Source organism: Triticum aestivum, chromosome 6A, assembly GCF_018294505.1.
Source record: "Triticum aestivum cultivar Chinese Spring chromosome 6A, IWGSC CS RefSeq v2.1, whole genome shotgun sequence".
In the NCBI taxonomy this organism is placed as follows: Eukaryota; Viridiplantae; Streptophyta; class Magnoliopsida; order Poales; family Poaceae; genus Triticum; species Triticum aestivum.
The window spans coordinates 39,479,220-39,551,308 of NC_057809.1; the positions used below are offsets into that span (position 1 = coordinate 39,479,220).

Below are 72,089 nucleotides of genomic sequence, written 5' to 3' on the forward strand. Positions count from 1 at the left end.
GGGGGTTGTGTGGACAAGACAAAAAAGAATAAAGTCTCACATTGACACGGCTAATCAACGGGCTATGGAGATGCCCGTTAATTGATGTCAATGCGAGGAGTAGGGATTGCCATGCAACGGATGCACTAGAGCTATAAATGTATGAAAGCTCAACAAAAGGAACTAAGTGGTTGTGCATCCAACTTGCTTGCTCACGAAGACCTAGGGCATTTGAGGAAGCCCATTGTTGGAATATACAAGCCAAGTTCTATAATGAAAAATTCCCACTACTATATGAAAGTGACAATATAAGAGACTCTCTATAATGAAGATCATGGTGCTACTTTGAAGCACAAGTGTGGAAAAAAGGATAGTAGCATTATCCCTTTTATTTTTTTTAATTTTTTGGCCTTTCTTTTTTTATTTGGCCTTTTTGGGACAATGCTCTATTAATGATGATCATCACACTTCTATTTATTTACAACTCAAAGATTACAACTCGATACTAGAACAAAGTATGACCCTATATGAATGCCTCCGGCAGTGTACCGGGATGGGCAATGAATCAAGAGTGACATGTATGAAATTATGCATGGTGGCTTTGCCACAAATACGATATCAACTACATGATCATGCATGGCAATATGACAATGATGAAGCGTGTCATAATAAACGTAACGGTGGACAGTTGCATGGCAATATATCTCGGAATGGCTATGGAAATGCCATAATGGGTAGGTATGGTGGCTGTTGTGAGGAAGATATAAGGAGGTTTATGTGTGATAGAGCATATCATATCACGGGGGTTGGATGTATCGGCAAATTTTGCACCAACTCTCAAGGTGAGAAAGGGCAATGCACGGTACCGAAGAGGCTAGCAATGATGGGAAGGTGAGAGTGCATATAATCCATGGACTCAACATTAGTCATAAAGAACTCACATACTTATTGCAAAAATCTACAATTCATCAAAAACCAAGCATTACACGCATGCTCCTAGGGGGATAGATTGGTAGGAAAAGACCATCGCTCGTCCCCGACCGCCACTCATAAGGAGGACAATCAAAGAAACACCTCATGCTTCAAATTTGTCACACAACGTTCACCATACGTGCATGCTACGGGACTGGCAAACTCTAACACAAGTACTTCTCAAGTTCACAACTACTCAACTAGCATGTCTCTAATATTACCATCTTCATATCTCAAAACGATCATCAAGTATCAAACTTCTCATAGTATTCAATGCACTCTATATGAAAGTTTTTACTATACCCATCTTGGATGCCTATCATATTAGGACTAATTTTATAGCCAAAGCAAATTACCATGCTGTTCTAAAGGACTCTCGAAATAATATAAGTGAAGCATGAGAGATCAATAATTTCTATAAAATAAAACCACCACCGTGCTCTAAAAGATATAAGTGAAGCGCTAGAGCAAAATTATCTAGCTCAAAAGATATAAGTGAAGCACAAAGAGTATTCTAATAAATTCTGATTCATGTGTGTCTCTCCAAAAGTTGTGTACCGCAAGGATGATTGTGGTAAACTAAAAAGCAAAGACTCAAACCATACAAGACGCTCCAAGCAAAACACATATCATGTGGTGAATAAAAATATAGCCTCAAGTAAAGTTACCGATAGACGAAGACAAAAGAGGGGATGCCTTCCGGGGCATTCCCAAGCTCAATCTTTTGGTTGTCCTTTGATTTTACCTAGGGGTGCCTTGGGCATCCCCAATCTTAGGCTCTTGCCACTCCTCGTTCCAAAATCCATCAAATCTTTACCCAAAAACTTGAAAACTTCACAACACAAAACTCAACAGAAAATCTCATGAGCTTCGTTAGTATAAGAAAACAAATCACCACTTTAATGTACTTTAATGAACTCATTATTTATTTATATTGGTGTTAAACTTACTGTATTCCAACTTCTCTATGGTTCATACCCCCGATACTAGCCATAGATTCATCAAAATAAGCAAACAACACACGAAAAACAGAATCTGTCAAAAACAGAACAGTCTGTAGCAATCTGTAGGTTTCGAATACTTCTGTAACTCCAAACGTTCTAACAAATTATAATGACCTAAATAATTTGTATATTGATCTACTTCAGTTGTAATCAGTATTTTATCACTCACTGGTTAAAAATGAAAATTATTCTTGTGAGCGCATACTTTCTGTTTTTTTCAGCAAGATCAAACATCAATCATCCAAGAAGATCCTAAAGGCTTTACTTGGCACAAACACTAATTAAAACATAAAAACACAATCATAACAGAGGATAGATTATTTATTTATTACTAAACAGGAACAAAAAACAAGAAACAAAAATAAAATTGGGTTGCCTCCCAACAAGCGCTATCGTTTAACGCCCCTAGCTAGGCATAAAACCAGAATAGATCTAGGTATTATCATCCTTGGTAGGCAATTCTTTAATTGAACACTTATAACCCTTAGGAATTTCCTTCTTTTTATTAATTATCATACTCCTAGGCAAGAAATCAAGAAATTCATTTGTAGCAAAAGGTTCCTTAATGATAGTGAAAAAGTTGGGATGAACACTTATTGATTTGAGATCCACATTTTCCTTACTAGAAGATTCACCCTTATTTTTAGGAACATACATGAACTTGGCAACTTTGGTAGTAGGAGGGTTTGAAGTGTTTCTTACGGCAGAAAGTTAGACCCTAAGTTGGTAATAATATCCTCAAGTTTATCAATTCTAGTAGAATCTTGATCTATCTTTTCATTAACTATGGGTTCTTTCTCTTGAAAAAATTTCAGAGTAACTCCTACCTTAGATCCATATTGAGTAATTTGATTGTGGATCTTTTTATCCAAATTCTTGATCAACTCTACTGTGGCAACTTTATTTTTGATAATTTCAAGCCTTTGCATCACGTGTTCCAAAGTTAAAATAGTTCCATTAACCAAAAGAGGTGGTGGGCCAAACATATCTAACATAGCATTATAAGAATCAAAAGTGTGGCTACCGAAGAAATTTCCTCCGGTAATGGTATCAAGAATATATCTGTTCCAAGGAGTGATGCCTACATAAAAATTGCGAAGAAGAACGGAAGTAGATTGCTTCCTAGTGGATCTATTTTGAGCATTGCAAATTCTATGCCAGGCATCTTTTAGATTTTCTCCCTCCCTTTGTTTAAAATTAAGAACTTCATAATCGGGAGTACTGACAATGATAGGAGGACTAGCCATAACAGAAAAATAAACGATCTAACACACGGACACGCGACAAGCAAGCACAAAAAAGAGATGAACGAAAAAAGGGCGAATAAAACGGCAAAGGTGAAGTGGGGAGAGGAAAACGAGAGGCAAATGGCAAATAATGTAATGCGAGGGATAAGGGTTTATGATGGGTACTTGGTGTGTCTTGACTTGGCGTATATCTCCCCGGCAACGGCGCCAGAAATCCTTCTTCCTACCTCTTGAGCATGCATTGGTTATCCCTTGGAGAGGAAAGGGTGATGCATCAAAGTAGCGTAAGTATTTCCATCAGTTTTGAGAACCAAGGTATCAATCCAGTAGGAGACTACACTCAAATCGCCTAGTACCTGCACAAACAAATAAGAACCTTGCAACCAACGCGATAAAGGGGTTGTCAATACCTTCACGGCCACTTGCAAAAGTGAGATCTGATAAAGATAATAAGATAAATATTTTTGGTATTTTTGTGGTATAGGTTAGAAAATAAATTGCAAAATAAATAGTAAACTAGGATTGTAGATTGGAAACTTATATGATGTAAAGTAGACCCGGGGTCCATAGGTTTCACTAGTGGCTTTTCTCAAGATAGCATGTATTACGGTGGGTGAACAAATTATTGCGGAGCAATTGATAGAAAAAAGCATAGTTATGATGATATCTAAGGCAATGATCATGAATATAGGCATCACGTCCGTGACAAGTAGACCGAAACGATTCTGCATCTACTACTATTACTCCACACATCGACCGCTATGCAGCATGCATCTAGATTATTAAGTTCATAAGAACGGAGTAACGCATTAGGCAAGATGACATGATGTACAGGGATAAACTCAAGCAATATGATATAAACCCCATCTTTTTATCCTCGATGGCAACAATACAATACGTGTCGTTTCCCTTTCTGTCACGGGGACCGAGCACCGCAAGATTGAACCCAAAGCTAAGCACTTATCCCATTGCAAGAAAGATCAATCTAGTAGGCCAAACTAAACCGATAATTCGAATAGACTTGCAAAGATATCAAATCATGCATATAAGAATTCAGAGAAGAATCAAATAATATTCATAGATAATCAAGTTCATAAACCCACAATTCATCGGATCCCGGCAAACACATCGCAAAAAGAGTTACATCAAATAGATCTCCAAGAATATCGAGGAGAACTTTGTATTGAGATCCAAAGAGAGAGAAGAAGCCATCTAGATAATAATGATGGACCCGAAGGTCTGTGGTAAGCTATTCACACATCATCGGAGAGGCTATGGTGTTGATGTAGAAGCCCTCCGTGATTGAATCCCCCTCCGGCGGAGCGCCGGAAAAGGCCCCAAGATGGGATCTCACGGGTACATAAGGTTGCGGCGGTGGAAAAAGTGTTTCGTGGCTCTCCCCGAAGGGTTCAGGGTATGAGAGTATATATAGGTGAAAGAAGTAGGTCGGTGGAGCTGTGAGGGGCCCACTAGGGTGACCTAGTGCATCGGGTCCATTGAAAATCTTTTGTCATAATACTGGTGTGATACGTCTCCAACATATCTATAATTTTTTATTGTTCCATGCTATTATATTATCTGTTTTGGATGTTTAATGGGCTTTAATATGCACTTTTATATTATTTTTGGGACTAACCTATTAACCGAAGGCCCAGTGCAAATTGTTGTTTTTTGCCTATTTCAGTGTTTTGTAGAAAAGGAATATCAAATGGAATCCAAACGGAATGAAACCTTCGCGAGGATCTTTTTTGGAACAAATGCAATCTAGGATACTTGGAGTGGAGGTCAAGGAAGCAACGAGGTGGCGAGATAGGGTGGCGTGCCCAGGGGGTAGGCGCGCCCCCACCCTCGTGGGCCCCTCGTAGCTCCACCGACCTACTTCTTTTGCCTATATATACTCTTATACCCTGAAAACAACCAGGAGAGCCACGGAACCACTTTTCCACCGCCGCAACCTTCTGTACCCGTGAGATCCCATCTTGGGGCCTTTTCCGGCAATCTGCTAGAGGGGGATTCGATCACGGAGGGCTTCTACATCAACACCATAGCCTCTCCGGTGATGTGTGAGTAGTTTACCACAGACCTTCGGGTCCATAGTTATTAGCTAGAAGGCTTCTTCTCTCTCTTTGGTTCTCAATACAAAGTTGCCCTCGATGTTCTTGGAGATCTATTCGATGTAATACTTTTGTGGTGTGTTTGCCTAGATCCGATGAATTGTGGGTTTATGATCAAGATTATCTATGAACAATATTTGATTCTTCTCTGAATTATTATATGCATGATTTGATATCTTTGCAAGTCTCTTTGAATTATCAGTTTGGTTTGGCCTACTAGATTGATCTTTCTTGCAATGGGAGAAGTGCTTAGCTTTGGGTTCAATCTTGCGGTGCTCGATCCCAGTGACAGAAAAGGAACCGACACGTATTTTATTGTTCCCATCGAGGATAAAAAGATGGGGTTTATATCATATTGCTTGAGTTTATCCCTCTACATCATGTCATCTTGCCTAATGCATTACTCTGTTCTTATGAACTTAATACTCTAGATGCATGCTGGATAGCGGTTGATGTGTGGAGTAATTGTAGTAGATGCAGAATCGTTTCGGTCTACTTGACACAGACGTGATGCCTATGTTTACGATCATGCATAGATATTCTCATAACTATGTGCTTTTCTATCAATTGCTCGGCAGTAATTTGTTCACCCACCATAATATATGCTATCTTGAGAGAAGCCACTAGTGAAACCTATGGCCCCCGAGTCTACTTTACATCATATAAGTTTCCAATCTACAATTCTAGTTTACTATTTGTTTTGCAATCTTTGCTTTCCAATCTATACAACAAGTGTGATGAATTACTTTATGAAGTGATTCACGATAGATCTTTGAATAAAAAGCATGATTGCAATGATGTTATTATAAAGTCTATTGATGTCAATTGTGTTAATGATATGCAAAACCTCAAGCTTGGGGATGCTAGTTTTGCTATGACTACTATTTGTTGCAATGACCCTGATTGGGATGATTCTTCTTATGATCTTGAAAATTTATTTAAGCCCCATGATGAATATGAGATTGATAATAATGTTTGCAATAATATTGAAAGTGGGTTTGGAAGAATGTCAACTTTAGATCCCACATATTTGGATAATGTTCAATCTTATGAAGTTTTTGATAAAAGTGTGTTTGGAGAGGTCATGACCTTAGTTAATGATATTCCCACTATTTTGGAAGAGTGTCAACTTTGCATATATGTGGATCATGTAGAGAAAATTTTATGTGATAGCTATATTGTTGAATTTTAATATGATCCTACATGCAATTATTATGAGAGATGAAAATATGGTTGTAGAAATTTTCATGTTACTAATTTACCTCTTGTTATGTTGAGATTGATATTGTTTCTTTCCACTTCCTTGCATATGCTAGTTTTTGCTTGCCTTGATAATTTGTTTCCCTATAAGATGCCTATGCATAGGAAGTATGTTAGACTTATATGTGTTTGTCACATGTTTTATGATGCTCTCTTTGTGCTTCAATTCTTGTCTTTCATGTGAGCATCATTGAAATCTCTATGCCTAGCTAGGGGCGTTAAACGATAGCGCTTGTTGGGAGGCAACCCAATTTTATCTTTATTCCTTGCTTTTTGCTCCTGTTTAGTAATAAATAATTCATCTATACTCTATTATGATTTTGTTTTTTATGTTTTAATTAGTGTTTGTGCCAAGTAAAGCCTTTAGGATCTTCTTGGGTGATTGTTATTTGATCTTGCTGAAAAAAACAGAAAGTATGCGCTCACGAGAATAATTTTCATTTTTTACCAGAGAGCAATAAAATACCAATTCTAACTGCAGTAGATCAATATACAAACTATTTAGGACGTCCTAATATTTCAGGATTTTTGGAGTTACAGAAGTATTCTAAACTTCCAGATTGCTACAGACTATTCTGTTTTTGACATATTCTGTTTTTCGTGTGTTGTTTACTTATTTTGATGAATCTATGGCTAGTATCGGGGGGTATGAACCATAGAGAAGTTGGAATACAGTAGGTTTAACACCAATATAAATAAATAATGAGTTCATCACAGTACATTAAAGTGGTGGTTTGTTTTCTTATACTAACTGTGGCGACCCGACCCGAATGGATCAAGTCTACTGTGCTCCGGTGTCATCCCTGGATCAGTAATGCTGACACCACACAGTACATCGAAGGATTTATAGCAGAGTGGCAATCACACACTTATTACATCGATGTCTCCGAAGAGAACTTATTACAATAATATGGCTTAAGGTCATCTAAAATCGATAACAGCGGAAGACTTGGAAGGTAAATGGGTCCATCAACTCCAACGGCATCACTAAGTATAGAACCACGACCTAAAAGCACCTTAATCATCGTTTGAAAAGTCTGCAACATTAATGTTGCAGCCCGAAACGGGTCAGCACATGGAATATGCTGGCAAAGTAACACATAGAGAATGATGGAATGAAACAGCTATACTATATGCATATTTGGCTGGTGGAAAGCTCTATGGTTACTGTTTTGCGTAAAGCCAATTTTTCCCTACTGCAAAGGAATAAATTTATTTAACTATCATGGTGGTTGTTAAACATTGAGAATGGTTGACGGCATTCTCAATTCCAATTAAAAGTAATCATTATAATCCAACAATATTAATTAGAAGTAACATGTTGAGATTCACATGATATTCAAGTACTAGATACTCAAGATTGTCCATAACCGGGGACACGGCTAATCATGATTAGTTTATTACACTCTGCAGAGGTTTGCGCATTTTTCCCCACAAGACTCGATCGCCTCCGTTGGATTTCTCGCACTACTGGTGTTTGAGAAACGGATGACCGAGACATAGTCTTTCAGAAGCGCTAGCACCTTACGATGGAGTAGACCGTACCACCTACATCCCCTACATCTGCTAGTCTACCCCTATAAGAGTTCGCACGACTTAGTCAACTATGCCAGAGCCCATAATGGCTTGTGGCTGCACACGTAAGTATTTAGAATGAAAGATCTTATGATCCCTTTGAGCCTGGGTGGCGGTCCAAAATAAAACAGGCAAGTCCTGATAGACATCAGGTGCCTCAATCCACCCAGATGTGTGTTTAAGTTGCCACCTTAGATAAACCATTAAAATTATCAATCTCACATCTGTCATGGATATCACTCACCCAATCCACGTCTACTAGCATAGCATGGCATAATAAGCAAACGTAGAAGTAACTCCCAAAGGTTTCATAATAAATAGGTAATAGGTAATACCTCATCTACTTCCCATCCCACAATTTAATTAGATCCTAATCATGCAATGTGTGAGGATGGATCTAATGCAATAAAACTGGGTTGTAGAAAGGTATGATCAAAGTGTTACTTGCCTTGCTGATGATCCGCGAGTCCTAGGGATTCGAAGTAACAGGCGGCGCAATCTGGGTAATCTATCGCAGACAAACAACAAGCATACAATAAGTACTCATCTAATGCACAGGTAAAACTCGAACAAGAGATCGAACTAGATAGTTCAACTTAAGAACTCCGGTTGCAAAGAAAGAAAGAACTGAACAAAGAAACCGAAAACAAACGGCGGAAGAAAACAACTCGGTTCTAGCAAGTTGAAACTAGGTCAAATTTTACCATAGCAAAAACTTGTTTAAGTTGATTAGTCGGAACGGCGGTTTCAAGACGAAACTCCAGGCGCTTGAATCACCTGATTCCGATAAACGAGCGAGAAGATAAACTAGAACGAAGATCGGATCTGAGATCACGATCGTGGAATAAATCCGACGAAAAGAAAAAGAAGAATGGTTGAACGAACAGACGTTCGTTAACCTAGAAGAATCCGGTGATCGCGTTCGTTAGGACGAACGGTCCGGTGAATGGTCTCTAGGCAACTAAATCGGAAAAGAAAACGAATCCGATCTAGGGTTTCAAGAAAAGAAAACCGAACGAAAAACCGATCTAGAAAACCGGAACGGTTTAGAGAAGAAACGGAACGATTTAGAAGAAAACCGATCCGTGGAAAAGAAAGAGAGATGCGGCGCGGTACCTCGGCGAGGTCTCCGGCGAACGGGGCTCCGGCGTCGGCGAGCAAGGGCGGCGGCGGCGGTGACGTAGGGCGCGGGCGCGGCTATGGAGGGCGGCGGCGCGGGCAAGGGGCGCAGCGCGGGTGTGGGGCGCGGTGGTGCTTGGGCCTTGATTTGATGATTTAGAGGGGGGGTGCTTGGGTATTTATATTGGGGAGGAGAGGGATTACTTGGGGTAGGGGGCAAGAAAAAGAGGAGGAAAAAGAGAAGGAGAGGGAGATTGGAGTCCAAGTAGGACTCCTACTTGGGTGCGGCGGCGGCTCCCTGGCGCGCTAGGCGCGCGGCGCGGGCGAGGCCTGGCCGGCCGGCCTGCTGGCTGGGCCTTGGCCCAAGGCGCTGCGAAGATTTTTTTTTTAAATCGGTTACGCGCGCAGAAAAAAACAAAAGAAAAGAAAACTAAACGAACTCCAAAACTTCTAAAGTAAATTTTCCCCGACTCCTGAAATTGAGTCGAACAAAATGAACTTTTCTCGGGACCTAGAATGCAATTTTGAAAACGCGCATTTTTCCCTATCCAAATAAAAGGCAAATAAACTCCGACAAAACCAATGATCCTCTTTTCAAAATTTGAGAAAGCTCAAATATGAAAATGACGAAATCTCCAACTCTCTCCGAGGGTCCTTGAGTTGCGTGAAATTTCTAGGATCGGCAAAAATGCAAGAAAAATATGATATGCATGATGATCTAGTGTATAACATTCCAAATTGAAAATATGATATGCATGATGATCTATTATGGCATTTCCATAGCCATTCCGAGATATATTGCCATGCAACTTTCCACCGTTCCGTTTATTATGACATGCTCCATCATTGTCATATTGCTTTGCATGATCATGTAGTTGACATCGTATTTGTGGCAAAGCCACCGTTCATAATTTCATACATGTCACTCTTGATTCATTGCACATCTCGGTACACCACCGGAGGCATTCACATAGAGTCATATTTTGTTCTAAGTATCAAGTTGTAATTCTTGAGTTGTAAGTAAATAGAAGTGTGATGATTTTCATTATTAGAGCATTGTCCCATATGAGGAAAGGATGAGGGAGACTATGATACCCCCACAAGTCGAGATGAGATTCCAGACGGAAAAAAGGCCATAAAGAGAGAAAAAAAGGCCCAAATAAAAAAGAGAAAAAGAGAGAAGGGGCAATGCTACTATCCTTTTTTCCACACTTGTTCTTCAAAGTAGCACCATGATCTTCGTGATAGAGAGTCTCCTATTTTGTCACTTTCATGTAATAGTGGGAATTTTTCATTATAGAACTTGGCTTGTATATTCCAATGATGGGCTTCCTCAAAATGCCCTAGGTCTTCGTGAGCAAGCAAGTTGGATGCACACCCACTTAGTTTCTTTTGTTGAGCTTTCATACACTTATAGCTCTAGTGCATCCGTTGCATGGTAATCCATACTCACTCACATTGATATCTATTGATGGGCATCTCCATAGCCCGTTGATACGCATAGTTGATGTGAGACTATCTTCTCCTTTTTGTCTTCTCCACAACCATCATTCTATTCCACGTATAGTGTTATGGCCATGGCTCACGCTCATGTATTGCGTGAAGATTGAAAAAGTTTGAGAACATCAAAAGTATGAAACAATTGCTTGGCTTGTCATCGGTGTTGTGCGTGATTTAAATATTTCGTGTGATGAAGATAGAGCATAGCCAAACTATATGACTTTGTAGGGATAACTTTCTTTGGCCATGTTATTTTGAGAAGACATGATTGCTCTATTAGTATGCTTGAAGTATTGTTATTTTTATGTCAATATTAAACTTTTGTCTTGAATCTTTTGGATCTGAATATTAATGCCACAATAAAGAAAATTACATTGAAAATTATGTTAGGTAGCATTCCACATCAAAATATCAGTTTTTATCATTTACCTACTCAAGGACGAGCAGGAATTAAGCTTGGGGATGCTTGATATGTCTCCAACGTATCTATAATTTTATTGTTCCATGCTATTATATTATCTATTTTGGATGTTTAATGGGCTTTAATATGCACTTTTATATTATTTTTGGGACTAACCTATTAACCGAAGGCCCAGTGCAAATTGTTGTTGTTGCCTACTTCAGTGTTTCGCAGAAAAGGAATATCAAACGGAATCCAAACGGAACGAAACCTTCGCGAGGATCTTTTTTGGAACAAACGCAATCCAGGAGACTTGGAGTGGAGGTCAAGGAAGAAACTAGGCGGCCACAAGGTAGGGCGGCGCGCCCCCCACCCTCGTGGGCCCCTCGTAGCTCCACCGACCTACTTCTTTCGCCTATATATACTCTTATACCCTGAAAACATCTAGGAGAGCCACGAAACCACTTTTCCACTGCCGCAACCTTCTGTACCCGTGAGATCCCATCTTGGGGCCTTTTTCGGCGATCTGTTGGAGGGGGATTCGATCATGGAGGGTTTCTACATCAACACCATAGCCTCTCCGATGATGTGTGAGTAGTTTACCACAAACCTTCGAGTCCATAGTTATTAGCTAGATGGCTTCTTCTCTTTCTTTGGTTCTCAATACCAAGTTCTCCTCGATGTTCTTGGAGATCTATTCGATGCAATACTTTTTGCGGTGTGTTTGCCAAGATCCGATGAATTGTGGGTTTATGATCAAGATTATCTATGAACAATATTTGATTCTTCTCTGAATTCTTATATGCATGATTTGATATCTTTGGAAGTCTCTTCAAATTATCAGTTTGGTTTGGCCTACTAGATTGATCTTTCTTGCAATGGGAGAAGTGCTTAGCTTTGGGTTCAATCTTGCGGTGCTTGATCCCAGTGACAGAAAGGGAACCGACACGTATTGTATTGTTTCCATCAAGGATAAAAAGATGGGGTTTATATCATATTGCTTGAGTTTATCCCTCTACACCATGTCATCTTACCTAATGCGTTACTCTATTCTTATGAACTTAATACTCTAGATGCATGCTGGATAGCGGTCGATGTGTGGAGTAATAGTAGTAGATGCAGAATCGTTTCCGTCTACTTGACACGGACATGATGCCTATGTTTATGATCATGCCTAGATATTATCATAACTATATGCTTTTCTATCAATTGCTCGGTAGTAATTTGTTCACCCACCGTAATATATGCTATCTTGAGAGAAGCCACTAGTGAAACCTATGGCCCCCGAGTCTACTTTACATCATATAAGTTTCCGAACTACAATTCTAGTCTAATATTCATTTTGCAATCTTTACTTCTCAATCTATACAACAAAAATACCAAAAATATTTATCTTATTATCTTTATGAGATCTCATTTTCGTAAGTGATCGTGAAGGTATTGACAACCCCTTTATCGCGTTGGTTGCGAGGTTCTTGTTTGCTTGTGCAGGTACTAGGCAACTTGCGTGTAGTCTCCTACTGGATTGATACCTTGGTTCTCAAAAACTGAGGGAAATACTTACGCTACTTTGCCGCATCACCCTTTCCTCTTCAAGGGAAAACCAACGCATGCTCAAGAGGTAGCATGGTGCAATTGCCTTGGCAAAGGAATCCAGATTTCACAAGAGAACCAAGCACATCAAGAGGCGCTTCAATTCCATCCGCGATCAAGTCAAGGAGGGAGACATAGAGATTTGTAATATACATACGGATCCGAATATTGCAGACCCGTTGACTAAGCCTCTCTCACGAGAAAAACATGATCAACACCAAGACTCCATGGGTGTTATAATCATTACTGTGTAATCTAGATTATTGACTCTAGTGCAAGTGGGAGACTGAAGGAAATATGCCCTAGAGGCAATAATAAAGTTGTTATTTATATTTCCTTATATCATGATAAATGTTTATTATTCATGCTAGAGTTGTATTAACCGGAAACTTAGTACATGTGTGAATACATAGACAAACTAAGTGTCACTAGTATGCCTCTACTTGACTAGCTCGTTAATCGAAGATGGTTAAGTTTCCTAGCCATGGACAAGAGTTGTCATTTGATGAACGGGATCACATCATTAGAGAATGATGTGATTGACTTGACCCATCCGTTAGCTTAGCACTATGATCGTTTAGTTTATTGCTATTGTTTTCTCGATAACTTATACATGTTCCTATGACTATGAGATTATGCAACTCCCGAATACCGGAGAAACACTTAGTGTGCTATCAAACGTCACAACGTAACTGGGTGACTATAGAGATGCTCTACAGGTGTCTCCAATGGCGTTTGTAGAGTTGGCATAGATCGAGATTAGGATTTGTCACTCCGTGTATCGGAGAGGTATCTCTGGGCCCTCTCGGTAATGCACATCACTATAAGCCTTGCAAGCAATGTGACTAATGAGTTAGTTACGGGATGTTGCATTACGGAACAAGTAAAGAGACTTGCCGGTAATGAGATTGAACTAGGTATTGAGATACCGACGATCGAATCTCGGGCAAGTAACATACCGATGACAAAGGGAATAGCGCATGTTGTTATGCGATTTGACTTATAAAGATCTTCGTAGAATATGTAGGAACCAATATGAGCATCCAGGTTCCGCTATTGGTTATTGACCGGAAGTGAGTCTCGGTCATGTCTACATAGTTCTCGAACCCATAGGGTCCGCACGCTTAACGTTCGATGACGATCGGTATTATGAGTTTATGTGTTTTGATGTAACGAAGGTAGTTCGAAGTCTCGGATGTGATCACGGACATGACGGGGAGTCTCGAAATGGTCGTGACATAAAGATCGATATATTGGAAGGCTATGTTTGGACATCGGAAGGGTTCCGGATGAGTTCGGGCATTTACCGAAGTACCGGGGGGTTACCGGAACCCCCCGGGGAGTGTATGGACCTTATTGGGCCTTAGTGGGAGAGACGAGGAGGCGGCCAAGGTGGAGGGCGTGTCGCCCCCAAGCCCAATTCGAATTGGGTGGGCCCCCCTTCCTTCCCTCTTTGTCCCCCTTCCTTTCTCTCCTACTCCAACTAGGGAAGGGGGAATCCTACTCCCACCGGGAGTAGGACTCCCCCCTTGGGTGTGCCATGAGAGGGCCGACCCTCCCCCTCCTCCGCTCCTTTATATACGGGGGAGGGGGCACCCCATAGACACACAAGTTGATTGTTTAGCCGTGTGCGGTGCCCCCCTCCACAGATTTCCACCTCGGTCATATCGTTGCAGTGCTTAGGCGAAGCCCTGCGCTGGTAGCTTCTTCATCACCGTCACCATGTCGTCGTGCTGACCAAACTCACCCTCAACCTCAGCTGGATCTAGAGTTCATGGGATGCCACCGAGTTGAACGTGTGCAGATCGCAGAGGTGTCGTACCTTCGGTGCTAGGATCGGTCGGATCGTGAAGACGTACAACTACATCAACCGCGTTGTCATAACGCTTCCGCTTACGGTCTACGAGGATACGTGGACAACACTCTCCCCTCTTGTTGCTAGGCATCACCTAGATGGATCTTGCGTGTGCATAGGAAAATTTTGAAATTACTTCCCCAACAGTTGTGACCAGGCCACAGCTTCAAACTAGAGCCCCGGGTCTTCTGGGATTTGGAGTACGTGGGCAAGCGACATGCAAGAGGCAGGGGTGGATGGCGGTGGTGGAAGAGGTGGCAGGGTTCTAGCGAAGGTGAAGGTGTAGTTGCGATGGCAGACCTTGGATTGGTCGAGGATGATCTCAGCGACACGCGAGGATGCCAAGTGAAAGCGGAAGACGAGAGGGGAGCACATGGCAACGAAGAAATCCGCAGCACTACCGCCAAGAGCAGCTTGGAGCAGGGCAGCGACGACAATGGTGTCGAGGTGGCGGTCAGAGAAGTCGAAAACGACGTAGAAGGGCGAAGTGAGGTGGAGTTCGGGGGTGGTGATGTCGAGGCGAAGGTAGTAGCTGCAGTCGTCCTCAAACTCGAGCCCCATGGCATTGCCGCAGCCCAGGAAGCATCGGTGAGCTACCTGGCCGGCTTTAACATAGGGCAGGTCGAAGAAAGGTGATGGTGGTGGCGCAACAGTGGGGATGAGCTCGTCATTTGGGTGAGTGCTGAGGGTGAGGTCAGGTGGAGGAGTAGTCAGGGAGTTGGTGGTGGCCGGAGCGTGGCCAGAGGCCGGAGGTGGTGGAAGAGGCGGGGGAGAGGAGAGGAGAGAGCCATCTGGTTCTCCTCTGTTGTTCCTTGTTCCTTTCGTGTGTGTGTGTGTGTGTGTGTGTGTGTGTGTGTGTGTTGGGTGTTGATTCTCCTATGATGTTCCTTGTTCCTTCTTGTGTGTATCGGATGCTACTTGTTGTAGCCGTTGTGTTGTATCACTACAAGAAATATGTCAACTTATGACCTTCTGTCAGTGACCCTCGAAGAATTGGTCATAAATTTATGACCATTTTAGACCAATTGGTCAAAAGCTGTTCAGGGGGGCTCCAAACCCTAAACCATTGCGACCATTTTGGTGAGAAAGGTCGTAATTTCCTTACACGAAATGGTCACAAAGCAAACAGTGCTAGTCCGCTGCCTTATTTCTAGTTGTTAATGACCAATATAAATGGTCATAGCCTTGTAGATTGTGGTGGGTTGTGATGACTAGGCGCCATCTCATCAGTTTTGCCTATGTCTCATGTCCATGTGGCAGTTTTTGCCCTAGGTTGTGAAGCAACCTATATTTCTATCATTCCCAAAATTCCCAAAAAATCTCATAAATTCTTTGGGGCATATCTTCATCAAATATGTAAAAATCCTTCCTTGCCTAGTTCAAAACTAATTCAACAATATTCATTTTCCTATTCTGTTCACAACAACACTTTATGAAGGAAGTGCTATTTATATATTCTTGATTGCCCTCGGAATTTTTGGGCACTCTTTCCTATCCAAATCATTACCGCATGACAAAATTCAGCTCCATTTGCCTAGCAAATCTTCCTCGGCAAATTTCCAAAGTTTTTGTCCACCTAGAAGCATTGTGAAGGAAGTACCTTTTTTATATCTCTAAATGACATGAAATTTATACAGTTCCTTCATATGCCCAAATTATCACCCTCCTCCAAATTGCAGCTCAGTCAAATCATCTATGTGAGCCCAGGTTCAATTTATATTTTATGGCCAAATTGGCACGTTGCAAAGCAAGTGTTATATAGACCCCTCCTATTACCCTCAAACTTTTCGGGCACTCTTCCATACCCAAATCATTGCCACATGATAATATTCAGCTCAATTTTCCTAGTAAATCTTTCTCAGGAAATTTCCAAAGTTTCTACCTCGAGAGAAGCTTTGTGAAGTAAGTACTAGCTAGGCTTACCCAAATGATCTGAAAATTTACCAGCGCATGACCATACCTATGTAACTTACCTACACCAATTTTTAGCTCATTTCATTCATCCAATCTCTCTCACTAGTTTTCCCAAGTTTTTGTCCATAGAAGAGCATTGTGAAGGAAGTACTACTTTGGCATGTCAAAATGATATCAATTTTCTACAATGCTTTCCTATGCCCAAATAACCATCCTCCACCAAATTTCAACTCAATCCATTCATTATTTTGAGCCCAGTTTCAACATTCATATTTTTGTCCAGTGTGGTAGTTTGCAAAGCAAGTACCAACTAGGATCCTCCTTTTGAGCTGAAAATTTGTGAAGACGGTCTTCTTAGTAACCGATCATCCTCAGCCAAAGCTCACGCCCATTAGCCATGTACATTTCCCATACCGCTAATCAAACACTTGGATGCTAATTCATGTTTGAGCATCGATCGGTCTCCTTGTGAGAATCTTATGTTGTGATTTTCTTCCTAGCACCTACCTATGGAGTGCCCAACCCACTAGACATGCCTAGGCTGCCCAGAACACATGACAATGCCACGGTCACGCGGTGACCACGCGGCGGGCATGCGAGTTTACGCGCTCTAGAGTTGGGGGGCTCGGCCACCGCCCAAACCTCGACGTATCGCCACCAAACCATGTATTTATGATTAAATAGGTACTTATGTAACTATAAATGATTTTTGGAAAAAAAATAGTAAACTATGAGGCAACTGCAGTTCAAATTTGACCCGCTTCCAACTAAATCGGCGGGAATTTGTCTTTTTCACCAGAGGTGGATCAAAACTTTTGACACCCAACCATTTTTTCAATTGTGCATTAAATATGGCCTAGTATTTTATAAAATTGATTTGGTCCAATTTTGCAACAAATATATGATAGGTCCTTCACAAAAAAAACTCATTTCGGGCACTCGGAAAATGGAAAATGTATTTTCCGTGCAAAGAAAATGAAAACTCCCTTAGGCAACATTGTTTGGAATTCCAAGATGCACCCTTGTGCACAATATGAGATCATTTGAACAAACTATGCCAAGAATGTGGCCATAACATTGACTATTTGGCTTGAAAGCCATGAATCTTCACGCCTGATAGCTCATTTCTGAAAACACTTTTTTAAAATAATTGCCGTATTACAAGTTTATTATTTTTCTTGGAAACATGGTCACATATAATGACACCAATGCGAAGGATTTCCATTTTTTTGATTTTTTTTGAATTTTTTATGCCCGTTTCAAAATGCGGTCAAAACGGCGGGCTTGACCGTTCCTAGCTAGTGGTTGAATCTTGAAAATTTTTTAGTGTTTCTCTGATTAAATAGATACTTATGTACCTAGAAAATATTTTTGGAAAAAATAAAGAGCAAACTACGAGGCAGCTACAGTTCAAATTTGACCCGCTTCCAACTGAATCGGCGGGAATTTGTCTTTTTCACCAGAGGTGGATAAAAACTTTTTACACCAAACCATTTGGTCAATTGTGCATTAGATATGGCCTAGTATTTTAGAAAAATGATTTGGTCCAATTTTGCAACAATTATTTGGGAGGTCCTTCACAAAAAACCCTCCTTTTGGGCACTCGAAAAATGGAAAATAGTTCTTTCGTCCAAAGAAAAAGAAAACTTCCTTAGGCAACATTGTTTGCCATTCCAATATGCACCCTTGTGCACAATATGAGATCATTTGAACAAACTATGCCATGAATGTGGCCATAAGATTGATAATTTGGCTTGAAAGCCATTGATCTCCACACGTGATTGCTCGTTTCTAAGAACACTTTTTTTAAAATAATTTCCGTATTACAAGTTTATTATTTTTCTTGGGAACTTGGCCACATATAATGACACAATGCGAAGGTTTCCCAATTTTTTGATTTTTTTGAATTTTTTATGCCCGTTTCAAAATATGGTCAAAACGGCGGGAATGACCGTTCCTAGCTAGTGGTTATATCTTGGAATTTTTTGGTGTTTCTCTAAATAAATAGATACTTATGTACCTAGAAATGATTTTTGGAAAAAATAAAGTGCAAACTATGAGGCAGCTACAGTTCAAATTTGACCCGCTTCCAGCTGAATCGGCGAGAATTTGTCTTTTTCACCAGAGGTGGATAAAAACTTTTTACACCCAACCATTTGGTCAATTGTGTATTAAATATGGCCTAGTATTTTAGAAAAAATATTTGGTCCAATTTTGCAACAATTATTTGGGAGGTCCTTCACAAAAAACCCTTTTTTGGGCACTCGAAAAATGGAAAATGGTTCTTTCGTCCAAAGAAAAAGAAAACTTCCTTAGGCAACATTGTTTGCCATTCCAATATGCATCCTTGTGCACAATATGAGATCATTTGAACAAACTATGCCATGAATGTGGCCGTAAGATTGATCATTTGCCTTGAAAGCCATTGATCTCCATACGTGATTGCTCGTTTCTGAGAACACTTTTTAAAATAATTGCCGTATTACAAGTTTATTATTTTTCCTGGGAACTTGGCCACATATAATGGCACAATGCGAAGGTTTCCCAATTTTTTGATTTTTTTTGAATTTTTTATGCCCGTTTCAAAATGCGGTCAAAACGGCGGGAATGACCATTCCTAGCTAGTGGTTGAATCTTGGATTTTTTTTGTGTTTCTCTGATTAAATAGATACTTATGTACCTAGAAATGATTTTTGGAAAAAAATAAAAAACAAACTACAAGGCAGCTATAGTTCAAATTTGACCCGCTTCTAGCTGAATCGGCGGGAATTTGTCTTTTTCACCATAGGTGGATAAAAACTTTTTACACCCAACCATTTGGTCAATTGTGCATTAAATATGACCTAGTATTTTAGAAAAATTATTTGGTCCAATTTTCCAACAATTATTTGGGAGGTCCTTCACAAAAAACCCTCCTTTTGGGCACTCGAAAAATGGAAAATGGTTCTTTTGTCCAAAGAAAAAGAAAACTTCCTTAGGCAACATTGTTTGCCATTCCAATATGCACCCTTGTGCACAATGAAAATGTTTCTTTTTGAATTTCTCATATCATAAAACTGTTTATATGATTTAACACCTTTTTTTGGAAAAAAATTATGGTTCAACACCTTATTTTTAGTCGATTACGACCAATTTAGAAGGTCATAACGTGTACTAGGTTCTGATTGGCCCATGGGCATGTCACGCGGATCGTGCTCAAACACCACCGGATGCTCTCGGATCCGACGGCAGCCCTTTATCCCTCACCCCCCTCTTTGTCTCAAAAAAAACTCCCTCAACTTCTCACCCCAGGAACCCTAGGGCTCCAGATCTGCCACCCACCCCGACCCTCCCCTCGTCTCCCACATCGCCGCCGCCACCCCGATCTCTCCCCTCGTCTCCCACATCACCGATCCACCCCGAGCCCTGCCGCCGGCCATCTCACCCTCCCCCTCCCCCCGCGCCACCGCCCCCACCTTCTCCTTCCTCTCCCAAGGGAAGGGAAGCAAGGGAACAGAAGGGAGGGAAAGCCGGCAAGGAGTTCGGTCGAGCGCCCAGATCCACACCGCCATCGTCGACCTGATCCGTGTCCTCGACCTCGCCGCCGCCAACAAGTCTGCCAACGAGCTCTCCTCGCACCAGCGCAAGGTCTTCCGCGTCGCTGACCACGCCGGGGGCGCGCTTGCTGGCCTCACCGTCGACGGCCGCGTCCTCTCCCGCTTCCTCCGCAACGAGTGCATCAACCACGCCTTCATATACGACGCGCCGCTCCCCGTCTCCAGGCTCGCGCTCCGCCTCGCCGACAAGGCTCAGATCCGTCCCCGTCCCCGTCTCCCGTCCCGATCCCCTTTGCAATTTTCCTGCCCCGATCTGCTTGCGCGCTTAGGGTTTCGTGCCGGAGGGGTACCTTAGCCTTAGGGGCTGCTACCACCGCCTCCTCCCTCCCCGCGCCTGCGGCAAGCGCTCCTCGGCACCCCTCCTCGTGCCGTCAGATCCCCTCGCCGTGAGTTCCGTGCTCCCCTGATTCCGATTTCCTAGTGTCCTCATAATCCCTTGGTGCCTGATAGATGCTAGGGTTAGCTATCCTTCGATGTGTGTTAGTCTGACTGATGGGACGCCCTGCTGTTTATGCTGTCGTGCCCCGTATTAGGGTTCAATTCGATGCAGTTTCATGCAATACTATTAGGGTTCAATTCGTTCGGCTCTGTTTCATTGCAATCCTAAATACAAGATGGATACTCTGCCATGCTGTGTTGTGTTGTTTTGCTATGCTTTATCGATTTTGATGTATGATTCGAATTCCGTATCAACTGCACCTCTGCCCCATACTTCTTTCTATGTCAAAACATGCGTCTGCTGTAGGTAGTTTACTGCGCTGGTTAATTTTCAGCCTAGGGATGTGTATTGTTTCAATGAGTCAAGTCCCGCTGCCATCATGAGCAGCTTCTCTGATGGTTGCACAGAGGCATGTTTTGTTTGCTTTGTCATGCGGCAACAATTCGTTGCAGGTTAATGTTTTGCTTCTTATCTTTCTTGTACATGTGATGATTTGTAGGTAGCAGCTGATTGGCAGTGGACAGGGCAAGATGTCTGGCGGCAACGTGAGTTGCTCCTACTCATAATTTTTTTTCTGTAGAGAAGCTAGTGTGGTGCATTTGAGGATTTTGAGCTGATCCTCTGCTTGTTATGATGCGTAGCCCGCAGGTGTGGATAACACTTTCCGTAGGAAATTTGACAAGGAGGAGTACTTGGAGCGAGCTCGACAGAGAGAGCGGGATGAGAAGGTCCTCCACGATGTCCTACTGTTTTATTGCATAATTCAATTGTGACTGTGCTATTTGATACTGCTTGCCTCATCTATTTTTCATGTCTTGTGTGAAATATGTACCCTACTAGAAGATGCCACCATCAAGTTAATAATAACACTAATCATCATTTGATTCTAGTCTAGAGATACAAATAATTGTATGTAGTGGTCTTGTAGTTCCAGATCTAGGTGAGTTTCGTCGTCGTGGATTTGTGGATCATCTGTTTGTTGTTGTTCATGGATCCGTGGTAGGTGCTGTCATGTTGTTCTAGTCCGCCCTTCGTAGTCTGCCCAATTTCCCCTCTCCATTCTGCTCGCCTGTGTTGTGTAGGAGCTTGTAGTTGCAGGTTCTAGGTCTGGTAGATGGTGGAGGTAGGCGTACTGGTAGCTGCAGCGGTTGACTTCCCTATGAATTTTTCTGCTAGCCTGTGGTGTCTATTCCCTTGCTGTTAGATGATAGTTGTAGGTGTCTGGTCTGTTCCCTTGTTGTCTGAATTTCATGCTTCTATTACTATGTGCTTTTACCCCCAGACTTGTAGTGTACCTCAGAATTTCAGTGTATGTTGCAGAACCAAACTGTAGTTTCCCCTGCATTTACAGTATAATACTCCCAATATTAGAGTGTCATGCTTTTCTATTTGTACTGGCTGGAGGTAAGCGTACTGGTTGTTGCAGCGGTCGATTTCCCTGTATTTTTCTGCCAGTTCCTTTTCCGTTAGATGATAATTGGAGGTGATCTCGCTTTTTTTTTGCGTGATTATGCGATGTAGTTTTGTAGTTGTAGGTGGCTGTTCATGATTTCCCCCTGGTAGCTCAGGTGTGCGTGATTTCCACTGAAATTTCCAGTCGAATTTTAGTTTCCTTTCACTGTATTATAAGTGTATTTTATAGTCTAATATCAGTGTACTTATCTTGTAAATTGCACTGTTATATCAGTGTACTAACTTTTGTAACTACACTGTAATATCAGTGTATTTACAGTCTAATATCAGTGTACTTATTTTGTTACTTGCACTTTAATATCAGTGTACTAACTATGTAATTACAATGTAGTATCAGCGTGCTTACACTGTAACTTACAGTGTAATTTCAGTGAATTTACTTTTGCAATCTTAGTGATTTCGGCATGTGGTGCTTCCTGATTGACTGATTCCTATGATTTTTAGTTAGTTATGCAAGTGGATCTCTCTGTATTGTAGCTCAAAATTACAGTTGTTCTTACCCCCCAGAATTTCAGTGTAACTACTGTGTAATATGTTTACAGAACTTCATTGCCCCTGCTTTTACAGTGTAATACTCCCATATTACAGTGTAATTCTCTCATACTACAATGTTGTCTTGGAGCTTATTGTCCAAAATAATACCTCTACTTTTTGTGTCCTTCAAGAATGCGTATCCTTCAGGACAACTCAAGCCCCTCCTCCTCTCCTGTACATGAATGTGAGGTGCTGCGCATGCAAGATCTGAGCCAAATGGCATATTGTAATCTTTTTATTGCTGGTTTTTATGTATGATGTCATGAAGATGTGCATTTGAAATGTTGCTTTGATAGCAAAATTGTATTCCCGTGTACATGCTGCTTTGACAGCAAAATTAAGAAAATTTCTCAACAATATATATGGGCAAAATTGTATTCCTTTGTACTGCGCCTGAAAAGGCTACAGCCAACTGATGATGTTATTAGAACCTGACAACTGGGACCCATCTGACTAGTGTACCCTTCTTTTGGAAAAAAAAAAGAAAAACTAAATTCGTTTAGACAAAAAGGCCACAACCCAACAATAAAAAAGGCTGCAATGTTGGGCTTGGCCCATGAAGCTGATAAAAAATTGATAGAAAAAATACATTAAAAAGGCCGAATTGTTGGGCTAGGCCCATGTAGAAAATCAAATTGGACCAGGCTGAATCTTGTGCCACGTCAGATTGCCACGCTGGATGCCTACGTGGCCTGAGGATGTTGCTAGTGACCAAAACGCCACAGTAGACGTATTTTGGTCATAAACGTCTTCGACCATTCCAGAAGAAAGGTCGTTATAGTCAGTTTATGACGGCCAGCTTTTGACCTTATGTTTTTGTCACAAAAAGGTCATAAATAGAAATTTGTGACCATTCAGTGACCAATAGTGGTGGTCACAAGTTGACATATTTCTTGTAGTGTATCTCGGTCTTTTTATGATAATGAAAATGGTTCAATCAGCGTAAGCCCACCGTAGCACCGTCGGAAAATAAAAACCACAACAAACCCACGGTCCATCCTTGTAGTCTGAAACATTTGTAGTACACCTCACGTTTCATCAAAATCAACCCACTATAATGAAACAAGGTCAAAACGATGGAACTGGACCGTGTGTTATTTTGTAGAAACCAGAGGATACGTGCGTTGCTGCCGGAAATGGTTGATGAAACTTGGGTTGGTAACATGGCGAGTTCATTAAAGTTACTCGGCGGCCGCTGCATGTGATGAGGGAGGCGGAGACGCGGCGCATAAGCGGAATCGTCGTGCAGCGCCAGAGCTAGAGGGTGGCAGGCCCCACTGGTCACTTTGACTAGGGCTTAAATAAAACAAAATATTTCAAAAATATTAATAAGCCAATGACATGTGGGTCCAATATCTAATTTGAATAGTCCTTTTCTTTTTTTCTCTTTTTATTAAAGTTTGGCGTCACGTGTAAGTATGTGAGAGAGAGGGGGTGAGAAAAATGGTATTTTGTTTTTTTAGAGTGGATCCCACCAGTAAATGACACATGAAGACAGGGGCAAAAATGTCAAATAAACGGCTAGATACTAGTCAAATAGCTTTGACTCAATGAAAACAACATTTCTATAAATGCAACTAATGGCAGATGGGCAAATTTGAGCATGCTTTAAAATATGACTAGTGGATTCGAGTTAGGATCACAAACGTAGATGTCTTCTTTTTAATATTTATAAGTGCTTAGTTTTTAGTTCAAAGTTTGCTGTAACCCTGTTTGCGCCACTGCCAATTGAACTTTTGTGCGGACAGTTGGTCTGAGCAGCTACTGCCAAGCAACCACCATGTCGGGTGTTCTCAACGCCCGTCTTCTTGCTCCTATCGCTGCCTAGGGTTTGTGAGGCATGCAATGTAGGTGTGTGTGTGTGTTTGAGAGAGAGGAGTGTGTGGATAGGCTTTGCGAGGAGGAGGACCGACCGTAAAGCCGTGGACTTCTCAATTGCCACGCCGACATGAATGCGAATAGGCGGGCGGCCTATCAGCCAGAGTAAATCACGATGTGTGTCCTACAATGAAGTGAATAGGGTTTATGGGTCAGTTCGGGCATCGAAGTCTGACGTGGCGGTCGTTCGAACTCCTCATAACGTCACTCGATTTAAGGCCAAGCTACGATATTTCAGACGTCTGGACCGGCCTAACTTGATTTGATGACGCGCATTGAAGGCCTAAAAATGTCTAAACCGGCGGATTTACGCATTTGCGGAAGCTTTGGGTTTCTTTAGGGGTATTTGCGGAAGCTTTGGTGATTTATGTTGCTTTGACTCCAAACCAGTTTTGGTGACAAAAAATGGATTTCGGTTCATTGAACCTGGCCATGTGTACCCCTCCTCGTCCCATTAACCCGTCCAGGTCCATCCCATCCGTCGGTCCCCGCTAATAAAACCCTTGCCACCCGCAAGCAGCCGCGTCGGCATCGCGCCCATGCCCATCCCCGTGCCCGCCCGCTGACGCGACGTACACCGCACCAAGAAACCGTCGGACCCTCCGCCGGCCACGGCGGGAGCGACTGCCACGCGCGCGCGGCCTCACGTGCCGCCCACCGCCCGTGACCCTAATCCCCAAACGAGCCCACGACTATCCTCTCCCCTCCTCTCTCGGTATAAGTGCTCCCCCACCACCGCCACCGTCTTCTCCCCCTCCTCTCCGACCCGAAACCCCTATCCGCCCGTCCGTCCCGGGGAGAAGACCGCCGGCGGAGGAGAGGAGACGCGGGCGAGGCAAGAGGAGAGTCAAATCCCCATCCTGCTCCTCCCTCCCGCGCCGCCGACCCCACCCGCGGCATTCTCTCCGGTGCCCCTCCTCCGGCCAGGTGATTTCCTGAACTGAATCCACCTACCCCTGCTTTCTTTTTGGGGATTTTGATTTGGGGGCCGGCGATGTTGACATGACAGTTCCAGCTCGGGGGAATGGCTTCTTTGATTTGGCGTGATCCCCGGCTCAGTTTGTTGTGTCGTCTTCAGGGGAAAAAACGAACATCAGCAGGATGGTGCTGTGGGTATTCGGGTATGGGTCCCTGATCTGGAACCCCGGATTCGACTTCGACGAGAAGATCCTGGGATTCATCAAGGGCTACAAGCGAACGTTTAATCTCGGTATGCTTGGTTTGGAAGCTAATCTGAACCTGTAGCTGTACTTATTGGTCTGAAGATTTCACATCTCAACTCTTTTCTTTCTCCGCAGCTTGCATTGACCATAGAGGCACACCACAGCATCCGGCCAGGACCTGCACCCTTGAATCCGAAGATGAAGCCATATGCGTAAGTTGACTGCAGCATGAATCAAATACCTACAGCACATGATGCTGCATTACTCTGTGGGCACTATATAATACTGTTCTCTAGGAGTGTTGCCATGGCCAACAATAGGCGACATTTCTGAGACTTGTTGCACCTTTAACATGCTTGTGTGGCTTCATGCTTGTTTCGCAGGGCTTCGTTTATTGCAGAGAAATATATGCCCTTTGCTATAGGGTCATATTACTTACAATACCTATCACACTTCCAGTTATAACGTGGTTTTGTTTGGATTGTTGACAAAATATTTACCTTATAAATTCTTTGGTCAGGACTCAGAACAGAGTGTCTTCTGTTTGCATGGTTGCCAATTCTTGGCCATTTCAATCCGTCTTTGCCCACTCCTAGTTCATTTGTTTTGCTAACCTTGGCCAAATCATGGGAAAGAGGACAACCTTGGGCTCAATCCAAATGCATCCTATCTTCTTTCTCATTTGTTCTTCATTGTCAATGATTTTGCTCCATTTCTGTCCAAGCATGAAAACTTGATATTCCCTGAGTCTTGTTTCGTCTTATCCTCCTTGCAAACTTACCCTAATATTGGCTGGTTCCTCACCAATCCACTTTAATGCTGAATGTTTAAATCTGATTCATGTGCAAGTGTTTGTAGACATGCCCAAAGTAGATTCACTGCATTAGAAGTTCTATTCGCCAAATGAGTAGGCCAAAGTGCATAATGCTGTTACAACTACACCCATGGCGTAAAGATGGTACTTTATTTATTATCCAGTACTCAAGTATATCCGCTGTATTAGCAGTTCTATTCACCAAAATGGGGATATCCTTTTCCAAAAAAAAGGGGATATGTATAATATTGTTACCACTGCACCATCGCCATAAAGATTTACTTTTGTTCATTATCCAATATTGATATGGTTTCTTGAATGCCATGACATTGCTCTATCTTTTGGTTTCCTTATTTCTATGGGCTATGGTATTTACATTTACAGCTCATGTCTTTTACAGTGGGGAATTGCTTATTGTGTCAAAGGTGGTCTAGAAAAAGAACGAGAAGCAATGCAGGTGCAGTGATTTTATTTCTTGTTTATTCGCCTGGAAGAAAGATTGGATTTATCATGCTAGAATTAAATTGATAATGTATGAATTTCCACAGTACTTGGAGAGAAGAGAATGCGAGTATGACCAGAAGATCTCTGTGGATTTCTACAAGGTATAAATGCAAGGCGAATATGTTGACATATTTCTCTTTCTTTTTTCTTCAGTACTCTCATTTTCTCTTGTTGAACTCCACTGTTTAGGATGGAAATTCTCTGGAACCAGCTGTGACGGATGTATTAGTGTAAGGGTCGAACTCTACTATTAATTTTTGTTCACATTCCATGTGACTCGCCAAACTCACTTGGTCAATGCACAGTTTCGTATCCACTCCTGATCCTGTTGGCAACAAGTACTATCTTGGCCCTGCTGCTTTGGAGGATATGGCAAGGTGGGCTGTTGAACCCTTCGATCCTCTTTCATGAATACTCTGCTTCACTAAGAGCATTTCTGAATTCCTTTCCAATTGTCTTGTTTACAAAACAGGCAAATTGCTACAGCCAGCGGCCCTAATGGATATAATAGGGACTACCTATTCTCAATGGAGAAGGCACTGTCCAATATAAGTAAGGAATTGTTTCTCATGTTGTCACCCGTCTATTTGCACTCATGTTATTTGATCAAGCATGTAGGATGCACTTGTTCCTCATCTGTCCATTCTGTTTACATTCCAAGGCACGACAGTTTAGTTGTCAGTAGTAGTTTGTTCTGGTTATCTGTCCTCCTTGCATATTAGCAGAACAAAACTGCACTTGAGTCATATCATCAATCCCTTACAAATTGTGCTATGTGGATTTGTTCAGGCCATGAAGACGAGTCGATTATTGTGCTTGCGGATGAGGTGAGGAAGGTGCTGAGCAGGTCGACGGAGAAGAAGGTTACCGGCTCCGACATGCCATTAAAATCGCATACTCCCGTTGTGCACATCCCTGCTCTTCCTGAGGGCACCGTCGTGGTCTCAACATAGCAAGAAGAGCGGCACGGCTGGATCGGCGAAAGAGATGGCATTTTCCTCTGACCACACTCACCCTTGACATTCTCCCATTGAAAGATCTGCGGTTTACTTCAGCTCTGGCACCATTGAGGGTGTGCGCTAATTTTCTTTGGCAAAGGCTGTAGCTTCCAGAGTGCCAGTGCGAAAGCCTGAGACTTGAAAGTGTTATTGCTTCCCTTGTGATACCCTAATAATAAATGCATTTGGCGACTTCTGCGCCGCTGAGGTGCAATGTTTTTACTTCACATGATTCTGTTTCCTAATTCGTTATGAATGTCATTGTCTCTTTTTGAGCAACCGAATGGCCTCTTGGTGCTCCTTCGATTCATATGACAGGGAAAATGGGGAAAATGGAGGATCGGTATGTCCCGCGCACTTGAATCCCATTGATTTGGAGATCTTAGGAATTGGCACAAGTTAGTGTTTGATGGCAGCATTGGGAAATCATAGGATATCGCAAGGGGTCAGACCTCATGAAAAAAATCATATGAAATAGAATAGGGTAAGTACCATAGGAAAGCTCCTAAGGATTGCATTTTTAGGGCCCTGGTACCAGCACTATGCATGATCTATGATGTGTTTGGTTGCCTGCATTACCTGCAACCATACCGAGTTGGGCAAAAAAAAACAAAACGTATTTGGTTGCAAACAGGGAGGCCTTGCTCACATTGGCACGAAGCCCAGAGTGAGCCCGGTTGAGTGCGGTGAAAAAGGGAGGTAGCGCGCTCGCTACGGTGCAAGGGGGAAATTGAGTGAAGACGGCGGGCGATGGAAATCGGCCAAGGCTGGATGGCGCGAAATGTAGCATCTTCGCCCCATTTACTCGGTCACCATTAGCCTTAGGACGAGCACTTCCTCTGTTCCTAGCGTAAGCAGAGGCGGCGACAGCACTCTCCAGCAGCAGCAAGAGCTGCTTCTCCCCTTCCTCTTGGCCACCATCTGGTCGTCCTCGACTCAGCCATGACCCCTTCGCCTTGTCGTGGTCTCCGAAGCCGGTAAGCAACATGGAACACCTCCCTTCTATGTTAGGTTGGTTGTTAGGCTGTTAGGCAAGGTGTAGAATTGGCTTCCCCATTACTCACCACACCATCGATGTCGCCTAAAACGAACGCAGGAAGCTGATAGTTCAGGCAGCATCACTAATAGTTGTGATTTAGGCATGGTTCACCTTGATCCACAAGAGAGTTGTTCATCTTGATGACAAGCCTGTCATTCGCTATGCTTCAATGTTAACCTGGGATCATGAAAGGATAGCGAATTTGAATTACATCTACAACAGCAATTACAGAGGCCCTGTGGATGCTTCGAATGAAAAGAGCACCTTTCACAAGGCTTGTGCAGACCTTCAGAAGCAATGGCAGCTACAAGATAGCATCCACATCAGTGTGGAAAGCAAGTTGCTATGTTCCTCTATTTTGTCGGTCATAACTGAAGGTTCATGGTTATCCACAATACATTCAGGAGATTAATGGAGACCATTTTCAGATACTTCAGGCCAGTGTCAAGTGTTGTATGCTGTTGGGGAACTTAAAGGATAGACGATCACCAACCGGCCGGACTCCTAACAAGATTCGCATTAGCTCAAGATGGTATCCATATCTCAAGGTGAGCACTGACAGTATATAGTTCATGGCCTGACATGCTTGTATTGTTCTGTTATAGTTATAACATCATCTTGTAATGCCATTTCAGAATTGTATTGAGGCAATAGATGATACTCATGTCATTGTTGAATGCCAAGGTCACAATTTGCAACATACAAGGTGAGAAAGTACTACACAAGTCAGAATGTTTTTGCTGTTGTTGACTTCGATCTAAAGTTCACATCTGAGTGAGATGTTGAACATGAGGATCGTTAGAGAAGAAAGAGATACTCACGAGGGGATAAGGATGGAGGGTGGGGCGGCTTGTGGGCCACATGTGCATGTGGCGATGCGGCGCGAGGGTCAGATCCACGCTGATCGCAGGGTCAGCCGGAAGTGAACGATTTCCCGATTATTATTTTTCGATTCTCTATGCTATTTGTTCACACGCATGTGAAGTAGCTAATCTATATCTATACCTCTATACCTAATAATAAAGGGGCTATTGCTTCTTCCGGTACGTCATCAAAATTGCCTCAAATGTTATAAAATACTGCCAACCAATGCCATCTATAAGTGATAAAAAATTATTTATTTTCCATTTTTGTTTTTTCTACTCTGAATAAATTAGGACTTAAAAAAGTTCCACAAATAAAAAAAATGAGAATTTTGAAATAAAATGATTGTGGATTAAAAAATGTTTGTGATTTTATATAAAATGTTTGCTTATTCAAAAAATGTTTTGGAAATCAAAAAAATTCATGATTTTTTAAAAAGTTTTTGTATTAAAAAAGTTAATGAAACAGAACAAAATTCGCCAATTTAAAAAAATGTTCATGAATGGAAAGAAATCCTAAAAATTCAAAAACATCTCGTGACTTATAAAATAGTTTATCATTCATAAATGTTCGCTGATTCAAAAAATGATCATGCATTTCAAAAAATGTTTGTTAAATCAAAAAAATTGTTAATATTCATGAATTTCAAAATTATTCCCCCAGTTTCCAAAGCAATGTTCATCCATTTTACAAATGTTTGCCGATTCAAGAAAATTGTTAAAAATAATGTTCACAATTTTTTAGAAAGTTTGCAAATAGTATAAATGTTCATGAATTCAAAAAATGTTCTTGATTTTAGAAAATGTTTGAAAATTTGTATAAGTGTTCTTGAATTTGAAAAATGTTCACGGTTTCAAATATGTTCACGAGTTCAAAAAAATGATCATGATTTCACGAAATTGGAAGTGCTAGTGTATATCGGTGATGCAGCAAAATGTGATCATGGCTATTGAAGATTATATTTTTTTTCTACAGTTGCAACGCACGGGCCCTTTTGTTAGTACCATTGAAGCTGATTGATCCTTTTTTTGGTGCTGATGAACAAGCACCGTTTGGCAATCTCTTTATTAGCGCTGATTGATCTCTGCATATACAATTGTAAATTTTAATCCAAAATCTGAACTTCTGGTAGGTCTTTTGGTTTGAAACAAAATGGAAGGCTATGATATTGTCCAAATTATGGTAAATATACTACCATGGCCTTTTTTTAGAGGCACTACCATGGCTACAATCCAAGCAACCATCGCTTGCCAATTGATCATGCCAATATTTTTGGCAGGACTAGATGGGGGCTCAGTCCGACTCCGAACAGGCCGTGGAGAGACTGCAAAGAGGGTTTCCAGTTTGTCCACAGAGTTATACCCACAGCCAGATATCTCTCTCGCGGCGGCGCGGGCGCCAGAGTTTTGCCTCGGCCACGCGTTGCAGAGCAGGTGAGCCAACCCCCCCCCCCCCCCCCCCCCCCCAGCACCCTCTGGCATCGCGATTTTCTCCTTTGATGACGGGGCCTGCCTCCACAATCCAGCCAAGGTACTTGTTTTTCGTTGCTGATGCTCCTTAAGTTCTGATCGATTTCTCTCTGCTTTTTCTACAGGACTTTTGGGCATGCATGCCACGGCTTGTTAGTAACGCTCACATTTTCTTTCTTACTGTTTTTGTCATACTCTATTTCCTTACGCTTCTTGCTACCAGCTCGAACAGAGCAGTGCTTTACAAAATTCACTGTCAGTCAGTGTCCATTGTCAATTTCTGTTGCTACGAGTGGGTGGGCTATAAAACGTTAACTCATTCCTCGGCACTAGTTATTTTGTTGTTGAACTGGTTCAGAATCGAATCAAGCTGGTCGACAACAACTTTTTCCTAGTTTGGAGACTTTCCTCGTTACCATGTTCAGATGCTCTGTTTTGGTGCCATGGTGCACTGCCTTCAATGGCCAGACATTTGCTAACAGATCCTTAAAAGATCAATCAGCGTCGGTTGAAACCTGAGTGTCTACTTCTATGCATAAAGCTCTACGAAGTGGTTAGATCTTCCTAGCTAGGGATGAATGAGCTCTGACATGGTACTCCTACCAAGAATGACAGAATGCTAACATCTAGCTCTATGCATGAACATTCGAGAGCATTACCGAGAGAATTATATACATATGATGGCTTAAGCAACACTATACTTTATGATTGATGCACTGCTACTACATTACCCTGCTTCCTTTCATGATTTAGACACTTGCATTATCTCTGACAAGATGTTTAAATCCCTTCTATGTTTATTTCTCAGGGTCTGAAAGAACTCGTACAAAATGAGACGGTGCCCTGCCCCATTGACATAGCTAATAACGCCATTGACGATCACCTAGCCAAGAGGCTCACCGAACTGTGTGGTTCTGAGAACAAATTAGTTGTGGGAAGTGCTGAATATAAAAGAATAATTGAAATGAACCTGGTTAGTGTACTTTGTAAGCTTTCTTGTTGCTTCTTTCTGGGTGAACAGTACTGACCACCACCTGCTTTTTCAGAGAATACCCTGTCTTTATGTTGATGTTCCGGATTGTGAGGTCATAATTTGGAGTCAGATGAATCCCATGCGTGCTTTAATTGGTTTCCCGACAGGAGACATGGCTATTATGCTGCTATATGAAGCGCCTCTGGCATCGCAATTTTCTCTTTTGATGGGGACTACCTCAATGATCCAGCAAAGGTTCTTGTTTTTTCCTTGCAAGATGCTCCTTATGCTTTGGCTGTCATCAATGAAAAATCAAGATCAACTAATCGATTACTCTGCTTTTTCTACAGGACTTTTGAGAATGCTTGCCACCGCTTGTTAGTAACGCTCCCATTTTTTCATCAATGATCCTGCCTCCTTTCATGATTTAGACACTTGCGTTATACTGTATTTGACAAGCTTTTTGATTCTCTTGTGTTCTTATTTCTCAGAGTCTGAAAGAATTCATACGAAATGAGACGGTGCCCTCCCGAGTTGACATAGCTAACAATGCTATTGACGATCACCTGGCCAAGAGGCTCACCGAGTTGTGTGGTTATGGGAAGAAATTAGTTGTAGGGAATGCTGAATATAAAGGAATAATTGAAATGAACCTGGTTAGTATAACTTTATAAGCTTTCTTGTTGCTTGTCTGGGTGAACAATATATTGATCACGATTTGACTTTTCAGGGAATAATCTGCATGTTGATGTTCCGGATTGTGAGATGATAATTTGCAGTCAGAAGAAGCCCATGCATACTTTGTCGCCTAAAAGACTATCAGATCCTACTCAAGATTTAACGTTGTACTTACATCAACATGACATTACTTGCAAGCTTGAGACGGTGAGCTTACCTCTTGTCCTTCCTTATTTCTCACAAGTGGTATTCTCCCTTCTCAATGTTAGTAGTACTTTATTTTCTTTCCTTCTGTTTTCAGCTTCTATAGCAAGCATCAATAAACCTACTCTGGTTATGCAATGCTAGTCTTTCCTGACTTATTGTGTGCTTACAACACTTTATTGTCAATGATTGAAGTTTTTTATAGACACACCATACTCTAAGTTGAAATTTGAGAACCTCAGTTTGTTTTATTCAGCGATGTACCAACTTCTAGAAAATTTTAACCTTTATGTTTCTTTCACTTAAAGCAAATGCTCCTCTTTATCCAGGTTAATGACTCTATTATTAAGGAAGCTCATCGCTTGCATCAAATCGAATTGCGTGAAAAAGAACATTTAAAGTTCTTGCGCCTTCTTCTTAAGGATTTTATGATTGAAGCTGGCATTGACACTGAGAATTGGATTCTAATCCAATTAGCAACAGCTCTGAAGATGATCTGTTACCCTGGAGCATCGTATAGAGTTTACCGCCCTGATAAGGTAAATCATGGTATTTTTAGATGTCTTTCGAGTATGTGCATGCTGGAAGTTATCTTTTTAGCAATGATCTAAAGTGTTTTCCTTTCAGATTTTCTTACATGGCGAATATGCAAAGATGAAGGCCCATGCATCTGGATATGATATAATCTTTTCTAAGATTGATGTCTTGGTTGTCTACGAAGATGTTATTGCTCTCAACTCAGAGAAGTACTTCTTATTGTCCAAATTGGATGTATTTGTCAAGAAGGCTGCAGAAGATTGGAAGAAGGCAAATGCTGTCAGGTTACGCAAAGATCATGCTTCAGGGACTGATTTATGCACTGCCTCCTAATTTTGAAAGAAGCTAGTGCCAATGTTGATCGCGGGCTGGACAGTTGTTACAGACCAAATATCACTTGATGAAATTTGACATGTGAATCTACCTAGCCTTTTCTTTTTGAGTGAATTCACTTTCTTGGATTTTCTTTGGATTTTTGCTGAATGGCCTTTTGGTAAATTGGCAAGCTCTGTCCCCTGGAACCATAAATTTCCTCAAAGACCATTTTGATCCCAAGGATATTCTTAGGGTTTACTTTAAACCCTAATGTCAAAATATTAAAACCCAAATGCCATAAAGTGCATGTGCGCTGTCTCGCTTCAAATTGAGACAAGAATCCACTTGGCGGAGCCCAAGGCAGAGAGGTGATGGTGGGTTTAGACTGTTTTTACATCGCATAAACACTGAGTAATCGTATTCTTCCAACTACACATGAATCAGCTGATGTCAACTCACATAAACCTATTCTTATATTTCAAAAACTCATTACAGTACTTCCAAACCAATTGTCCAAATCAAAATCTGCTTTCACCGTTGTCTTCCTCGCAATGAGATCTTCAAACTAGATCCCATATGGGCACTTTTCAATGAATAATTTCTCAAAACAATTTTACTAGCACGAAATGTATAAGCTTCTCATATGAACATTTTTTATTAGAAACTTTTTATTCAAAGTAATTTTCAAAACAATTTTTCTACCAATAAATTATGGATTATTTTGAATAAAAAGTTTCTAATATGTACTCACTTATGTATCATAAAATTACCACTAAAACCCACCTTTATAATTTGGATGGCACAAATCGTAATGTTTGGAACAAACAACACTATGTCGTGATAAGCAAGTTTGTATTACATACATGCTTTCATGTCACAAAATGATAAGTCGGCCATCTAGTTATGAATTATTGTTGGGCCAAAAAAGCAAGTTTCTATTTATACGGTTGCTTCCATATAATTGAATATATTCTGTGCAAATTTGAAGGCATGTATGCACTAATAGTGTAAGAACCTTTTTTTTACCAAAACTTGAGCAACTATATACATGAACTTGTCCTCTTTTGCACATAATATTCATTATGGATGGTCAAACTACAAGTTTGTGAGAGAAAATCAGGCCACATGACAATGAAAAAGATACACACTTGTTTTCCTAAAAATATCGGCGCATAGTCTCCAAATAGAAAAAGACGGATTATAGTGGGTATTTTGATGATACACAAGCCACTATACGACTAGGAACATGTTTTGCAACAAAAAAAGTCTCAACTTATTGGCCCAAGCTAGAAAAGCATGTTCATACCACAAAACTTGATTTTTTTGAGTCACTTTTCAAAAATAATTGGTGGAATATGCCCGTAAGGGACCTAGTTCCGAACATCCCATCATGAGAAACACAACTGTGAAAATGGATTTTGATAGTATCAAAATAAAATGGATATTGATTTGGACTCTCGGTTTGGAAGCAGTGCATTTTTTAATGTTTTAAACTCCTCCATGTATATGTGCCGGAGCGGACCCAGCCCTAAAGTTCAATGGGGGCCCAAAGTGAGTGGGGCCACACTTTATCTTGCTAAGGGGCCGAACAGTACATAAAGTGGGCTTCAAAAGCTTGAAAAATAGAAGGTTGGAAGCAGATTGAGCCGCAGATTCGTCTCGCAGTCGGCGCTGCGGTTTTGGGGCTGTGGGGAAGTAGGGGCGGCGGATTTGCTATTGGCCGCTGGTGGGGAAGAGAGCTCGGTTGTGTGAATTTGCTACCAGCGGAAGGTAATATCTCTAGTGGTTTTGGTCTGTTTTGATTTTAGGTGACGACTGATATGTTAGATTAAATTGCGTATTTATTTTTTAGATGAATAATTATTAGAGGTTGTCGTCATCGTTCGAGTCGGCTGATTCTGACATAGAGGATATGCTATTTGACGACGATGTCGATCACCTCGTCTCATTGCATCTCGTCCAAAAAATTGAGGCCGGCAAGAAGAGAAAGCGCCAAGGATCGACAATTGGCCATCTTTACAATTCATGCAACTTAGATCCCAACCATACCATGTTCATGAAAGATTACTTTGATGAGGTAGTACCAACTTATCTGGCTCACCTCTTCCATAGGTGTTATCGAAGGCATAGATCTCTTTTTTGTTCGCATTGTAGAAGTTTGCAAGCAAAATTGTGTTTTTTCACTCGCTGGAGGAATGGCGCCAGTTTGCTTGGGTTTAGTTAATACGAAAAGATTTGGCGACAACGAGAGTGAAAGCATATGGCATTCTGGTTGATTATACTGATGAATATCTTTGCGTTGGAGAAGATACCGCGCTCAAATGCGTGTGGGTGTTTGCTAAGGTTTTGATCCGGGTTTTTGGTCCCGAGTATCTCCGAGCTCCCAATGAGGAGGACACAAAGAAGTTGATGACGATGAATGAAGCAATAGGATGGCCAGGCATGCTTGGGGGTGTGGATTGCATGCATTGGAGGTGGAAGAACTGCCCTACGGCTATAAACGTGATCCCACTATTGTACTCGAGGCTGTGGCTCCACACGACTTGGATTTGGCATTGCTTTCTTTGGATTACCGGGTTCTCTTAAAGATGTAATTGTATTGTAGATATAACATCTTTTTGTTCGGCTTGCTAGTGGAGATGCTCCGGCTTGCAACTACATTATTAATGAACATGACTATATCATAGGGTATTATTTTGTCGGTGATATCTATCCTTCCTTCATGGTCAACATTTATGAAACCATCAGTAGCCAAAAAAGCAAGAAGCAAACTATTTATCTCCAAGCACAAGAAGCATGCCGAAAGAATATTGAGAAGGCATTTGGTGTGTTGCAAGCTCGGTTTTGTCATTGTTTTTCTGACATAAGAAATCCGTCTCAAATATCATGATTGTGTGTGTAATTCTGCACAACATGATTATCGATGATGAGAGGGATCTAAACTTAAGCGTTTGTATGACAATATTGATAGCTTTGTTTTTTGAGGGTCAATAATATTGATAGATTTTTCTTTGAGACAACATAATATTGTTAGTTTTTTTTTCTTTTGAGTTTGACATAATATTGATAGTTTTTTTTGAGGGGTTGATAGTTGTTTTTTGAGACCTCATAATATTGATACCCATGTCAAGCCCAACAGAACCTGAATCGGATACTCGCATTTCTGGATCGTCACGGGCCACCAACCTCGGTCCAGCCTTTCATGGGCCGTAGGCCATGTACACATCCACCACGAGTCCAAACCCTAGCCCGTTAGTACCCACAACAGCAACCAGCCAGGACGGCTACAAATACCGGATCCCCGAACTCCCTTTCTTCCACCGCCGCCGGCAGCCAATCTCATCACTCCCGTCCCCGATCTAGGGTTTGTTCCTCGTTTTGAGCCTTCTTGATTTTCATTTGCCGTGCTTCATCGTTTATTCCTCTCCGACGTTGATCTGCTTTTCCTGTCTCGTTCGTCTGTTCTTGGCCTAAAATTGCAATTGTTCGCTGCCAATCTGCGGCGAGGAATCTATCCTTAGGCGAGATCGAACCGGAGGGGAGAGCACTTTCCTAGCTCTCCCCGTCTGCTTTTTAAGCTCCGGCCGTCCTCTGTTCATCCAGGATTTGCCGGTGACAAAGCAGATAAATTTCTCTGCAAATAATATTCTTTTGGTACTGCATCTCTCCGCCTATGTTTGTAGTGTTATTTCGACCAATGGCGTGGCTAGGTGTGACGAATAAAATCATTCGGATTCCCATTGATTTGTGTTAACAAATGTGAGATCTTAAACCAGCTACTTCTGACCTAAGGTCATGCCATAAGCCATCTCTCTGTATCGGTTTTCTAGAGAATTTTCTCTGCTTTCTTGATTTGTTTTGGTGCTATGTCCAATCGTATGGTGAGGATGAAGAAGAAAATCATTCGGATTCCCATTGATAATATAAATATGAGATCTTTAACCAGCTACTTCTGACTCAAATCGTACGATCTACCATCTGGTTGTTTTTGCGGTGCTTGTTCTTGTTTTTCTTGGAGCCAGTGATGTTATCAAAATATTTGCTACTCTTGATGGGGCAATAAGCCCCGTCTGATGACCACAACCACCAAGATCTCTGAGGCCCTGTAGAATCATCTTTGTTATTTTTGTCGATTCTTCGGACAGCTCCACATGAAAATCCTTAGATGCATCTAATCTGGACATTTTTCTACTATAGTTTCAATTGGTTGGCTGTATGAGGTGACAGGGGATTTATATCATCTTAATGATCACCGGTAGCTATAGATTGAGATTCAGGCCCAGTTCTTTTGGCTGATCTCTCAGAATTCTGAGAATTGGAACTCCTAAACAAAATAGGTTTAAGATCCTGAGAGAGTTTGTGGAAATGTTTGATTCTCATCATTCTGGGTGAACCGGCCAAAAGCAGGCCAACTATGCTTTTGGGGCCAGTGTAACCATAATACGGATTGTGGTTTGGGACTGGCCGGACAATGCCGGATTAGATCTGTTCAGACGAACAGTGGCGGTTAACTTTGAAGCAAATAATTTCTGAACTGTACCGAATTTGTTGGTTACATCCTTTCTACGAGGAGAAATGTGTCCGATCATTCCTTATATGAAGCCCTATTAACTTCTTTTTTAAGGAAATCCCATTAACCAAACATTTCTCATAAACAACTCTTATAAAAATAAAAAATGCCTTATTCTGAAGTATGGAGCTTTATAACTTACATTTCTCTAATTTACAAATTTACAATGTGTTCAAAACCAAAAAAGGCTAGTGATCTTATCACTTAAATTGGGCGGATGCCACTACATGCTGCAGGCCCCTTTGCTCGAAGCAGGGGCTTTGGGTACATGGACCTCAAATGGATGTCTGGATTTGAAACTGGCATGCGTTGTGGTCGTCCGGCCGTTGGTGCGTCTAACTAGGCCATCGCATCCTGAATTGTCCTCCTAAAATTTAGCCAAATTTAACTCAAATAGACATGACAAACTAATTTAAAAACCTTTGGCAAGTACAGTCCAGCAAATTCTTAAACAAACCAAAAATGAAAATGACAAAAAAACTAAGCCTGTCCCTGATGTGGCTGCCATTGTCGTCGGTGAGGTCGATGTATGACGGGGGCGTCCATCGGTTTGTTTAATTGTTGTTACTGATAAGGTTGATGTATGGCATTCTCATCATGCGTCAATCCTGATGTCTGCAACCTGTTCGGTAGAATGCCAGTCACGGATAATGAGACGGCCAATCGTTTCATCATGGAAAACATCATCTTTGAAGGCAATGCAGATGTTGCGGCCTTTTATCTTGATGAGAATCAAAGCCAAGACGGCTGAGACCCCTTCATGGCTGGCCAAAAACAAAGGCTCCCTATCAATGTCCACTTCATCTTCTAGGTCATTCTCCTCGGTCATTCTCGGAGGAGAATGACCTAGAAGATGAAATGGACATTGATAGGGAGCCTTTGTTTTTCAAAGACAAGCTCTCCACCCAAGCCAATGCAAATAAGAAGCACCAAAGCATTTAGACAGATATACACACACGATGAGGACAAGCTCCTTTGTTAATGTTGAAGGGACATTGGACAAGACCCCAATTTCAAAGCTGAGCAAAAGACATCAACCTTTTAGCTACGTGTTAATCGCAAATATCATGAATGCAAGAAGTTTGCGCCATACAAGGGGTGTCCCTCTTAAAGCGTTGGAGGGTAATACAACAAGAATGCAACAAGTTTTGAGATACGTCTCGTTAGTGGCCTTGGCATTAAGGACATGGTATACATGTGCCCATCTTGGTCTCCTTTGTTTCATGCTTGCTTGTCTCCTTGCTTGTCAATTTGCCCATATGCTTGCTTGCCCATATGCCATTAGCCCATATGCTTGCATGCTCTTCATTTGTAGGCATTCCAAACGCCTAACATGGGTACAAGTCGCTCAAGTTCACCCGTTGTTGGATGGTCATCAACGGGGACGAGAAGCTCAAGGCACAATATGCCGCCCTCCGGGCGTGTGGAAGGAAGGAAGCCGTCGAAGAGGGCAAGGAAGAGAAGCCGCGGCCAAGGGGAAAGACCATGTCTAAGATGTGTGCCAGCCGCTGCCATATGCGCCAATATGAATTGTATGGTGTTTTTTTAAGGCTGGCATGTATGCCGGCCGCTGGTATGGCACTGACATGAGCTCTGGACGTAAATTGGCTCGGTCGGTTGGACGCATGGCCAACCCAAACACAGGAGGGGGTGAACGAGCTGATCCAACGAACAAAAAGTGAACAAAGTATTATTAATAAAACCGCCATCCTCTTAATAATAAAAATGCAATGCCGCTAAAATCATAATGGCACACTCTTAATAAATATAACTACCATTTGAGAATTTGAGAAAGTAAAAAAAAATCCAAAAATGCCATGAATAATCGATAACATTTCCTAAAAGCTTGCCGGGGGGGCGTGGCATTGCAAAGAGACCTATCATGGTACCTATTAACATTTTTCTAGATGTTTAGATTCATACCTATTAAATTTATCATGAAAAATGTTTTTTTTCTAATAAAAGGGAATTTAGCTTCAAAGGATATACATTTTTGCATGTGTACACAGAACCTGCTTCCGTCCAAATGGTAAAGCCTGCGCACCCCTCCGCAGGACGTCTTCAGTTTTGAGTCTTCTTGCCCTCAAGATTTTTGACAGATAACGTTTTTGTTAAGAGAAACGTTTCGGGATGGCACGCCGGCTGAAATTTCAGCCGGTCGCTTTGGTGGCCACGCATCGCACTGCGTCCCTTACCTTATCTTTTCCCCACACCACACCACATCCAAAATTTATCCTTTCTCACTTTCCTACCTCGTCGCCGCCCAATCTTCTCGGCTCTTCTCCCCGACCTCTCCTACATCAAGCTCCATGGGCTCTCCGGCGAACACGCCATGCTGCTGATGTGAGGATAAGCCATGGCCTGCGAGCTCATAGAATTAGGGGTGACCATGGCCTGTGAGCTCTCACTGCAAAATACAGCGGGGGCGGCGAGCGATCCCATGGCTGGTGCTGCAAACGAGGTGGCTGCCGGCGGATTGGACGGCGAGGTCGTTGGTGTCGCGCTTTCCCCCACCAGCCCCGCCCTCTCCCCTTAGCGGTGCCGCCGGACGCCCGCACTGTGAGACAACAGCTGAAGCGGCCATGTGGTGTTGCGAGCATCACCAATTGCCGGCGATGTCAACCAGCAGACGCCAGTGAGGGAGATTCGGGCATTTGGTGCTGCAACGGGTGAGTTTTTTGGCTGGAACCAGACCGGCAAAAAGCTGCAATCAATAGCAGTCGACGGTGGAGCACCGTCGACTAAGGCCCTCCGAGGTTACAAACGGCAAGTGTTTTTACTGGAAACGGTAAAAAGAAAACTACATCCACACATGACCGGTGCTGGAACCGCACGACCGTTGAGTCGTTTTGCTGGCACCGGCTGGCTACAACCGGCAAAAGGTTTGCTGGACCCGGCGAGATTATTTCATTTGCAACCGTCGGCATCGACGCATTTTTGCTGGAACCATAATGATTTTTTGCTGGAATAGTTTTGTTTTTGCTACCACAAGTGAAACCCCGTTTTGTTGCCGAGTTTTGCTGCTGCACACGGTGGTGGAAGCCGACGTCAGCGGCGAGCAGAGGCTCCGACAGCGGGGTGCTGCAACACGCCTCGTGCTGGAACCAGCCCATGAAAAGCTGCAAACAACAGAAGCTGGATCATGCATTTTAATTTTGGCTGGAACCAGCGCATTTATTTGATGCAACCGGCTAGTTTGTTTGCTACTTTGAACTCTCTTGAAGTTTGCTGTTGTGGTTGTTTTTGCTGGAACCTTTGTCATTTTTGGCTGGAAGCGGCCATTATTTTTGCTTCAACTGATCATTGGAGATTTTTGTCGTTCAATTTTTTTAATTGAAACATGACGCCGCTAGTTGACGACGGCGAGCCGGATCCGACAACACGATTTTTTTGTTGCGACCATGGGACCTTGGCCTGGAATAGGCAGGCATTAGAGCTGCATCTCAATATCCCATGGTGACGGCGCCCTGGGATCTATTGGCAGCCGTGTTGCCATCTCGGTGATGGGGGCGGGACCTCACTGGTGCTCGCCGGTCAGGGCCATGGTGGGGGCTACACGTTACCCATGGGCACGAGTGTGGGATGGGGGTGGGAGGTGGTGGGGGATGGCGCTATGTGATGACGAGGGGCCGAGGGCCTGTTTTTTTTCTCGCGAGCGGTGTGGGGAAGAAGATGTCACGGGGGAAGGACCAAATCCAACGACGCACAAAGGGGTGAATCGGGTGGCTGTGTTGCGACTGGCCGAAATTTCGGCCGGTGCACCGGCGCCTATCGCTGGCCTTTTGTTAAACATAAATAAGTATTTAGCTATTTATAATAGGAAAAGGTTTATTATCAACCAAATAAAACAAGAGAAGGTAAGCCACGCCGACTGGTGGACACATATCTCTATGCACATGTCAGCGTTCGGTCCAACCTTATCTTCCCGCATGTTCCGATCCGCCACTTATTTCTTCCCCTCCTCTTTCCCATCTCTGCTCGTCACGCCCGGCCACTTCACCCACTGCTACTACGAACTAGAGGAGGAAGGCGACTACACCCCTTGTTGCATCTCCACTGCACAGCTGCACCGCCGCCACGGGCTTTGTCGCAACAGCCTGTCGCTGGCGCACTGTGATCAAGCACCGTACCAAACACCGGTGGTTGCATTGCACTGAAGCTTTTTTTGCAACCGGCCATCGAAGGTGCTGCAATGGAGCTTCAACGGGGCAATGGTGCTGCGTTGGAGCTCCGCCACATGACAGTGGTGCTGTATTGAAGCTTTCGCCGGCGACCGTCAAGGAGTTGCGATGAAGCACCGTCGCGCGGCGGCGACGCTGCAGTGAAGCTTTCATCGGCGCCCGTTGAGGGTTCCGTGATGGAGCATCGTCGCGCCGGTGTTGGCCGCTGCAGTGAAACATCGCTGATGGCCGGCCGGTGCTGCGATGAAGCACCGCCGTGCCAGCGTCAGCTCTGCAGTGAAACATCACTGGCGGTGTCGAGGGCTGCGATGGAGCACGCGCTGCAGGGAAGTGTCGGCGGCGGCCGTCGGTGAAGCATTGATGCGCTTCCGGCGAGGGTGCGGCTCCAGCCGCAAGCCGGGCAGCTTTGCTTCCCACGACGACACGCTTCGATTGCTCCCCCGTTGCAACTTCGATGAGAGGAGGGGACGTCCCCACGATCGAGATGGCGTTGACCGAATCCAACCGTGGACACACACATTAGCAAGCATGCAGCAACAACTAATCATGTGGACACGCACATGTAACCCTGACCTGAACTGGGTTCAAACCATATGTCGGAAATAGTTTGGATGGTTTGGCTTGAAAACGCTAGCAGTTTGGACTGTGGCACTTAAAGTTTGGATTGGTTTGGTTGGTGGGTTGGATTGGGTTTAGTTTGGATTACAAACTATTCCCAGGTTTATTTCTTCTTTGAAAAAAAAGACAATGGTATGCATGTAAAACCTAATGCTTTCCAAAGAAAGAAAATGCATTAGCCAAATAAAGCAGGCAACGAAGTAGCGATGTCCGTAAAGTAGCAAGTGCCCGTTACACCACCACACTACCATTGATCTCCAAATAAACAAATGTATGCTAGGAACAATTCGAAGCTCTGCATAAAAATTTCAAAGGCGAGTCCGACGATGTCTTTACAAACCAATACGTGTCGGCAAATAATACTCCATTATTCGTGAAAAACACCTTGAAATTGGGCAGAATCACACCTAGAGGTGAGCACTAGATCTTGTTCAAGACAAAACGGTCCAAGTGCAAACTGCAAAGACCAACTTTTTCAGTAGTGTCGTCTAATCTCCGTAGCGTTGTACATGTGTTGGAGGCAGGATCGTAGGCTCGAAGCAAGTGTCCTTGTCCATGGAAAAAACAGTAGAATATCAACTTGCCACCATCATGTGTGATCCTCAATGGCATGTAATAATAGGACGAAGGGGCTGCCGGGATCGAGTACGCTTTGATCCAAGAGTCATCAGCACGGAGCCATACGTTGGTGCAGTTGTGATTACTCGTTGCTTGCGTCTCCGATTGAATCACACACAAGAAGCCGTTGAGCTCCGCTATGCGGACCGATTGTGTACCATTCCACCACGCCTCGGGGCTTGATGTTATCGGCGGGCCTTTTATGGCCGGCTTCCACTCTTCGCTCTCGAGGTCAAAGCGAAGTAAGCCGTCATCGTCTAGCTTCCTTGAGACCATGAAGTACATGACCCCATTGGCGGTGACACGAGAGCTTCCATTATTGGTGCGAATTGGGGGCAGCTTCGACCTCCACCACCCCGCGTTGTCTCCTAGAGTGAAGACCTCGAAGGTCTGGTTGTTCACGAGGCGTACCATCTTGTACTCACCGGACGGGATGGCGCGACCGAAACCAAACATGATGTAGAACCCGAACATTTGCATCGGCGAGGAATAGGCGAGCACCTTTCCGGTGGCCGGGTCGATCACGCGAGAGGAAGAAACTTCGGCGACGCCGACGAGCTCATCCGTGCTCGTGGAGAGCAACGTGTGGCCACCTGCGCCCTTGGTCACCGTCACAACATTGCCATCCATGTCCATCAGGCGCAGATCGCGGCCTCCGCCGGCGTGCTCCGAGGAGGAGGTGATGGTGACGAGGAGCGGCGAGGAAGGCCTGATCGGAGATGAGCGCGTGCCACCCCCTTGACGCGCACCGGAAGCGGCACGCGGACTTCACCGGCACCCTGGACAGGACGTCGAAGATGAGCTCCTCCGGCAGCGGTGCGCAAGCGCCCGTGGCAGCCGGCGCGGGCTTGCTGGTCGCCGCAGGAGAGCTGAGACTACCGTGACGGCGACGTTCAGGCGAGTGCCGTGGCATCATGGTGGTGCGGGGCGGTAGACGGGAGGGATTATCGATGGGGGGTGAGGGTTTGATACACCGAGAAGTTTGTTAAGGTCGTTGTGATCTACGTACGTACCTCCAGAATTATTTGAGGTATAAGTGGGTTATACTCCGAGAGCACTAGATTTTGACTTGGACACAGCGGTCCAAGTGCACGCGAACCTCTTTTTACCGGATACGGTACCTACCGGCAAACCATCTGCCGCTCAAATGCGAAGTGATTCGTGCTATAGGGAGGCCCACAGACAATGTATAAATGTGTATACTGCGAGTCTATCTCTTGTATCTTTATTAACAGTTTTGCTAAAGCACATCTAGATGTGCCATAAGTATTGCATATCTAAGTCCTATATCATTGATCTTACGTTAAGATTCGTGTGGATATTTTCTTTTCTTTTTTTCTTTTCCTCTTTGTGCTTGATTCACTCACTTAGATATGCAATAACTAAAGCACATCTAGATGTACCCTAGACACACCCCTTTATTAATAGTCAAATCAATATCCGATGAAAGGGGCCCATATCAGCAATATAGTTATACTTGACGCATGCATGGTCCATTCTCTCTCCTCATTCTCATGTACTGAAGATGCATCACATGTCAGACTAATTCATGCCCTTTATTTTCTCTTTGGCAATTTCATTCATTCATATATTTTAAACTACAACTTGATTTTTAATTTTTTTATATATTTGAACTCCTGATGCCAAGACCTTCAGAAAAAGATCAACCTTGAATACATTCAAACATCTTTTAGTTTCAACATTTCAAATGAGTGAAACATGTTTTGTGGAATACACGAAATAAGTATTTGAGTGAAACCAAAATTTTCAAATGAGTACATTCTGTTTTCATGCATATGAAACAAATTTCATTGTGAAATATTTTTAACTTGTTATTTAGAAAATGTGAAACTAGTTATTTTAAAACATGTGAGACAGATTATTTCAATTTTTTTAATAAATGAGTGAAATCTATTTCATGAAGCGAGTGAAAATGGTTTTTCATTTCATTTAATTTTCACTTATTTCAAGTTAAAATTTATATTTCAAACATTTGAAACTAACTTTTGAGATGATTGAAATACATTTGAATATATTTCGTAAATACAAAGTGGAATTAGTTTTTGAGATATTTTTTGTAATGAGTGAAATCGGTTTTATGAAATGGGTTATATCAATTAACTGAAATATGTTTTTTTGAATTCAATGATACCAATTTTATGAATTGAATGAAATCGTTGTTTGAATGAGTGAAATCGTTTTTGAAATGAGTGAAATATAATTTTTGAAATGAGCGTAATCTGTTTTATGAAGCGGGCAATTTTTTTCTTTTCAATTGAGTGAAATCGGTTTTTTTGAAATAATCAAAATGCGTTATTTGAAACAAGTGACATCAAATGAGTGAAGTTAGTTTTATGAAATAATTTAAGTTTATTTTTGTGACATATACCAGCTTCTTGAAACAAGAATATTTGTATTTTCAAATGAGTGAAATTAGTTTTTTAAATTATTGAAACATGTATTTCTTTCAATTGAAACGACTCAAATCAGTTGTATCAAATGAGTGAAATGTGTTGTTAGATTCAATGAGTGAAATCAGTTTTCTGAAATGTTTGAAATAGATTTTTGAATGAGTGATATCCATCATTTTGAATGGGCCTAAATCTATCTTTTGAAAATGAGTGAAATATGTTTATTCAAATGATTGAAAATGAGCGAAACACTTGAAAAAACTAGAAAAAATGTTGTCCTATCAATATATCCGTATCTCTGTGAGTTCCATATTCCAGTTTATGAAAATGAGCGAAACACTAGGAAAAACTTCTATGACATAGTGAAACAATATAATGTTTTATGAAAGTGATTTCAAACAATATTGAAATACATAAAATAAAATATATTTCAAACATATCCAAAATTGATCTTGTTCTGAAGGTCTTGTCACCACGAATTCAAATATATAAAAAGTTTCAATAATAGACATTTGGTTCAAAAGATATGAATCATTAAAAATACGAGGAGAAAAATGAAAGCATGTCATATGTATGGCTTGAGAGAATGCATGCATGCATGCACCGTTCTCTCCCCTCTAACTCTCTCTCTCTCTCTTCTGTAAAGCTGACAATATCTGACACCAGTACATGTATTACTATGTCCAATCTAATATCTGAAAATAGAGTATAAGATATGCACAGATCTTGACAAAAGTGATGGATGGTGGATTGGCTACCGGTACATACCAGCACCGGTAAAATAACTTAGTCGTCCAAGTGCAAAGCAGCAGAGACCGATTTTGTCAACAATGTAGTCTAGTTTACGTAGCGTCCTGCATGACCCTGTGTGAGGATCATAGACTTGAAGTATGTCTCCTTCTTCAAGACTGTAACAGTAGAAGATCAATTTTCCGCCATCAGGTGTGACCATCAAAGGAAAATACTCATATGACCCGGCCATCCAGATCGTGTATGCCTTGATCCACGTGTTGTTGTCTGAACTGGTTAAGAGCCAAAAGTTCGCACTTGCACGTGCGTACGTCCCAAACACAACCATGCACAGAGCGCCGCTGAGCTCAGTTATGCGGACTAAGTTCTTGCTGTTGCGGACATAGGTTGAGGGCGAGGGCGACCTCCTACATCTGGTGTCATCTTACCTCACAGTAGGGTCTGCTACTCACGAGATGGACCAACTTGTACGCATCGGACATGACGGCGCGTCCGAAACAGACGATGCCGTCCTTGTAGCTAAATGAAGCCAACAGTTCAGACAGCCATGACAAGAGAAAAAAAAAAAGGCCTACAGCCTAGTACATGTTTTCACCCTTATTGAATACCGACGACATATCGCCCCATATAGAGATCTAAAGGATGAAAACTAAGAAGCGAACTCACTACAGGGTCATTGCGGACCACCCGCATCAGCCAGCACCCTCTTGTCTTCGATCAGCAGCGAGCATCAGGCGGACCTCCTTGATTTGCTCCAGGATCTCTCCCTTCATCTTCTTGAGAGGTTGTGTTGGCGTGCCAGGCTAGTCAAGGGGCGAGGCTGGGCTTGAGGTCGCCTGGGTTGACTTTTTCGTTGGTGTCCTGCTCGGCCTTGAGATGTCTGAGCTCCGGAAGCAATCCTTGCGTATCCCCAAAGCCAGTTTGGAAAGAAAGGAGGCCTGAGTGACACCTCCAGTGTCCATCAGGTCACCCTTCATCCCATAGTCAACTGGGGGAGGAGGGGGGGGGGGGGGCTTTCAGGATGCAGGATATCCAGTGCGAGATCTTCTGCATTTTCTCCAGCGTGTCCTCGGTGTACAGAACCATCCACCTCTTGAGAGTCCTTCAGACCAGCCACCAAATCTGTTTAGTGTCAGACCAGATAGCATTGTAAAATACATGTTTATTCCTGATTTTCCACAGGCTCCACAAGACATGCACAAAAGGCATTCATCACTTCATGTTTCTTGTTTGCTGGCCAAAACTTGGCAATGGAAAAATAGTTAGACCCTAATTCGACTGAAAAAAGAGGAGACCTCACTCCAGATGTTTTTTGCTACCACACAATCAAAAAACAAGTGGTCTACTGTTTCCTGTTCAAAACAGAATAGACACTCTGGGTTTTATCAATCCCTCCTTTAAGCAAATTGTTTTTAGTCACCAGTTTATTGTGTGCCAGAAGCCAGAGGAATACTTGAGTTCTGGGTGGCACAACAATAGACCAAACAGAAGGTATAAAGACGGGCTTTACTCCTCTAAAATTTATGATAGCATACAGAGAACTATAAGAGTAAATCCCCTTGGATTCATATTGCCAATGAAGGAAATATGCCCTAGAGGCAATAATAAAGTTATTATTTATTTCCTTATATCATGATAAATGTTTATTATTCATGCTAGAATTGTATTAACCGGAAACATAATACATGTGTGAATACATAGACAAACAGAGTGTCACTAGTATGCCTCTACTTGACTAGCTCGTTAATCAAAGATGGTTATGTTTCCTAACCATGAACAAAGAGTTGTTATTTGATTAACGAGGTCACATCATTAGTTGAATGATCTGATTGACATGACCCATTTCATTAGCTTAGCACCCGATCGTTTAGTATGTTGCTATTGCTTTCTTCATGACTTATACATGTTCCTATGACTATGAGATTATGCAACTCCCGTTTGCCGGAGGAACACTTTGGGTGCTACCAAACGTCACAACGTAACTGGGTGATTATAAAGGAGTACTACAGGTGTCTCCAATGGTAGATGTTGGGTTGGCGTATTTCGAGATTAGGATTTGTCACTCCGATTGTCGGAGAGGTATCTCTGGGCCCTCTCGGTAATACACATCACATAAGCCTTGCAAGCATTATAACTAAGATGTTAGTTGTGAGATGATGTATTACGGAACGAGTAAAGAGACTTGCCAGTAACGAGATTGAACTAGGTATTGGATACCGACGATCGAATCTCGGGCAAGTAACATACCGATGACAAAGGGAACAACGTATGTTGTTATGCGGTCTGACCGATAAAGATCTTCGTAGAATATGTAGGAGCCAATATGGGCATCCAGGTCCCGCTATTGGTTATTGACCGGAGACGTGTCTCGGTCATGTCTACATTGTTCTCGAACCGTAGGGTCCGCACGCTTAACGTTACGATGACAGTTATTATGAGTTTATGCATTTTGATGTACCGAAGGTTGTTCGGAGTCCCGGATGTGATCACGGACATGACGAGGAGTCTCGAAATGGTCGAGACATAAAGATTGATATATTGGAAGCCTATGTTTGGACATCGGAAGTGTTCCGGGTGAAATCGGGAATTTTACCGGAGTACCGGGAGGTTACCGGAACCCCTCGGGAACCAAATGGGCCTTATTGGGCCTTAGTGGAAAGGTGAAAGGGGCAGCCCAAGGTGGGCTGCGCGCCACCCCCCTCCCCTAGTCCTATTAGGACTAGGAGAGGTGGCCGGCCACCTCTCTCCCTCTCTTTCCACTTGGGAGTCCTATTAGGAATAGGATTGGGGGGGGGGGGAGTCCTACTCCCGGTAGGAGTAGGACTCCTCCTGCGCCTCCTAGCTTGGCCGGCCAGCCCTCCCCCTCTCAACCTTTATATACGGGGGCAGGGGCACCTCTAGACACACAAGTTGATCCTTGAGATCGTTCCTTAGCCGTGTGCGGTGCCCCATGCCACCAAATTCCACCTCGATCATACCGTTGTAGTGCTTAGGCGAAGCCCTGCGTCGGTAGTACATCAAGATCGTCACCACGCCGTCGTGCTGACGGAACTCCTCCCCGAAGCTTTGCTGGATCGGAGCCCGGGGATCGTCATCGAGCTGAACGTGTGCTAAGAACTCGGAGGTGCCGGAGTAACGGTGCTTGGATCGGTCGGATCGGGAAGAAGACGTACGACTACTTCCTCTACGTTGTGTCAACGCTTCCGTTGCGATCTACAAGGGTACGTAGATCAGACTCTCCCCCTCGTTGCTATGCATCACCATGATCTTGCGTGTGCGTAGGAAATTTTTTGAAATTACTACGTTCCCCAACAGTGGCATCCGAGCCTAGGTTTTATGGTTTGATGTTATTTGCACGAGTAGAACACAAGTGAGTTGTGGGCGATACAAGTCATACTGCCTACCAGCATGTCATACTTTGGTTCGGCGGTATTGTTGGACGAGACGACCCGGACCAACCTTACGCGTACGCTTACGCGAGACCGGTTCCCTCGACGTGCTTTGCACATAGATGGCTTGCGGGCGACTGTCTCTCCAACTTTAGTTGAACCGAGTGTGGCTACGCCCGGTCCTTGAGAAGGTTAAAACGGAGTCTATTTGACAAACTATCGTTGTGGTTTTGATGCGTAGGTGAGATGAGTTCTTGCTTAAGCCCGTAGCAGCCACGTAAAACTTGCAACAACAAAGTAGAGGACGTCTAACTTGTTTTTGCAGGGCATGTTGTGATGTGATATGGTCAAGGCATGATGCTGATTTTATTGTATGAGATGATCATGTTTTGTAACCAAGTTATCGGCAACTGGCAGGAGCCATATGGTTGTCGCTTTATTGTATGCAATGCAATCGCGATGTAATGCTTTACTTTATTACTAAGCGGTAGTGATAGTCGTGGAAGCATAAGATTGGCGAGACGACAACGATGCTACGATGGAGATCAAGGTGTCGCGCCGGTGACGATGGTGATCATGACGGTGCTTCGGAGATGGAGATCACAAGCACAAGATGATGATGGCCATATCATATCACTTATATTGATTGCATGTGATGTTTATCTTTTATGCATCTTATCTTGCTTTGATTGACGGTAGCATTATAAGATGATCTCTCACTAAATTATCAAGAAGTGTTCTCCCTGAGTATGCACCGTTGCCAAAGTTCGTCGTGCCCAGACACCACGTGATGATCGGGTGTGATAAGCTCTACGTCCATCTACAACGGGTGCAAGCCAGTTTTGCACACGCAGAATACTCAGGTTAAACTTGACGAGCCTAGCATATGCAGATATGGCCTCGGAACACAGAGACCGAAAGGTCGAGCGTGAATCATATAGTAGATATGATCAACATAACGATGTTCACCATTGAAAACTACTCCATCTCACGTGATGATCGGTTATGGTTTAGTTGATTTGGATCACGTGATCACTTAGAGGATTAGAGGGATGTCTATCTAAGTGGGAGTTCTTAAGTAATTTGATTAACTGAACTTAAACTTATCATGAACTTAGTACCTGATAGTATCTTGCTTGTTTATGTTGATTGTAGATAGATGGCTCGTGCTGTTGTTCCGTTGAATTTTAATGCGTTCCTTGAGAAAGCAAAGTTGAAAGATGATGGTAGCAATTACACGGACTGGGTCCGTAACCTGAGGATTATCCTCATTGCTGCACAGAAGAATTACGTCCTGGAAGCACCGCTGGGTGCCAGGCCTGCTGCTGGAGCAACACCAGATGTTATGAACGTCTGGCAGAGCAAAGCTGATGACTACTCGATAGTTCAGTGTGCCATGCTTTACGGCTTAGAATCGGGACTTCAACGACGTTTTGAACGTCATGGAGCATATGAGATGTTCCAGGAGTTGAAGTTAATATTTCAAGCAAATGCCCGAATTGAGAGATATGAAGTCTCCAATAAGTTCTATAGCTGCAAGATGGAGGAGAACAGTTCTGTCAGTGAGCATATACTCAAAATGTCTGGGTATAATAATCACTTGATTCAGATGGGAGTTAATCTTCCAGATGATTGCGTCATTGACAGAATTCTCCAATCACTGCCACCAAGCTACAAGAGCTTCGTGATGAACTATAATATGCAAGGGATGAACAAGACTATTCCCGAGCTCTTCGCAATGCTGAAAGCTGCGGAGGTAGAAATCAAGAAGGAGCATCAAGTGTTGATGGTCAACAAGACCACTAGTTTCAAGAAAAAGGGCAAAGGGAAGAAGAAGGGGAACTTCAAGAAGAACAGCAAGCAAGTTGCTGCTCAGGAGAAGAAACCCAAGTCTGGACCTAAGCCTGAAACTGAGTGCTTCTACTGCAAGCAGACTGGTCACTGGAAGCGGAACTGCCCCAAGTATTTGGCGGATAAGAAGGATGGCAAGGTGAACAAAGGTATATGTGATATACATGTTATTGATGTGTACCTTACTAGAGCTCGCAGTAGCACCTGGGTATTTGATACTGGTTCTGTTGCTAATATTTGCAACTCGAAACAGGGACTACGGAATAAGCGGACACTAGCAAAGGACGAGGTGACGATGCGCGTGGGAAACGGTTCCAAAGTCGATGTGATCGCGGTCGGCACGCTACCTCTACATCTACCTTCGGGATTAATATTAGACCTAAATAATTGTTATTTGGTGCCAGCGTTGAGCATGAACATTATATCTGGATCTTGTTTAATGCGAGACGGTTATTCATTTAAATCAGAGAATAATGGTTGTTCTATTTATATGAGTAATATCTTTTATGGTCATGCACCTTTGAAGAGTGGTCTATTCTTGATGAATCTCGATAGTAGTGATACACATATTCATAATGTTGAAGCCAAAAGATGCAGAGTTGATAATGATAGTGCAACTTATTTGTGGCACTGCCGTTTAGGTCATATCGGTGTAAAGCGCATGAAGAAACTCCATACTGATGGGCTTTTGGAACCACTTGATTATGAATCACTTGGTACTTGCGAACCGTGCCTCATAGGCAAGATGACTAAAACACCGTTCTCCGGTACTATGGAGAGAGCAACAGATTTATTGGAAATCATACATACCGATGTATGTGGTCCGATGAATATTGAGGCTCGTGGCGGATATCGTTATTTTCTCACCTTCACAGATGATTTAAGCAGATATGGGTATATCTACTTAATGAAACACAAGTCTGAAACATTTGAAAAGTTCAAAGAATTTCAGAGTGAAGTTGAAAATCATCGTAACAAGAAAATAAAGTTTCTACGATCTGATCGTGGAGGAGAATATTTGAGTTACGAGTTTGGTGTACATTTGAAAAATTGTGGAATAGTTTCGCAACTCACGCCACCCGGAACACCACAGCGTAATGGTGTGTCCGAACGTCGTAATCGTACTTTACTAGATATGGTGCGATCTATGATGTCTCTTACTGATTTACCGCTATCGTTTTGGGGTTATGCTTTAGAGACGGCCGCATTCACGTTAAATAGGGCACCATCAAAATCCGTTGAGACGACGCCTTATGAACTATGGTTTGGCAAGAAACCAAAGTTGTCGTTTCTTAAAGTTTGGGGCTGCGATGCTTATGTGAAAAAGCTTCAACCTGATAAGCTCGAACCCAAAGCGGAGAAATGTGTCTTCATAGGATACCCAAAGGAGACTGTTGGGTACACCTTCTATCACAGATCCGAAGGCAAGACATTCGTTGCTAAGAATGGATCATTTCTAGAGAAGGAGTTTCTCTCGAAAGAAGTGAGTGGGAGGAAAGTAGAACTTGACGAGGTAACTGTACCTGCTCCCTTATTGGAAAATAGTACATCACAGAAAACTGTTTCTGCGACACCTATACCAATTAGTGAGGAAGCTAATGATGATGATCATGAAACTTCAGGACAAGATACTACTGAACCACGTAGATCAACCAGAGTGAGATCCGCACCAGAGTGGTACGGTAATCCAATTCTGGAAGTCATGCTACTAGATCATGATGAACCTACGAACTATGAAGAAGCGATGGTGAGCCCAGATTCCGCAAAGTGGCTTGAAGCCATGAAATCTGAGATGGGATCCATGTATGAGAACAAAGTATGGACTTTGGTTGACTTGCCCGATGATCGGCAAGCAATTGAGAATAAATGGATCTTCAAGAAAAAGACTGACGCTGACGGTAATATTACTGTCTATAAAGCTCGACTTGTCGCAAAAGGTTTTCGACAAGTTCAAGGGGTTGACTACGATGAGACCTTCTCACCCGTAGCGATGCTTAAGTCTGTCAGAATCATGTTAGCAATTGCCGCATTTTATGATTATGAAATTTGGCAGATGGATGTCAAAACTGCATTCCTGAATGGATTTCTGGAAGAAGAGTTGTATATGATGCAACCGGAAGGTTTTGTCGATCCAAAGGGAGCTAACAAAGTGTGCAAGCTCCAGCGATCCATTTATGGACTGGTGCAAGCATCTCGGAGTTGGAATAAACGCTTTGATAGTGTGATCAAAGCATTTGGCTTTATACAGACTTTTGGAGAAGCCTGTATTTACAAGAAAGTGAGTGGGAGCTCTGTAGCATTTCTGATATTATATGTGGATGACATATTGCTGATTGGAAATGATATAGAATTTCTGGATAGCATAAAGGGATACTTGAATAAAAGTTTTTCGATGAAAGACCTCGGGGAAGCTGCTTACATATTAGGCATAAAGATCTATAGAGATAGATCAAGACGCTTAATTGGACTTTCACAAAGCACATACCTTGACAAGATTTTGAAGAAGTTCAAAATGGATCAAGCAAAGAAAGGGTTCTTGCCTGTGTTACAAGGTGTGAAGTTGAGTCAGACTCAATGCCCGACCACTGCAGAAGATAGAGAGAAAATGAAAGATGTTCCCTATGCTTCAGCCATAGGCTCTATCATGTATGCAATGCTGTGTACCAGACCTGATGTGTGCCTTGCTATAAGTTTAGCAGGGAGGTACCAAAGTAATCCAGGAGTGGATCACTGGACAGCGGTCAAGAACATCCTGAAATACCTGAAAAGGACTAAGGATATGTTTCTCGTATATGGAGGTGACAAAGAGCTCACCGTAAGAGGTTACGTTGATGCAAGCTTTGACACTGATCCGGACGATTCTAAATCGCAAACCGGATACGTGTTTACTTTAAACGGTGGAGCTGTCAGTTGGTGCAGTTCTAAACAAAGCGTCGTAGCGGGATCTACATGTGAAGCGGAGTACATAGCTGCTTCGGAAGCAGCGAACGAAGGAGTCTGGATGAAGGAGTTCATATCCGATCTAGGTGTCATACCTAGTGCATCGGGTCCAATGAAAATCTTTTGTGACAATACTGGTGCAATTGCTTTGGCAAAGGAATCCAGATTTCACAAAAGGACCAAACACATCAAGAGACGCTTCAACTCCATCCGGGATCTAGTCCAGGTGGGAGACATAGAGATTTGCAAGATACATACGGATCTGAATGTTGCAGACCCGTTGACTAAGCCTCTTCCACGAGCAAAACATGATCAGCACCAAGGCTCCATGGGTGTTAGAATCATTACTGTGTAATCTAGATTATTGACTCTAGTGCAAGTGGGAGACTGAAGGAAATATGCCCTAGAGGCAATAATAAAGTTATTATTTATTTCCTTATATCATGATAAATGTTTATTATTCATGCTAGAATTGTATTAACCGGAAACATAATACATGTGTGAATACATAGACAAACAGAGTGTCACTAGTATGCCTCTACTTGACTAGCTCGTTAATCAAAGATGGTTATGTTTCCTAACCATGAACAAAGAGTTGTTATTTGATTAACGAGGTCACATCATTAGTTGAATGATCTGATTGACATGACCCATTCCATTAGCTTAGCACCCGATCGTTTAGTATGTTGCTATTGCTTTCTTCATGACTTATACATGTTCCTATGACTATGAGATTATGCAACTCCCGTTTGCCGGAGGAACACTTTGGGTGCTACCAAACGTCACAACGTAACTGGGTGATTATAAAGGAGTACTACAGGTGTCTCCAATGGTAGATGTTGGGTTGGCGTATTTCGAGATTAGGATTTGTCACTCCGATTGTCGGAGAGGTATCTCTGGGCCCTCTCGGTAATACACATCACATAAGCCTTGCAAGCATTATAACTAAGATGTTAGTTGTGAGATGATGTATTACGGAACGAGTAAAGAGACTTGCCAGTAACGAGATTGAACTAGGTATTGGATACCGACGATCGAATCTCGGGCAAGTAACATACCGATGACAAAGGGAACAACGTATGTTGTTATGCGGTCTGACCGATAAAGATCTTCGTAGAATATGTAGGAGCCAATATGGGCATCCAGGTCCCGCTATTGGTTATTGACCGGAGACGTGTCTCGGTCATGTCTACATTGTTCTCGAACCGTAGGGTCCGCACGCTTAATGTTACGATGATAGTTATTATGAGTTTATGCATTTTGATGTACCGAAGGTTGTTCGGAGTCCCGGATGTGATCACGGACATGACGAGGAGTCTCGAAATGGTCGAGACATAAAGATTGATATATTGGAAGCCTATGTTTGGACATCGGAAGTGTTCCGGGTGAAATCGGGAATTTTACCGGAGTACCGGGAGGTTACCGGAACCCCCCGGGAACCAAATGGGCCTCATTGGGCCTTAGTGGAAAGGTGAAAGGGGCAGCCCAAGGTGGGCTGCGTGCCACCCCCTCCCCTAGTCCTATTAGGACTAGGAGAGGTGGCGGGCCACCTCTCTCCCTCTCTTTCCACTTGGGAGTCCTATTAGGAATAGGATTGGGGGGGAGTCCTACTCCCGGTAGAAGTAGGACTCCTCCTGCGCCTCCTAGCTTGGCCGGCCAGCCCTTCCCCTCTCAACCTTTATATACGGGGGCAGGGGGTACCTCTAGACACACAAGTTGATCCTTGAGATCATTTCTTAGCCGTGTGCGGTGCCCCCTGCCACCAAATTCCACCTCGATCATACCGTTGTAGTGCTTAGGCGAAGCCCTGCGTCGGTAGTACATCAAGATCGTCACTACGCCATCGTGCTGACGGAACTCCTCCCCGAAGCTTTGCTGGATCGGAGCCCGGGGATCGTCATCGAGCTGAACGTGTGCTAAGAACTCGGAGGTGCCGAAGTAACGGTGCTTGGATCGGTCGGATCGGGAAGAAGACGTACGACTACTTCCTCTACGTTGTGTCAACGCTTTCGTTGCGATCTACAAGGGTACGTAGATCAGACTCTCCCCCTCGTTGCTATGCATCACCATGATCTTGCGTGTGCGTAGGAAATTTTTTGAAATTACTACGTTCCCCAACAGCCAAACCATAGCATCCTCATCTCCAGTGAGGGCAGTCCCTTTTATGATTTGTTCAAGGCAGTACCACTCTTCCATCATAGCAGGGGTAAAAACCCCGCTAATTAAAAGTAAGTTTGATATTACTCCCTTCCCAAACATCGGAGACTGTCACACACCGTTGATGACAAATGGAATATAATGGCCAGAACTGGACAGAGAGAGGAGAGGTACCAAACCATTTGTCTTCCTAGAATCTGGTTTTCCTCCCATTTCCTACTGCCCATCTATAACCAAATTTAAGTGCCTTAGCAGCCCACATAACCCCCTGCCAAAACTTAGAGGAAGCTTTTGGTCTACAAGCAAATATATTAGGAGCATTCCTAATGTATTTTTTTTGTCTATGATGGTTTTCCAGATCGTACCCTCATCTTGGGCATATCTTTTGACCCAAGTACCTAATAGACATAAATTGAGATCTCTAATATTAGGGACCCTAGGCCTCCATGTTCTTTCTTCATACAGACCAAATGCCAATTGGCCAGATGAAGCTTCCTGTTCCCCTCAAAGTCACTCCATAGACAATGAGCTAGTTGACTATTAATCAAGTCTAGTGCCCATTTAGGGAACTTAAAGAAGGACATCTGATACACAGGAATGCTAGCCAAACAGGCCTTAATGAGGGTTAGTCTAGTAGAGTAGGACAATAATTCCCCCCTCCAACCAGCCATCCTCTTCAAAATCTTATCAATGAGAGGTTGGATATCTTCTCTCCTCAGTTTATCATAATGTAATGGAATTCCTAGGTATTTTATTGGAAATGTACCCATAGTACATCCATAGATATTAACAAAGGGAGTTAATTCATCCTCCCCAATACCTAGAGGTATGAGTTCACTCTTAGCACAATTTATTCTCATACCCGAGAATTTCTCAAAGCAGGTCAAGATCTTTTTAAGGTTAGCAGCTTTAGATTCATCCTCATCCATAAAGAGGATGGTATCATCTGCATATTTCAGACAAATCACCCCTCCAGTGATGATGAGGACATGACTACCTTGGATACGACCAAAAATATTGCATACATGCATATTTGTGAGGTGATTTCTAATGCAAACTATTCAATAGTCTATTTATGTTATCCAGAACAAAAATACTTCACACACTTTTGTGTTTTGTCTAATTGCAGGTGTATGGGACATTTATACAATCCACATATGAAGATAAGGAAAAAGGAGAAGTTTAGGTTGTGTTCAAAAAGTCCTCTCACGTCACTTTTGGGCCAAGAGAAGATAGACTCCAAGTCTCTCACGTTCTGGATTCAGATTCGGACTGCACAGACATACCTGACTCAAAACGCCAACAACTTTTTCATACGGACTCCGAATTGGGTGATTCTTTTTTTGTTGGAAACTAGATTTCGTTCTCTTTCCAACCCAATTGGATTCACCTTCAAATTCGTCCGGAGCGTTGAGTTACGGACGAAACAATCTGACGTTGCAGCAGAATCCGAGTCAAACTACAAGCCCAAAGGTGTTGCATCACCTCCACTTGGGCCCATGAGCCTTGTACGACCTAGGGTTAGTTTTAGGCTGCCTTGGGACGTCCTCCCACCTCCTTGGCCGCCACCCCTTGCTCCTATATAAGTAGATCCATCTAGTAGCTTTTTCCTTGGGTTTTGTTTAGATTAAAAGTTCGCCATAGCTGCAACTTCGCGTACTTCGTTTTTGTCCAACGACCAGACCAAGACGTCACAGAACCCCATCTTGATCAATAAAGCTTTCATCTTATATTCGCAATATCCAGATTGCAATCTCAGTTTCTTGCTTGTTCTTCGTTTGCTTGCAGGAAACAGACCCTCGTGGTCAGGTTGATCGTGCTCCGGCGTGGTCAATAACCCTCGGAAGTTGGTTTAGCGATTGCTAAGGCGCGACGTCTCGCACGTTCGTAGTCGGATCGTCAAGGTCGACTCCCACAGAAAACGATAGCCACCATCTCATCGAAACATCGGGACACCTTTGCCTCTATCAAGTGATGAGTTCAAAATAGAGCTCTCTTATCATATCATGAGAGGATGCTTTAATGAGCATTCTAGTTAGCACATCTACAACAAGGTTAAAGAGTAAAGGGGATATAGGATCCCCTTGCCTTAGCCCTTTGTTGGTTATGAAGATATCGCTTTCAACCCCATTGACTTTGACCCCAACAGAGCCCATATGTGTGGTTTGATGAATCCATTTAATCCACATAGGACCAAAATTTCTTTTATGGAGAATCTCCAACAAGAAATCTAGATTAACCTTATCAAAGGCTTTATCATAGTCTCGCTTAAGTAGAAGACCTGAGTTATCAGAATGATAAGTAGAATGCAAAACCTCATGTGCAGTCACTACACTTTTAAGGATATATCTCCCTTTAATGAAAGCTGACTGATTACTAGAGGTGAGGAAGTTCATAACAACAGCAAGCCTGCTAGTCACGACCTTTGTGAAAACTTTAAAAATACAGCTTAGCAAATTGATTGGCCTGAATTTCCTCATGTTGGTAGCATCTTCTTCCTTACGTATGAGGGTAATCATGGCAAAATTTAGCCCATATATGTCTAAGTTACCTGCATGGAAATCATCAAACGGGGCCATAACATCCCGTTTGATGACTTCCCAGAATTCTTGTAAGCATCTAAAGTGATAAACATATGCTGATATGAATATTTTACATGCCTACACAACGATGATACTCACATATACTCATAAGCATCTAAAGTGATAAGCGAAAATATGAACGATTATGTTGGTGGTCAGCTGAAAACACAACTGCATACAAGCTAAGTATCTTTCTATGTTTCAACGTGGACACTAACAGCTGACAACTAACACTTGCTAGTTATAGGAAAAGCACTTAAAAAGTGATCTCAGCTACATAAGCATTAACTAGCTAGTGGCCGGGATGAAACGGTCCAAGCGCAAGCTGCAGACGCCAATGTTTTTGACGATGTAGACTAGCTTACGCATTGTCGTGCACATTTCCGTGTGAGGATCGTAGACTTGAAGTACTTTTCCTTGTTCGTGGCTAAAATAGTAGAAGATAAGTTTACCACGGTCAGGTGTCACCCTCAAAGGAATACATTCATAGGTGTATGGGGAAACAGGGATCGTGTACGCCTTGATCCATGTCTCTTTGCCTGAATTGGGTTTTTTTTTTTGAGAAATTGCCTGAATTGGTTAAGAGCCAGATGTTGGCACGTCCGAGATAGCTCGCTGGTCCGTAATAGTTCTTGGGCTTCTCCAGCACAACCTTGCATACAGCACCACTGAGCTCGGTTATGCGGCGGGCCGTTGTCCAATGCACCGGGCCTCGTGGGCCTTCGATCTCCCGCCTCCACGCTTCGTTCTCGGTGTCGAAGCAAAGCAAGCTGCCATTGTTATGCCACGAGGACAAGAAATACATGACGCCGTTGAGAGAGACGGAGAAGTTTCGGTTGCAGCGGAAACAAGTTGGGGGCGACATCGACGGTCTCCATCCGCCGGTGTCGCCTCCTAAGTTGAGTATCTCGCAGCGATAAGGTACGTCGGTCATGAGACGGAGCACCTTCTTGTACGCGCCGGACGGGACGGCGCGTCCGAAACATAAGATGGCGTCAACAGTACTGTCAGCGTCGTCGTTGTTTGGGAATGAGATTAGGGAGAGAGATCACCACACATTCATTATGCACTGGGCAGGGAGTATAAGTACAGTTCAACGCCACAGCCCGGCGATCGTGGGGAGCTCCATAACCTGGGATCGTGTGCCACTAACAAGCCTCAACCGGCAGCACGATCCACCTAAGCTAGTCATCGTATGTGCTACGTATAATACAAGTGTAGCCCAATACAGTATAGTCTAACACCCCCCGCAATCGTGACGTCGTCAGGGGCGGCGCAAAGACTGGATCGGAACTTCGAGAAAACGTCCGACGGCAAACCCTTGGTCATGATGTCTGCAAGTTGCTATCGCGTGGGGATGTGCAGGACGCGAAACTCGCCGAGAGCAACACGCTCGTGCACGAAGTGAATGTCGAGCTCCACGTGCTTCGTCCGCCTGTGATGAACTGGATTGGCAGACAAGTACACCGCAGAGACATTGTCGCAGTACACCAGTGTGGCCTTGTGGATGGGAGCGAAGAGTTCGCCGAGAAGTTGCCGGAGCCAAACACACTAGTCCACGGCGTTGGCCACGCCGCGGTACTCAGCTTCCGCGCTAGAGCGCGGCACGGTCGCCTGGCGCTTGGACGACCAGGAAACGAGTGCGTCGCCGAGGTAGACGCAGAAGCCGGACATCGAGCGGTGGGTGTCAGGGCAGCCCGCCTAGTCCGCGTCGGTGAAGGCCCGCAGATCCAGCATGGTGGAGGCGTGAAGATGAAGCCCAAGAGTTGGCCCGCCGCGCACGTACCGGAGCACGCGCTTGACCAAGGCGAGATGACACTTGCGCGGGTCAGGCATGTGCAAACAGATTTGCTGCACGGCATATGCAAGCTCTGGCCGCGTGATGGTAAGGTACTGCAGCGCTCCGGCGATGCTCCGGTAGGCAGAGGGGTCGGTGATGCGCGGCCCGTCGACAGCGGGCAGCTTGGCCTTGGTGTCGATGGGCATCGGCGAGGCGCGGCATGTGTCCATGCCTGCACGGTCCAACACCTCCTCAGCGTACTGCTGCTTGCACAAGAAGAAGCCTGCTGGGGTGCGCGACACTCGAATGCCGAGGAAGAAGTGGAGCGCACCTAGGTCCTTCATGGCGAACTCACCGGTGAGGCGAGCAACCACGCGCTGGAGGACGGCCGGCGAGGAGGCCGTGAGCACAATGTCGTCGATATAGAGAAGCAAAAATGTCGTGTCCGCGCCATGACGATATGTGAATAGAGAGGAGTCCGAGCACGTGGCCAGGAAGCCAATCGTCTTGACGAAGCCGGCAAATCGGAGGAACCAGGCACGCAACGCCTGCTTCAACCCATATAGGGATTTTGACAGGCGACAAACGTGCTGAGGATGGTCGGGGTCGATGAAACCGGCGGGCCGGAGGCAGTAGACCTCCTCCTCGAGTGTGTCGTGGAGGAAGGCGTTGGAGACGTCGAGCTGATGTACGGGCCAACCACGCGAGGCAGCAATGGTGAGCACCGTCCGAATGGTGGCCGGCTTGACAACCGGCGAGAAAGTCTCCCCGTAGTCAATGCCAGCGCGTTGGCGAAACCCCCACACGACCCAGCGCGCTTTGTAGCGTGCCAAGGCCCCGTCGGCATCGTGTTTATGCTTGAAAACCCACTTGCCGGTGATGAGATTAGCTCCGGGAGGACGAGGCACGAGCTCCCAAGTTTGATTGCGAACCAGGGCATCGTACTCGTCTGCATGGTCACGAGCCAGTTCGGGTCGTGAACAGCAACACGAACGGAGGAAGGCACCGGTGAGATGGCCAGCGTGGTTGTTGCAGCAGCGGCGTCGTAGTAGCGTGGGTTCGGCCAGAAGATGTCGCGTTGCACGCGGGTCACCATGGGCTGAGGGGGCGCCGGCGCGGGGGCCAGTGGCGGCGAGGTGACAGGAGTGACCGTAGACGAGCGCGTGGAAGAGCTGTCAGTCGTAGTCGCCGCAGAGCTAGGGGAGCAGCGAACCGACGACCCACCCGCCGCATTCGAATGCAGCGAGGATGGGCACGATGGCGAGGCAGAGGAGTCGCCGGGAGCACACCCAGTAGTGGAGTTTGCCCCTTGCTGTGGCGCGCACGCCCCCGTGTTGGTGGGTGGGCATGACGGGGGCACGGGCGGGCACGCGACGACGAGCGGCACCTGCAAAACCGAGGGTGATGGGGCAGGCAACGATGGGGAGTTGGTGGGCATGTCAGACGAAGACGCGAAGGGGAAGACGTGCTCGTGAAAGATGACATGACGAGACGTGAAGACATGCCGCGAGACCGGATCGAAGCACCGATAGCCACGGTGATCCGGCGGATAGCCGAGGAAAACACTTGCGGTAGAGCGACGGTCGAGCTTGTGCCGCGAGGTGAAGGTGAGGTTGGCGAAGCAGAGGCAACCGAACACGCGGAGAGTGGAGTAGTCCGGCACGACCCCAAGCAGCAGTTCATGGGGCGATCGCGGTGCACTAGCAAGGCAGGGACGGCGATTTAGAACCTAGGTGAAAGTGCTGAGTGCCTCGGCCCAAAAGCGTGCCGGCATGTGAGCATGGAACAACAAGGTGCGCACACCATCGTTGAGCGTGTGGAGCGTGCGCTCGGCTTTCCCGTTTTGCTGACTTGTATAGGGACAGGAGAGACGAAAGTGAGTGCCATGGCGTGCAAGGAGAGCACGGACAGAGGAGTTGTTGAACTCCCGCCCGTTGTCAGTCCGGAGTGCGAGGATGGGCAGCTGAAACTGCGTCTGAACATAGGCGAAAAAGTCAGTAAGAATGGAGAAAATTTCAGACTTGTGCTTAAGCGGGAAGCGTCCAGACATAGTGAATGTAATCATCAAGCAAAATTAAATAGAATTGATATTCTGAGATGCTTACAACTGGTGATGTCCATACATCGAGATGCAAAAATCTGGAAAGGAAACATGCTAAAGCTAGTTGATGACTGAAAGGGAAGCCGTGTGTGCTTGCTAACACGACAAGCATGGCACACATGCGGACTAGACTTGCAAAACACAGGAGGTAGCTCAACCGCAACATGGCGGAGCGCCGACCGCCCGGGGTGTCCCAACCGTTGGTGCCATAGCTCGGAGGTGACGGCGCCGGCAAAAAAAGATGAGCGAGGCGATGACGGACGACCCACAGGATACAAGTCACCGCCGGAATCACATTGGAGGATCACCGCCCTGGTTCGAAGATCCTTGACAGAGAAACCACAAGCGTCAAATTCAACTGAAACTGGATTTTCACGACAGAGTTGACGAATAGAGAGAAGGTTTTTAATGAGAGAGGGGCAGACAATGACATTACGTAGCTGAATAGGCGACATGCCCGTAATGAGCGAGCCGGCGCCGACGTGTGTGATGGGTAGGCACTCACCGCTGCCGACGACAACGTGAGCGGTGGAGTGAGAGGGACGATTAGAGAGAAGTTTACCACGGAATGAAGACATGTGGGAGGCGGCGCCGGAGTCCAGGTACCATTCCGGCGTCGTGTCGGAGGAGGAGGGACCGGCGGTGGCGCTGTGAAGCGCAGCCTGCAAGGAGGCCATGTCCCACGCGGGGGCGGGCGTGGAGGACGGCCCCGCATCGGGCGTGTTGTAGGCAGGCGGTGGTCCGTAGCCACTCGGTGGACTGCCAGGCACACCGTAGCCATACGGCGGAGGCGCGTACGGCGCCGGGGCAGCGTACATTGCTTGCTGCGGCGGGGTGCCGGGGCGCAGACCAAGCACGCCAGCACCCGGCGCACGCCAGGCCATCGGCCAGGCCTAAACGAGCCCAGTCCAGGAGCTGGCGCCCGGGGCTGGAGCAGGAACTGTAGGAGGACGGGCGGCGACGTTGTTGGTGTTGACGGGGCCACCAGAACCGCCGTTGCCGCGCCCACGGCGGCGGGGACGCCCTCGCGCCGGTGTGTTGGGGACGGGCGCAGGGGGCGGCGTGGGAGCGCTGCCACGCCCAGCAACAAGTGCGTGCGCGGACTGCAGACGAGCCGTTTGCTCTGCGCGATGTTCCTCCAGAAGAAAGAAAGAGCGGACCTGAAGGAATGACGGGAGCGGCACTTGGGAGGTAATGTGTGGAATAGCAGAGTGGAACTGGTAGTTGAGCCCGCGCAGGAGATGGAAAACCTGGCGGGTCTCCGTCACCGGTTGCCCCAGGTCACGGAGCTGGTCGGCGAAGACCTTCAGCTTGGTGCAGTACTGCATCATGGTGAGGTCGCCCTGGACAACAGCGTGATATTCGGCGTCGATGTAGACGGCGCGGGCGAGCTGATTGTCGCGGAAGATGACGTCGATGGCGGTCCAGACGGCAAGGGCCGTGTCCTCGGGGTGCATCACCGCGTCGAGCAGCTCCGGCGAGATGGTGGTGTAGAGCAAGTGAACAACGACGTGGTCCGCCATGAGGCACTCCGGGATGTCGAGACGAGGAACCACCTCGGGATCGACATGAACACGCAGGCCGAACATGCCGATGACGGTGTCGAAGTGGCGGCGCCATTGGGTGTAGTTGCCAGCAAGGAGGTCCAGGGTCACGGGGACATGGCGGCGGATGTCGACGGTTTGAAGAACCGACGAGGGGAAGAAGGCCGGCGGCGAGGCAGTTGGGGCGACGGCCACGACCGCGGGAGCAGGGAGCGCCGGCGGCGATGCTGCCATGGCCGCAGGAGCAGCAGGCACGTCAGCGGCAGCCACGGCAGCAGGCGGCGCGTTGGCCAGAGGAGTAGCATGGAGGGCAGCGGGATTGCCGGCGTCCTCCATGGCAGCGGAAGCAGGATCAGAGACGGGCGCAAAAGGATTGTGCTCGTCAACGGTATCTGACACCATGTTTGGGAATGAGATTAGGGAGAGAGATCACCACACATTCATTATGCATTGGGCAGGGAGTATAACAGTTCGACGCCACAGCCCGGCGATTGTGGGGAGCTCCATAACCTAGGATTGTGTGCCACTAACAAGCCTCAACCGGCAACACGATCCACCTAAGCTAGTCATCGTATGTGCTACGTATAATACAAGTGTAGCCCAATACAGTATAGTCTAACAGCCGTGCATTTTCTTTGGGCACTCCAGGAGCACCTTACCTTTGGCCGGATCAATCACATGGACATCGCCGGATTTGGTGTCGGTGACCAAGACGAGGCCGTCCATGCTCGTGGATGCCAACATGGTGCGGTTGGTTCCGAATACACCTTTCGTCGTCCCTACAACATTGCCGTCCATGTCCGGGTTTCCGTGCAACGATGGTTTCCGTGCTAGCAGCTCAAGACGACAAGCGGCTCGGCGTGGCGCGATCTGTGCGCCGTGACAAAGGCTGGATTGGAGACGAGGGTGCTTGTCAGCATCCTCCCCTATCCTATCACATGGATTGGACCTATCCCTATTACATGGGTCGGATTACGAGCTGCTCCTCTGGGCTTGGACCGAAGCAGGAGATCACCATATATACAGAGAGATGGCCAGAAAAGCGACCAGGCTTGGATCAGGACGGCGGCTTCGGCCGAGGCTTGGCTTCATTTTCTTCCTCCCCTTTCTGTAATCTCCCTCTCTCTTCCTCCTGTAGCTCGAGCTTGTAACCGAATTCATGGCAATTGACTGGATTAGTAGAGAGAACCTCACGGTGCTCCATCCCCTGGACACGCAGCGGAAGCGGCATACGGATTTCACCGGCATGCAGCCAGGAGAGGACGTCACCCGTGGCGGCCGGCGCAGGCGCTCTTCTCTTCGCCACGGCCGCCAGAGCGCTGGGAAGGCGGCGGCTTTTAGGCGAGTGCATGGCGGTGCGTGACGCAACGATCCGTCGAGAAGTGGTGAATCATATCTGCCTCTACAATTTTATGTACTGAACTCTGCAAGTCATTTTTCTCATTTTAGATACATTTTCAGTCAACTGAAATTTCACTTTTTGGGTCAGTCGATTTTCTGACCAATAGATTTTTCTTTGAGATTCGTGCTGCGTTTTCCCCTTGCCAGTGTTCGTTGTTGTGTGGGCTTCTTTCTTTTATTAACTGATCTTTATTTGGGTCAGACAATTTCCTTGTGGGCCAAAGCCCATTAACTGTGTGATCCATCCCTCCTCTCTCTCCCTTTGTTTTTTATTTTTTTTTGTTTTTATGTGCTTTAGCTTTCGTTTTTCTTTTTCTCTTTGTTAGCTGGTTTTATTTTTATTTTGTGGATATTTTTTTGGAATGTTGGGTGAGTGTAATGTGCACACATAAATAATTTGCAATATGTGCGAAAATCACACTACTATAAGATTATTGTCTGTGAACTAAACAAGTGTAATTTAAGAACGAAGTTGTGTGCAAGATTTGCAAACTTATTTCTTAATTTTTGAATGGGAAATAATAATGCTACTCATTCATTCTTCTTTATTTTAATTAATTAATTTATTTTTGTTTCTTCTTAAAGGGTAATACTAATGATACTAATTTATTTTTTCTTAGGAAAACTTACTATTTTGATTTTGTTTTAATTTCTATTTTATTTTTTCTTCTTAAAGGGTAATATTAATGTTAGTAATTCATTCATCCTTAGAACACCTCATTATTTTGATTGCCTTCTAGTTTTTATTTCATTTTATTTTTTCTGAAAGAGCAATACGTAAGCACTAATCCATTCTTTCTTGAAAACTTTGGTATTTTGGTTTTTAGCATTATTTTATTTCCTTTATTCTTTAGTGATAATATCAATGCCGCATTTTTTCTCGGGAAACTTTATTTTTGTGAAAATTACACAGTTCCGATTCCTGCATATTATAAAAATGCGCAACTTCTGTGCAAATTGTTTGCAAAATATTTCATTATTTGTTTTTTTATTTTCAGTTCCTTTCTTCTTAATGGGAAACCAATGACACTAATTCATTGTTTCTTAGAAAACTTCACTATTTTGATTTTATTTAAGTTTTTATTTCATTTTCTTTATTCTTTAAGGATAATACCAATAACTCTAATTCATTCCTACTTAGGATCTTTGTGAAATTTCACTATTTGTGCTTATTCTTGCATATTATCAAAATGTGTAATTTCTGTTCAAACTGTGTGCAAATTTTTTTCACTTTTTTACCTCTAATTCATTATTTCGATCCGGAGAAGTGGACACACCATGGATCAAATACCAATGCTACAAATTCATTCTTTCTTTAGAAAATTTCTTTTTGCGAAAAAATTCACTATTATGTGTTTATTCTTGCATATTATAACAAAGCGCAATTTACGTACAGATTATGTGCAAACTTTGTCATTATTTTGTTTTAGTTTTGTATATCACTTTCTTTCCTATGTAAGGGTATTTTTCACCGAAAAAATAGCGCGCTACAGCGTCGCTAGTAGCACGCTATAGCGTATTGAGAATTGCCTCGCTAAATATATAGGTGTACAACGTCTCGCTAATAGCACGCTATAGCACGATATAGCACGCTAATAGCATATTTTGGGGTCGCCACTATTTTGCTGTAGCGCGCTATTTTTTTCATTGGTATTTTTACTTCACTTTTATATTTTTGTTTTCTATTTCTATAGATTTTTCTTTTTCCCTTTTTCTTTCCTTTATTGGTTATTTTTGTTTTTATGGGTTTTTGGCTGAGTGTAATTATATACAAACAAATACTATATAATATGTGCCAAATTTTCATGATTATATGATTATTTTTTGCATATTATGATGAAGTGTAATATCGGTGCAAAGTTATCCGCAAATTTTTTTAGTTGTTTTTCTTCTTAAAGGAAATACAATATTTTTGTTACACTCTGTGAAAATTGTAGTTGAATGCAAAAAATGCACTATTGTATGCTTATTCTTTGCATATTTCAAAAAGGGTAATATCAATGCCAATTGTGTGCAATTTTTGAAAGTTTTTTTTTCATTTTCTTTTTTCTTAAAGGGTTTCATTCTTTCTTAGAGAACTTCAGTATTTTGAGTTTGTTTTAGTTTTTTTCTTTTAAAAGTGAAATACCAATGCCACAAGTGTTTTACGTTTGTTCATTCATTCTAGTCTGTACTAGTCCCTATTGAAATATTCAAATCATCTTATATTTATGTACGCCTTATATTTATGTATGAAGGCAGCAGTTCACAAGTGTACGTGCATGAATGAATGGTCTGTATGCATGCATCCGCAACTTAAAAATTCAATTCGAGTAAAGCATGGAAAAGGTAAAGAAAAAAAAGAGCGTTAACATATAGACACTAACTAATAGTTGAATAAAACGCATTGCGTTGCCGTTCGGATAATGGCTGTGACGGCTGGTTTTCCATGTGATTAACTAAATGCTAATGACCAGTGCTTAATGAATTAAATATTGCTCATGAGATTGTGTGGTTGTGTGCATGCATGCAGGGGCGGAGACAGGATATAGAACAACGTTTTGCTGAAGACTGAAGTGACATAAAAATATCATTACATTTCAATTAATTTAAAGTGGCCTCTACAATTGCCTATAAGATCAAAAATATCAATAATTCCATCGGAAGACATCTTAGCTGCTATTTTTTTAATGTAAATTGTCATGCAATGGCAAAGCAAATCATCTCCCATTTTACTTTGACGACGTGTCTTGACAATTTTCATAGCTGAAAAAGCCCACTCTACAGTTGCCGTTGAGACTGGGAGAGTGATAACTAGTCGCAGCAACCTGGCAACCATTGGATATGAAGAAGCTTTACCTGTTTTAACTAGTCCTTTTGTTAAACCGGCAATAGATGTCAAGGTCATCAGTTCTGGATGGTTGCACACATCTAGTTGAAAATGAGGTAGCTGACTTTCCAATTGAGCTAATTCTTGACTTGAAAAATTAGCTGGGTAGAATTTTTTCATCGTTAACCTTTTTCCAGTTTCTAAAACCCTTGACCGAGAATGTATCAGGGCCACGTCTGCCAACAAGTTTTTTTAGTAGAGAAAGCACGGAAAACAGTATGCGCTATCACTGTGTGTTGAATGCTCAAGCTACCAGAAATTTGTGTACCAATCTTTTTTAAATCGTCAACGGTGTTTACACTTTTCATCAAATGGGTATTCTCCTGCTTCAAACTCCGGTTGATATGCTCCCTTAGATATATAAAATTGTCGAACATCATCTTGCTTGTCCGGTTGGAGCTCCTAAATTTGACAACGTTTACCAGGGTCTCTCTGATAAGGTGTGGTTATAACTTCTGCTTGTTCCGCAACATTTATCATGTCCTGCATATCCTGTTCAGAAGCGTTAACTGGACTCGGATTTGTTACTTGCACATCCTCCTCACTAACACTTGAAGCACTCGGCTTTTAATAAAGCATTAATCTTAATGGTGTTTGGCCCTGCTTTTCTCTTCATTGCCGATGCCTGTGGATTGGACTGGAGTCATGGAGTCATGGAGAATTAACATTATGTAAAAGTTCAGCATAATTACAAAAAAAAATCGCAATCACATATAGGAACTAATACATTATAATAGATAATTTGCATCACAAAAATAAGAACTGACCGACACACATAGTACATCACTCCCCTCCCCTCCCCCGTCCCCTCCCCCATGCGCGGCGCCGCCCCGCACCGGGGAGCCCCCGCCCTCCTCCTACAGCCTCGCCCCAATGTTTATGAAAATTAACATTTATGAAAGATGCAACAATGTTTTAAAACCATGAAGAAACTTTGAAAATGGGAATTACTTGAATTTCAAAAGAAAATGAAAGGTGAGCATTTTTGGAAATTTTCTGTACATTCTTTGAATGTCTATACAAAATTTTTAAAACGGGAATATATTTTAGAAAACACAAACAACTTTTAAAACCTTGATTTGTTTTGAATATGTGAACAAATTTTCGAAAATGGACATTCTTCTAATTCAATTTTTTAAATGCAAACATTTTAAAAAGTCATACATTTTTAATATGTGATTAATTTTCAAAAATGAGAATATTTCTTGAATTCCAACCAATTTTGAATTCCTAATTTTTTTCCAAAACAACAACAATATTTGAATATGTGAAGATAATTTGAAAAGGCGGACAGTTTTCTAAATTTCAGGTAATTTTTGGAAAGCAATCATTTGTTGAAAATTTTCAAACAATTCTTGAATATGTAAACAAATTTGGAATCGAGATTTTCCATACATTCCAAATTTTTTTTCAAACGCAAATACTTTATGATATATGGGAACAAAATTTAAAAATCAGAACATTTTTTAAATTCCTAAATTAAAGGAAAAACAAAAAAAAACAAAAAGGGAACACACACAAAAAGGAAGAAAGGGAAAATGAAAAAGAAAATTTCGAACTAATTCTGATTATGTTTAAATTTGAACATATTCTTATGATTTCGAACTTTTTAAGATTTCTAAATTTTATAAGAAGAAAATAAAAATAAAAAAACATCAAAGAAAAAGAAAACCGAAAAAAACTGGAAAAGAAAAAGCCGATCCAGGAAGCTTGGAACCTGCTGGAAGGTTTGCAGAACTGGCTGAAAAAGGGGAGCAACTAGTTAAAGAGCGCTCATTCGGGAGCCTCGCAACGATCAGCACCACTTGACGCATTCTCAGCCATTCGCCACGTGTCGCGCTCTGTACGCTTTCTCCGGATTTTGTTTTCTTTATTTTTCTGCATGCATTTTTGGCTTTTTAAACTGTTTTTTCGGGTTTTTTTTGACATTTTGGTTTTCTCCCGGTCCTCCTAGCTTTTCGATAAAAAAATTCGGAAAAAAAAGTTTTTTGCGTGAAAAAACGTGTTTTTTTTCTTCCGTGAAAGTCACAGTTTTTTCCGCGAGAGGTGTGGTTGTGCTTTAGCGAGAGTCACGGCCTTGCCTTTCGAAACGAAAAAAAACATGTTTTCTGTTTTTTTTTTGCTTTCGCGAGAGTCACGGTTTTGCTTCCGCGAGAGGCACGGTTGTGCTTTCGCGAGAGTAACGGCCGTGCCTCTCGAAAAGGGAAAAACAAAACGCTTTTTCTGTTTTTTTGCTTTCGCGAGAGTCACGGTTTTGCTTCCGCGAGAGGCACGGTTGTGCTTTCGCGAGATTCACGGCCGTGCCTCTCATAAAGGG

General features: G+C 43.5%; 1 protein-coding gene and 3 non-coding genes across 7 annotated transcripts; all 4 read left to right on the forward strand.

Moving 5' to 3' along the window:
• The first annotated feature begins 25,024 nt into the window (after positions 1-25,024).
• On the forward strand, positions 25,025-28,158 carry LOC123131885 (gamma-glutamylcyclotransferase 2-2). Of its 4 annotated transcripts, none has more exons than XM_044551591.1 (9): positions 25,025-25,379; positions 25,512-25,662; positions 25,751-25,827; positions 26,830-26,886; positions 26,978-27,034; positions 27,123-27,163; positions 27,239-27,310; positions 27,406-27,485; positions 27,723-28,158. In XM_044551591.1, the coding sequence occupies exons 2-9, from the start codon at positions 25,554-25,556 to the stop codon at positions 27,884-27,886; spliced, it is 657 nt and encodes a 218-aa protein (XP_044407526.1). In that variant the 5' UTR covers positions 25,025-25,379; positions 25,512-25,553; the 3' UTR covers positions 27,887-28,158. The 4 variants fall into 4 exon arrangements, with proteins under 4 accessions (XP_044407526.1, XP_044407524.1, XP_044407525.1 ...); XM_044551589.1 differs by having other exon boundaries at positions 25,026-25,379; positions 25,550-25,662; XM_044551590.1 differs by having other exon boundaries at positions 25,026-25,379; positions 25,553-25,662.
• Positions 28,159-37,716: 9,558 nt separating this feature from the next.
• LOC123132783 (small nucleolar RNA R12) lies at positions 37,717-37,801 on the forward strand. The gene has a single exon (XR_006465047.1). It is a non-coding gene; the product is annotated as a small nucleolar RNA R12 (small nucleolar RNA).
• Positions 37,802-37,891: 90 nt separating this feature from the next.
• On the forward strand, positions 37,892-37,971 carry LOC123132782 (small nucleolar RNA R12). The gene has a single exon (XR_006465046.1). It is a non-coding gene; the product is annotated as a small nucleolar RNA R12 (small nucleolar RNA).
• A 55-nt stretch (positions 37,972-38,026) lies between these two features.
• Positions 38,027-38,113, forward strand: LOC123132729 (small nucleolar RNA SNORD24). Its single transcript, XR_006465000.1, has one exon. It is a non-coding gene; the product is annotated as a small nucleolar RNA SNORD24 (small nucleolar RNA).
• Positions 38,114-72,089: the final 33,976 nt, after the last annotated feature.

Coding starts and splice junctions, on each gene's coding strand:
- LOC123131885 (XM_044551591.1), top strand. CDS start 25,554: ATGGTGCTGTGGGTATTCGGGTATGGGTCCCTGATCTGGAACCCCGGA. Junction 26,887..26,977: donor AAGAACGAGAAGCAATGCAG/GTGCAGTGATTT, acceptor GAATTTCCACAG/TACTTGGAGAGAAGAGAATG. Junction 27,311..27,405: donor GCTTTGGAGGATATGGCAAG/GTGGGCTGTTGA, acceptor TTTACAAAACAG/GCAAATTGCTACAGCCAGCG.